Genomic DNA, 63071 nt, shown 5'->3' on the forward strand with positions numbered 1-63071 from the left:
ATTAACCATTACAGTGACCTTAAATGAATTATTTAACTTCTGTGAACCTCTGATACATTATTTGCAAAATGGAGGAGACGGCTATCTATTCCACAGTGCTATTTTAAGGTTTACACAAGATAAACTTAAGGGACTAACCCTATTTTTGCACATAATGACCACCCAATCAATGCCAGTTCCTTTCCCCCCCTCTCATTGTATTTCTTATGACAGGATCAGTGAAGCCATACTATAAACCTGTTGTTATGGGTTGAACTGAAATCTTCCTAGCCAAAAAAATTTATATGTTGAAGTCTTAACCTTCAGTATTTCATAATGTAGTCATATTTAGAGACAGGTTTGTTACAGAGGTAAACAAGTTAACGTGAGATCATTAGAGTGAGCCCTAATTCATTATGAATGGCATGCTTATAAAGGGGGGGGAGACAAAGACACACACACACACACACACACACCACACAGGGAGAACTCCATGTGGAGATTGGAGTTGTATTGTCACAAGTCAAGGAATTACCAGAAGCTATGAGAGGGGCCTGGTACAGATCCTGATCCTTTCCTAGCACCTTCAGAAGAAGCATGGCCTTGTCAACACCTTGATCTCAGACTTCTGGCCTCCAGAACTGTGAGATGATAAGTTTTTGTTGTTTAAGCCACTCAGTTTGTGGTCCTTTGTTACAGAAGCCCTAGGAAACAAATACACCTGTATTTCTTAGATTGAACATTACATCTCTTAGGGATAATTCTTTATTAGGTCTTACCATGATCTGTAAGGTCCTACTTTGGAAAGTAGGTCCAAAACCCCTCTGATCCAACTCTTAGTTAACATACCTCTTCAAGAATTGAGAAGATGTGGCATCTCCCTACTATATGTGATTCTTGTTTTAGTTTTTCAGTATCTTACTATGATTAAGCTATTATACAGATTATGGGTGGATGGAACATATAAGTATGCAGATGGATAGATAGACAGATGATAGATAGATAAACCTTTGTTTTTATTACTGTACATATACCTGTATCTGTAACTATCTTATCTATATTTATCATGCTTTTTAATAAACATAATACCAGAAGCTTTTTCCCCAAATGATGCTACAAACATCGTTTTAATAAAACTGTCATGTCATACTCTCTCATATTTGTATTTACTAAGCTTGTATTCTTTCCTTTGGGGTTAAATTCCAAGAAAATTATTTGTAGCAAGAGAAGGAAATAAGGTCATGGAGAGCAGTGGGAGATTTGCTGTTTAACTGCCCCCAACGGGTCATGAATATTTCCTTATGAAAAAGTTCAAAGCCATGCATACTGTTTACATAACATGGAGGTAATTCAAGAAATCTCTGGCTCAATCATTCTGGAACCCCAACATTTACATGCAGTATAGGGTATTAAATTGTCAGCTCATGTACTGAGCAGAAGGCATCTCTATTGTCTCCATTCCCTGGAATGTGTCTACCGACCTGCACACTTGATTATTTAGTTCAGAGCTAGTTTGCAATAAATTGTTGTCACTTGAAAATAAACAGTCTGGACAATGTATGGTCCATTTGGAATGCTGAGGAAATAAACAACCCAGGATGTGTCGTCTTATCTCTGCAGGCCGGTTTGGAATGTGTGCTCCAGAGACTTCACTTTCTTCCCCAAAGAGAAGATTTTATTTCCCATAAAGCTGTTTATTTGGTACTTCTGGGAGACCCTTTTTTGAAGAACCACAGAGATGGGTGGCTTGGGAGTCTCACTTCGAAAACACGAGTGCATCCTCCTGGTGTTCTTTCTTTTGCAAATTCAGGGTCTAGGACTGGACATGGACAGTCATCCTACGGCTGAAGTCTGCGCCACACACACAATTTCACCAGGACCCAAAGGTAAGGAAAGGAAAGGGAAATTTTCATCTCTAGTAAGCAGGCTCTCTTCCTTCAGCTCTCAACCCCATTCTAGCTCTCGATGACTTTCTCTTCTCCCCTCCCTACTTCCTCCCACTTTGCATCTATTTTGGAAAACCAATTGCCTTATTTTTAATTTTCCCTTGATGTTAGGTAAGAGAATTTTAGGAGGGGGTGAACCCCAGGGAAAGGATGTGATGGAACTGATCCAGGGCAGGCAGAAATTTCCTCTTCTGTGCTGCTCTAGAAAAAGACACACAAGCAAGGCATTAGTCTTCAGAAACCCTTTCCTTAAAAGCCCAGCTCCTTGCTCATACTGATTCTGCTAAAGCAACTAGGCGAAAGCTCAGTAAAGTACATATTAAACCTTTTGGATATTTCATAAATAAGTGGTCTCCTCGGTTCCAATGCAGAGGAAAAGTTTTGTCGAGGCTTGGAGGTAGTATACAAGTGAGCATTTCTTTATTTGAAAGTGAAGTCTTTGAGGCCAAGTGCCTTCAGCTGAAAGATGATAGAACACTGCAAATTTTTTCCAAGTCTAAGGTCTAAATGTGCTTCAAGCAACCGGCTCATAAAAAATTCTGCTGTTTTCCTGGTTTCAGCTCTGACCCCTTTGTTCTGAAAGTGGTCACTGCAGTACAAATTGGTGCACGCTCATTAGTAATTCATGCAATGTTTCTGCAGGCTATGGGGCAGCAGAATTACAGCTGCTTAAAATTTTAAGTAGAAAGAGGGTCTTTAAAAAAAAAAAAATCCCAGAAATACATTGCCCTACGCTTGTCAGTTATTTAAATGTGTCTTGCTTAAAGTGCATTTTTCTTAATCAGTGAATTAATTTCCTCATAAGATTGCAATCGAAGTTTTAACCTTTGATACCACAAAATAAATGCAGGGGGAACAATGAGACCTTGGGGCTTCCTAATAATTTCTTGGGTGAATAAATGAATATTGTGAGGGCAAATGTTTAGAAAAGGAAGTTTTCGTGAGAAGTAAAGTATTTACTTAAAACCATTACTGAACCTTCCATAGAGTGTGGGAAACTTTGTATTTTTCTATGTATTATCCCGAGGGTATCATGGAGAATGCTGAAAATTAAAATTTCCCTTGTTCCTGCAAATAGGAGAATCCATTTGAAATTTTTTTCTTGCAGAGAGACTGCAGTTTTCAAACTGGAAGAAGAATGGACAAAGTGTTGTTAAAATAATTCCTAAAATATAATGTTCAATAATTCTATTCATTCCAATTCAGTGAATATATATTGAAAACCTACTAAGTGCCAAGCACTGTTTTAGGCACAAGATATGCATTAAATAATACATATTAATGCCATGAGCAATGGAGAGATATATGATTTAGGAGGGAGATCAGAGGGCAACTGATATTTGTTAGATGCCAGTAAGGCGCCCACCGTAAGACTTCCTACCCTCATTTCTTTGCTTAGCAGAAAACTCCGTTCCCATTAGAAACTCAGTTGAGATTTCCAACAATGGAAACCTCCTTAACTCTCTTCCTGAGCCTGTGTGGAAATCATGAAATGATTACAAGCCAGAAATGTGGCAGAGTGAAGAAGCGAGGGGAAGGAAGACTTGGGGAGTTCACCAACCTTGGGTTCCAGAACTAAGTCCATTAGGAACCTGGTATTATTTCTTCTGGGGACTTTTCACCCAATAGATTCCAAGTTCCTTTCTTATTAAAGAGATTCCATGATTCTGGAATGTACTGACTACCTACTAAGTCCCAAGCATCATATGAGATGCTAAAGGTTTCCAGCTAAGTAAGAACTTGAACTTGCCCTAGGACTTGTATCTCCATCTCCAGCTGGGTCAGGAGTTAGATTGCAAACTCTTGGGGTCAGGGCCCAGTTAGCTCCTTCCTTTTGCTTTGCAAATTGCCTGTGTGTGCATGTGGTGCAGCATCAGCATGTTTACCATGTTCTGCCTTTGCTCCGGGCACTGTGCTAGATGCTGTGCGTGCACTAAAAAGCAACACATTGTCTTCTCTCAAGGTATAACCTTCCATCTCCCTGTGTAATTCCTTCATAAGCACAGTGACAGCCCCTCCCCACTCCTGAACAAGGCAGACTTATATACTTAGCTCTACAAAATGAAAAACAGCAACAACGAAACAAAAAGACAAAGCTTGATGGCCAAGTAAACATTTTAAAGGGCTGTTGTTTCTGTTCAATATATTTTTTCTAAGATCAAGCTGGTCTACATCTTCTCCATGGCTAATCATCGCAATATCATATTTACCAGCAGTGTGCTCAGAGACTTCTACATACTCTGAGCAGCAGACAATACAAGGAGTTTTCCCTACATTCACTTGAGAGTCTGGGAACTAAAAAATTATTTAGCATTGCAGGTGTGAAACCAGTTAGGGTAACCCATCATATAACATGTTGTCCAATATAGAGACCCCATATTTCACTGCATTATTTAATAAGCATGACTTAGATTCCGTTTGTTTGATCCTCGGTGTGTTATTACATCTATATATGCTAGTTTTTTATTTGTAAAATGGACCTTAATCATAGACATATTTTTAAAATAATATAAGATAATCAATATAAACTTTAAGCTGTGTAGACATCATAACTAGGTACTTAAATTCTATGTATCTTTCCTTCCTCTCCCTATCTATGTCTGTTGGGTGACAATTTTGAAAATAAGCCTTGTTCCAGTTAGGGAAATTTCTTTGTGTAAAGCCACCTTCATTTTTCTTTCTTTGCCTTAAATTTATTATTTTATTCTGTTTAGTAGGAAAACATTTTGGTGGTGGTGTTTTTTTCTACTTTGGTAGTTTCTTTAACAATTTATGTGAAATTCTGACCTCTAGTGGTTTTACTTAAAAACAACGACAAGAAATTTTAACAATATGCTAAAAAGAATTTTAAAACCAGCAAGAAATATTGAGGTGATGATTTACAATTTCTAATGACCTTTAAAATACACTAATTTGTTTAATTTGCACAATTGCCCTACGTGGCGGTCAAGCGGAGTGCCCTAGGCCTTTCAAATAGATATAGTCTAGTCATGCAACTTGAAATTTATCCCTTGCCTTCTGGCTCCGGGTCCAGTGTCATTCAAGGCCATCCCCTGGTTTCTATTAGAATCCAGTTTGAAGACACAGTCCACTGATCCTTTTCTGATGAGAAATGGATAAGGCATTACCTAAGAACATGAAGCTCATGTAACCTCTCAGCCCAGCATTGTACTGGACACCAAAACACGTTGAAAGTGATGGCATGCCTCCTCTTTGATAATTAACCCCACTACTTCACTAGTTTGTTTGGAAATTAATGATATTTTACCCTATTGCCTATTTTGGCTTCTGCTAGCTTTTTAGTTTAGCTCTTTCTTTCCATGATATTTGTGTGCGCATGGCCTAAAAGGTCCTTGGCAATCCATTTTGCTTCTCCCTACTTCTTCCAGGTCATCTCAAACCTCTTTTCAAAGGATGTTTGCTCTGGGAATCCTTGCTTTGCCTCTCACTTCTGACCCTGGGACTTTGCACTTGATGTTCCCTCTGTTTGGCACAATCTTACTGCAGATCTTCCCAAGGATAGTTCCGTCTTCATTCATTCAGGTGTTAGCTCAAATGCCATTTGCACAGTGAGGCCCTGCTTGATTATTCATTCACTCTCTATCATAGTTCTCAAGACACTTTATTATTTTCAAGGACCTACTACTAAATGAAAGTCTCTTGAATATTTATATATTTATAGTCACTCTTAGAATGCAAGCTTTTGGATTGCAGGGACTCTGTCCATCTTGCTGAATGTGTTTTCCTGCTGCCTATAAGAGTTCCTGACACACAGTGGGTGCTCAATAAATATTTTAGGTTAAGCAAATGAACCCCAATTATCTAAGATCTCCCAACATTTTAGCTCATCTCTTACCTATTCATACAGTTCCTTACTTCTCTCCACATTTGTCCTGCATTTTCAAAAAAAGGACTGCTCCTTTTATGCAAATGCTTCCAAAAGGAAGACTCATCCTGGGGGCGCACTGTCACTGTACCATTTCTTCAGTGGTCAAAGAGCTTCCCCACCAATGGCCATGAATTTTCTGCAGGTATGGGGTACCATGGCTTCCCCAACGCCCCTGTCTCAGCCTGGCCTGGCCACTAACTCAGCACCACTCCACTCAGTAAGGAAGGCTTTCCACTGACTGCATCTGAGGACAGGACAAGTCCTGTAGGTTGCTGTCGTGACTCCTCCACACATATGGCCTGTCACAATCTCTATCCTTCTCTTCATCATGACACCAGTGACATCCTCAATCGTAGTAGAAGCAGTGATACTAGCACATTGAATAGTTGCATTTGCCTTTGCTCTGTGTGAGTGCCTTGCAGCCATTTTTAAATTTAATTACCTCAACAGACTCAGAGAAAAAGAACACACATTATAATTATCATTTGACAGATGAAGAAACTGAGGTTCAGAACCATTAAGTCACTAACCTAAGGCCACACAGCTGGAAGGTGGCAGGTTGGAACTCCACCCTGTTACAGTTGGACCCCATGCCCTAATCTGCCTGCTCAGCCTGCTAATCAGACAGAAGGGGCCTAGGCAAGGTGGACTGTCCCACAGTACTTTGTGGGGCTGGATGAAATAGCTGCTTTGGCTTTTGCTTAAAGTTCTTTTTGGTCCTATGGAGCTCATGCATGGGTAGACCAGATGACACAGTGACACATGTGAGTGCCAGACAACAGGACAGGCACATGACTTTGCCAGGAGGGAAGCCTTATAGAACCCTCTTCTGTCTTCTGAAATAATTTCCTTCTCAGCAAACCCCTTAGCCTCCAGAAAATGGGCTTCTATCTGACCACCCAGCATTTGATGGATTATGGCTCTGGATCCCAGGAATTGACACAACTTATTTCCCAGGAGTCCTCTCAGCCTCCAAACAGGCCTTCTCATGACTTCCCAAACAGGTGGCCAGATATATCCAGAAATATCTGGGTCACTTTCACACTCAAATTGGGATCTCACTACCTGTAAAGAGATAACTTAGTTTAACCCCAGTTATTTTGTGAAAACTCGAAGTCCAGAGAGGTAATATAACGTGCTCTATCTACATCTCACAGCTGCTGATTGGAGGCAGGGCTGCAACTGGAGCTCCTGTTCCAGATTCCCTAGCCAATTGCTGTTCCCTTCCACATGCTGTATCACTGTCCTCACGTTTTACCATCCCTATTAAGCGTGAAATGATCATGCCTTCAGTTTTGTAAATTAACATTAGAAAAGAATTTCTGTGAGGTCACTGTATAAGCACACTGAGCAATTGTTTGAACTCGGTCACCTTGATATAATTTAAGCTGCTAATTTCTTTCTGGTGCCTTTATCATTAAGGTTAAGCAAGTAGTTATTTTTGAAAAACCTTGATATTAATTATAGTAATTAACTGGATTCTTTCATTATGCATCTTAATATGTATTTTATGCATAAGGACAGACTGAAATTGTAAGTGGCTTGTCTTTTTTTAACTTTATATTTCAGTGTGTGGGTGTTCTGAACCATTTTCTTCCCCTCTCCTTTTTTCTTTGGGTAGATGCCAAAAAAACATTTCAAGGTTATGTCAGGAGGGAAAGAATAAACTTCAGTCAATCAAAGTGTGGGCAAAGATGAGTCAGGAGGTACTGAATGGTAATGACGAGAGAAATTTGTTTCATTTTAGGAAGGGTGCACCCTTTATCAATGCCATCTCTCCGTCCAACTCTCTTACATAATAACTTGACTATATATCAGTCTCTACTAGGGACCAGGCTAACAGGTACTTGCGTGTTGCTAAAGATCATGGGCTTTGGAGACAAAGTGTATGGTTTCGAATCTGAGCTCTGCCACTTCCTATCTGTGTGATCTTAAGCTTTAATGTCCACGTTTTTAAAATGATGATAATAATACTGCCCATCTCAAATGCTTATTTTGAAAAATTAAAACATATGTACCATATAGATTAGCTCTCATGGCTTTTTTCATTAACTTCCATTGCTATTACTGGTCACCACAGGCTTCCTCTATTCTCATGGCCCTAAAGAAAGGTTCATAGATTATATAAATGGCTCAATAGATAGAAATCTACCAGGAAAATACCACTATCTTTGCTCCTTGCTGCAATTTCCTGACTATTTTTAGTCCCACTGCAAAGTCAACTTTTATTCAATAGCGTACAAACTTGAGAGCACCCTTTCTCTTTCTGCAGTTCTGCTCCTTATCAGTAAAATGAGAGTAATAACCTTATAAACACCCTAAGGATGTAATCAGATTAAATAAGTTAAGACCCCCAAAACCAAGCCTCAGTTTTCTTATCAATAACATGGGATGATAAATGTTGTGTGACTACTTCATAGGGTTGTGGGGAGGAGACAGGAGTTAAGCCACATAAAGCATTAAACATGGTCCTTGACACATTGTCAAGGACTCTACATATTAGCAAACCATTCATTAGCAAAACCCAAGGGAGAATGAGAATGTTTTTTCCTGTTTATTTGTTTTGTTGTTGTTATTTTTTCTTCCTTTAAAGAATCTTTCCCTTTAGCTACTGTCTTGCCCCAGGCAGACAGTGCTATTGGCCTTGGGGTCATTGGCAATATGTGTAGATGTTTCTCACTCTTCTAATTTGTGTTTATGAAATTCTACTTCTGGAAACTTTTTCAGTTCTGTTAGAAGTGATTTTAGTTGGCCTCTCCTCATCTTTTCTGGATATTCCAACCCATAACCAGTCTGTCTGGTTTTTACACCACATATTTGATTTGCAATACCCTATAATTTTGCAAAATTCTTTAAATCATATTCTATCATTTTCTCAGCTCTTTTATAAAAGAGTTGTAAAAATACACAGTAAAAACCTGACACTCAGAAACTCAAGTGAAGGAGCATCTAAATAATTTCATTGTTTTCAAATAATTTATCATGATTGGTCTTGATTTGAAAATTCTAGAAGCATCATTTCAGGTCCTCTTGTGGCCACTTGATAATACTTGTGTCTGTTAAACAAATCATACGATTATGAATCTTTAGAATTTACAGAAGGTTTACCCATAATTCTGCTTTAGCTCCACTGACATACTATAGGAATGATTGTCCTTATTTAAAGAGAAAGGAACTAAAGTGCACTATTCTTGCATGTGATCTGACTGCACAGCTATGAGCAAGTATTCCGAGGAGAAATGCTCTGTCCATTCTAGCTCCCTAACTGAAGGAAGTAACCCTAATTGACTCAGCCAATAAGATGCGCTAAGATCCCTTAAGTGAGACAACATCATCTCAGGCAAAATCAACCACATCTTAACAAGACAGGTTAGATGTACTGATGATACCAAATTCTGTGAAGAGGTGACTTGTTGTTCTCTGCACTTGAACTTCTAAATTCTGAGAGTCATTTATTTGACCTCACCTAGGGATGAGTGTATGTGCAAGACAATAGTATTGGGTGCAGTCAGAAATCGTTTCAATGTCATTGTTCTGCCTGGCCTGAAGTGACAAATAGCTAGAAAGAAATTTTGACATTCATAGCCAAGTTGACAAAGATGTCATCTCTCTCTCATCAGACCACATGCTTAGTGGCCAGCCAAAAGGAGGAGGCCTGTATGCCCAATGGGAAGCTGGGACATGGAGAGTGGTAGCAAGTGTGACAATATGCCTCAGACCAAAGTGAAAGTCCCCAAGGAGATGTGGAGACTTTGATATACCTTAGAGGAGGGTCTCTGGACTGATGATATCAAAACAATTTATCAGCACTGCCCAGCACTTGAAGAGCAAGGCTGAACAGTACCCCCAATGATCATGGGGCAAAGCTAGGGCTAGACCACATACACCTCAGATAGAGTGGTCAAAGGTAAGGGATATGGCCTGCTTCCCCAGATTAGAGCATACCTATGGTGACATTTTATTTTTCATTGTAAAATGGGCTCAAATTTTTGATTAACTTATCTCTCTGTCTCTCTCTTTCTGCTTCCAGAGATTTGTATATATACATATGATTTGTGTGTATATACACAAATCTCTGGAAGCAAAAATCCACATTAGCTAGGAGCTTGCAAACATGCACAGGCAAAGGATGGCTAAAAGAGGCCTGGCTTCCCACTGGCTTCTACTTTTTATCTCTCTAATTCTGAGTGGTTAGGAATTCTAGGTGGCCTATTGGATGATACTGTGGCAATGTGGTACTTCTCAAATGTGCCCTGCCTTCCAGGCACCATTCAACCCTTTGTCTGTAGTATCTTGTTTTCTCCTCTCAACGACACCCTGAGGGAGGTATTTCACTATTCTGATTTTCTAATGAGGAAATTGAGGCTTAAAGAATTTAAGCAGGTTACTAAAGTCTCTCAGCCAGTGAGTGATGGAGCCAGAACTTGAACTGAGCCCTGGGATCCCAGATGCCATGCCCCTACCTCTGCATGGTGTTGCAGAAGCATGCCACTTAGTCCTGGATTGATGGATTTCTCCTTGCCTTTGCTTCTACTGACTTGGCTGTGAATGCATTTTAATAATAAATGACATGTGAAGGCAGAAGAAAGCCTGCCCAACAAACCTTAATGTTGTATTTTTCATTAAGTACAATGTTAGTTGTTGTTTTTTCCTTCCCTGTTACTCAGGCATGCAGTGACTGCAAAAGACTTGCAGGTCCGAAGTAGTAATTTTTTTAAAACCAAATAAGCCTGAAGACAAAGAGTAGGTGCTTTGTAACTCAAGTAGGAAAAATGGTAGGGTTCTTGAAATCCTCCCTTTTATTTTTGGCTAGGTTGCACAGGGGCGAGTTGAAGGGCAAATGAAGTTCATGGGTCCCTAGAATTGAATGGGCACAAGTAAGGAATTGGTTGACATCGTGGTCATGCACATTAATGACCCAGCTTGAGCCATAGTAAGCACCTGATAAATATTAACTATTATCTTTATTGACAGTGATATTACTACTAGATAAATTAATCACAGTGTATCTCCTTACAGATTGTATCTTCTTGCATTTGTTGAGCACATTAATATTGAAAAAGCACTTTCATTTTCTTTCCTTATTCGATATGTTATCTTGTCATCTGAGGAGACGTGAGTAAAAGCATAGTCTTTTCAGCCCCACGTCATTGATCTTTCCATGGGTTCACCTTGTTAGATGCCAGCAAAACACGTGGCAAGTTCCCTTCCATAACACTCGTGATATTTATAAGATCTTGTATGGTGCTTCCTTCCTGAAAGCTTTTAGGCTTAGATCCTGTCTTATGAGATATGGTGCTATGTCCCTAGGACCCAACCAGGACTTGACAACTAGTTGAAACTTGATAAATGTTTGTTCAAGGAAGGAATGAATGAGTGAACTGTGAAGTTTTGAACGACTCTTGAGAATAAATAAAGTGCAGAATATCAACCCTTATTAGAAAGAACTTACACTCTAACCAGTTGATATTAATACAAAAAATTACATAAAATGCATTTTTAAATAATCCCTCAAGGCGGCAATTAGGAAGCAGTAACAAGGAACCATATGGTGAATTGGCAAGGAAATAATCCTGTCAATAAATTCAGAGAATTTAGAATTTAATTTCAGACAAGACTCATGGGTAGTATTTATAAGAGGAAAAGAAAGGCCACAGTTCTTTTATATAATTTATGATTTATTTTTTTAATCACAAGATTATTTCATGTCTGTTGTAACACATACATTTATAAATATGTACAAAATATATACAAAGACCCTTCCCTTTCCAGACCCACTTCTTCTTTGTAGCCATGATTAATAGCTTGGTATTAACATTTACCTCTACATTTATCCTGCTTATTTATTCTTTGTTCTAAATGGGATCACATGCATGTGATTCTCCAAGAGACATTCTTTACATGGTGTGACACGAAGCTCACTCTTCATCCCAAGGTTTTTCTCAACTCACCTCATTATTTTTAATAGCTGGGTCATATTTCTCCTTGTGTTTTCATCAGTCCCATGATGACAAACTTTAAGATTGTTTATGGTTTGGGCTTTTGCCACTACAAACAAATATTCTCATATAAACATTTGTTCTTACAGTTACTCCCATCAAATAGGTTCCCTAAGGTAAAATAGAGTTTGTGGCTTTTTGCCTTAATCATTATGGACAGATTATTTTCCAGAAATATTGTAGCCATTTACGTTGCTGAAAACAGTGAACAAGTACTTTCTGTATATACGGCATCTTTGGATGCAACTAGTCTTTTTTAATTATTACTAAGTCTGATGGCAAACTCTGACAGACATTGACATAGATACACATTTTTCTGACTGATAGTGAGGATGGGCATTTTCTATTCATCATTGTTTATATTTGCATTGCATCTTTTATTTCAGTTATTGTCTTTGTGCAAAATGATTTGCAAAAGCTCTTTGCAAATTAAGAATATTAATCATTTTTATGCCTTAGTGCTTGATTTTTTTCCTTTGTCTATCATATATTTGCTTATAGACTTTACACAGGATGGCAAAAGTAGGTTTATAGTTGTTCATATGGGAAATAATACAATTATTCATGAATAAAGTTGCAAGAATAAACTGTTTCACGTACTCACAACTGTAAACTTGCTTTCGCCCCACCCTGTATGTTTATGCAGCATCTTTTCTCATGTGAAAAACCTCATTTCTCATATGGTCATATAGGTCTACCTTTTCTTTTATGACTTCTGGTTGTTTGTGGGTTTTTGTTTTTTGAGGAGATGAATTTCAAATAAAGAGAAGAGCATAAGCCTTTCAATGGAGGCACAAATATAAAGACATTTTAATGAAAAATGAATAAGCAATTTGGACAGGAATAGAAGGTTATGCAGGTCAGTGTCAGAAAATGATGCCAGAAAATTCCATTGAAGCTGGTCTGTGAAGGTCTGAGTGCTGGACTAATTAGCTTGGGCTTGGCCTGTAAACACAGAGGAACTGCTGAAACGTTGCGAAGGGGGCAGTTTTATAATGAAAACATGATTTTATAAAGATTAGTTTGCAAGATGCTTTGGAAAAGTGAAATTCACATTCAAGAAAACCAGTATTTCAGCAACTATTGAGCAGGTACTATTCTAGGCACTGGGGGTCACCAGTGACTAAAACACCATTGAGACCACTTAGGGATCCCCTGCGAGGAACCAAGGTTAAAGTAAGGGGGCTCTAAATGGTAAAATAAAGGCAATGGGGATGGGAGGAAAAATAAAAGACAGACATGGGAAAAGGTAAGAATCAAGATGGGAGTGAGGAGGGAGAAATAAGAGCCGACTTGGGTACTGGGCCTGGCAGTGGTGTTGGTATACACGGGCAAATCAGAAGTGGGAACAAAAAATATGGGCCTGAGGGAGCAGTAGAGACAGGGATTTGTGGATTTGCCTGCGCAGCCTGCTAGATTCTAAGCCACCACCACAGACATCCCAGCAGACTAAAGTCAATTCATTAATCGGCCGTTATTGAGAATGACATTTCGATCAATGGCTAATTTATTTGACTGTATTGTCATTAAGCTCACATTTATCCATCTTGTCTTTAAGGATATTATTTCTTTTCTCTTGAAAACTTTTATTGAGAAAGCACCTGTTGCATCTGACCCAGCGACAAGTGCTGGGAATACAGAAAAAATTATATCTCATCCCTGCCCTGTGCCGTTATCTATGACACTATGTGGTGGACACTGCAAAGTGTGAGGGGAGTTCCCTTCAGAGGATGAGATTAATCCTGACTGTTAAAAAGGGAGATGGGGCAGGAAAGTCTGCACTGCTTGATTTACTGAGAAGACTTACCTAAAAATTGAGACTTATTGGCTTTTATTGGGTCACACAGCTGTTGTGCGTCCAAGTTTGCTCTTCTCACAGGGACACCAGCCAGATTGAATTAGGACAGCCCTGACAGCCACTATTTAACATAATCACCTCTTTAAAGGCCTTACCTTTAAATAGAGTCACATATCTGAAGTACTGGGGACTAAGGCTTCAATGTATGAATTTGGGGGGAAAGAAGACAATTCGGCTCATAACAGACTACAAAACTGTTCTGCCCATTGCACCACGCTCCCAGAGGGAGCTTGAATGAGTGCCCTGCCACTGGTTCCGGCTGAATGGACCTTGAAAGCTGAGGTTCTGAAGGCTGAGGCCCTGGCAATGGCATCCTGGTTAGGAGCTGCTGCTACGTTCTGCACAAGAGTCTTCCTGGGGCAGCCGTTCTCCTTGAAGGCATGCGGTTTCCTACGGACTAAGATGAGCTTGGTTTTTTGGTAACCACAGCCGTACTGCAGGATCAGATTAAACAATACTTTGTGGATGTGTAAATATGTTTTCTATTTACGAGAAGCATATTGTTCTTTGTTCCTCTTAAACAAGCTTGACCAAGGCATGGGTCTCCCTTGCCCGCAGATAAGCTGCCTCAGGACCATGAAGATGGCAAGCTTAATGTGTACAAATTGTTCTTCATTTAGATCTTGTGCTTGCTTACTTTTTTTTTAATTTAAGAAAAGATGAAGAAAACTGTCCCCTCAGGTCTCAAATGAGGAAAGAGGGCTGTGATGAAGTGTCACCATGGGTCTGTAATCTACCGACAGCGTACACGCACTGCTAACCTCTGGGGGTCAGGGATCCATGCTCGCAGAGGCCTGGCTTTAAGTTGCAGGCCGCCTTCTCCTGTTGGATGCCACTGACCAAGTGATCGGTGCGGGTTCTAGGGAGAGCACCATTTAGACAGTTGAAGAACCCCGCCACCAGGCAGTGGACAGGAGCAGCGCAGGTAACACTAGCCATTACTTGGCAATACATTTGATGGAGAATAAAAGAAGTGAGGAACATTTTTACTGATGTCTTCTACCTGCAATTTTCATCACAAAGCTATTAAAATAAATCAAAGTGCCGTGTGTCTCAGACTAAGGAGACAACCCTCAATTTGGGAGACTTTAGAATGGGTAAGTACTCTACTTATTTCTAGTTACAGATAAAACAGAGACTTTAAGAGGTTAAATCTCACACCTGAGTTCACAAAGCTGGAAAGTGATATAATTAGGATTTGAATTCAGGATCTATGAGTGGAGCCCTAGGGCTTCATCAATATATCATCCCAGATAACCAGCAACTACTGTCTCCTGTGAATGACCAATGGAAATTTGTCTTCCTCCAACCACTCTGGCCATCTCAGTTTCTTGGTGCATTAGCAGCACATTCAGAAGAGAAAATGGAACCATCTGTCATGATTTGTTTTCAAAGAACCTAGGTTTACTCCTCTGAATGTCTGCTTCTCTTTCTTAGTGCTCACCTCTTTTTTATTAGGTTATATATAGCACAGCAGTAGGGGCTCAAGATAAACCAGATCAGGGAATTCTAGGAAGGTGACTTCAGCAAACCTTGTAGTCCATTAAAAAATAAGATTAATAAAATGTTATTATGTTTACATATGAGAATGTTTTTTACCTTTTAGAGACAATTGCTGAAATATTTAAGGACAGTTTGTTATGATGTCTATAATTTACTTTTTTAAAGCAGTAAAAAATAAATACATGAAGCGAGGACGTTAATTGTTAAATCTGAGTAATGATTTTATATTTATTTCTGTGTACCATTAATTATGTAAAAAATGTTTACATTAAATATTATAGTAAATATTTTTAAAAGTCAAGTAAAAAAGTAAGTAATGAGTATAGAACAAAGATTGAGGTACTGAATGCAATGGGAGGTTGCAAAGAGCTGTCATTTCTGGTGATGACAGTGATTATGACAACAGTAATCCTATTAAAACTCAAGACCACTTATGCTTTGTCTCCTTTAGTCTACATCAGTTCTATAAAGAGGGTGGTTTTCTCCATTTTATGAATAAGGCTGAGGCTCAGAGAGCTGAAAGGACTTGCTCCTGAGCTGCTTTCACCGATGCAGTGCCGTCCTCTGGCGGTAGGGAGCGCGCTGGGGCAGTGACTGAGTCGAAAGAATCCAGGACGTGGGGAAGGCAGGCGAAGGCGCAGGGGGACTGACAACTTGCCGAATGGAGAGAAGGCCACAGTAGCAGGTCCCCGGGAGGCCTGAATATTTCAGTGAAATGACGAGGCTGTGGTTGGGGGAGGAAAAGTACTGGGGGAGTGGTCCGTTTGCAGACTGTACCATGTATCTGGTATACTTGAAAGGGCCCGGGACTAATCAATGACTGTCGAAATTTCCAACAACGAGGAAGCAGTTGGGATACATGGAAAAGCATGTAAGTGGGATGGGAAGGACACCTTTTAAGCAGGAGTCTGGCTTCATTAACACAGGACACCGTATTACCTGTCTCATTCAGTTCTAAGGCTGATCAGAGGAAGGATTGCTAATGACTTCTCTCCAGCCCATAAGATTATTCTGACAGTGGGGTGTATTCTGACAGTGGGGAAGAATAACTTCCAATGGATTTTCTTTAGCCTTTCCAAAACCAACTCACTAATTTTTAATAATTACTTCCATTGAGCAGGGGGTACTGACCTAGGTTCAGTTGTTTCATTTCAAACTAGAATTTAATTTTAAGAGTTTGTGCTTGTTTGGGGGGAAAATATCCTGCGTAAGGAAAATTGCTCAACTGTGTGCTCTACTGGAATTCTGCTGGAGAGATTATCACAGCAAGCTGGTGTCCTGGAGGGGCAGAAACAGGCCATTTCTGTAAAATTGAAATTAGTTCATTTTAGTTTATAGCTTTTCCTTTAATTTTAAAATGGAAGTAGCTATTTTTAAAAGAAGGAAAGGAAGTCTAAATTGCTCTGCTAATCCAATGAAATATTGCCAAGAGGATAGAAGCAGACAACTGTGAGCCATGTGGGGGATCCTTTCCAAAGCTTGTTCTTATCTCTCTCCTCTGTTTTCATTAAAGCAAGTCCCAGAGATCAAATGAACCAGGGACCCGAGCTGAAGGCAAGTCTGCTTCGTCTCTGCCAGCAGCCCACTCACCGCTAGGCCAGGATGCAGGACACAGGTCCGAAGACTAGTAATCTTCTCCCCCTCCCAGGTCTCCATCGGGAGCCACCAGGGAGCAGCAGATGACTAAGTCACTCATCTGACTGCCTCCAATTAGATACTTGCTTGCAAATGACTGGGAAAGCTCACAGGAAGGGAGGGAAGCACCAGAAACAACACTGGCACCAAGAACTCGCATTCCTGTGGCTTTATGACTCACAAAGTGCTTCACATGCATGCCTGTCTTTGCTCTTGCCTTTGGATGAGCATCTTCCATCCCAAACCCAGAGACACTGAGACAGGAATTTGTTCCCAAGCATACAGCTTGTTAGAAACATGGGCTTTGATAACAAACGCTCTAGCTCAAATCCTGCCTTTATTACTTATGAACTACGTGACCCTGGGAAATTACTTAACCTCGCTTTGACCCCATTTTGTCATCTGTAAAATGGAGCAAAGAACAGTATCCATTGCAAAGGGTGTTGTGAGGATCAAACAATAGGATGCATGTCAAGTATTAGGAACCTTCTGGCATATGGTATTCAATAAATGCTGTCATTCCATTTATAAGACATTTTATGGCTCACAAAAGTCTATCCTGTTCAACTGTATTTATTAAGCATCAGAGACAAACACTGTGCTAAATTCTGGGGATACTAGAGTAAACCACTCATGACCCCAGCCATCCCACAGGTCACAGGGCTAGCACAGGCAGATGGACTCCCTCCATATAAAGTGATACTGTGAACAAAAAATTAGAGAGAGAATTTAGCGTAGACTAAGAAGGTTAGAAAGGGCTTCCTGAAGAAACATTCATTTCTGATTTTACCTTTACTAAAACCCTCTGAAAAAAGCTATTATTTTTGTCCAGTCTGCAGATGAGTGAAATAAGCTTCAGAAAGGTCAAGGATTCCCAAGTTCCCTCAGCTGGTGAGTGGTGAGGCCAGGTCTCAGTCATACTGAACTACCTTCAGGGTCTATTCCCTGCGAATTGTTGTTGAGATAATAAGCTGTTCTGTTTTTTCTTCCCCACTGTCTTTCTTGTTTAAAAGGGAACTGTCATTCCTTCTGCCTCTCCCCTTTTCTCTCTGAAAAATGTAACACAGACAAGTTCTCTAAAATCCACACTCTGTAAGAGTCACAGAAGCCTAGCCTGGGAGGGACAATGATTTACCCTTAGGGATCTGGAGGGGCAGAGACATACATGCTGTTGAATCGTAGTTCTACCACTCACAAGCTCTATGACAACAGGCAAGCAACTTAACCTCACAGAGTCTCAGTTTTTCCATTCGTAAAGTGGAGCAATAATTAACTTCACCTTCTAGAATTGCCACGATGATTACATTAGCACAGTGTGTGGCACACAATAGTTGCTCATAAACTCTCACTGTTAACTTCAGAGAAATGCCACTTAGTCCATCTATTTCACCCCTCTGTTCTGATCACACAAATCATCTGTCCATTCTATTTTTAAAGCCTTTCTAAGAAGGAGATTCTAGAGCTTCATGTGTGAAATATTCCAATGCTTCACCAATCGTGCTTCCTGGGAATCCAACTCTTCCTTCCTCTGGTGATGGACAGGACTCCTCATGTTCTGAGATTGGTGTGGTGATAATGCAGGTAGCTGATCATAATATTGGGTGTGTTGTGCTCTTTATTTTCAAAGCACATTCACATGCTTCCCTTGTTGATCCTAAAACAACTGAGAGGGGTAAGGAAGGCAGGTATTATCCCCAGGTTAAGGATGAGGAATCTTAAGTATAAAGGGGGGGGGGGGGGTAAAAATAGGCACCATTGCTAAGCACTGATTAGGTCCCAGGTCTTTTATGCATATTATCTTATTTAAATTTCTTAAGAGCCCTCTCCAATAGGTGTTAGCAGTTCATTTTGCAGGAGGAGAAAATGAGACCCAGAAAGAGAAATCGGGTGTCCGACTTTCTCCAGGTAGTAAGTGGTAAAGCCGAATCTCAAGTCCAGGTCTGTCATACTCCAAAGCCAATAAGTTCAATCACGAACTTTTAAAGATTTGCTCAGCCCGTTGGTGACTGCCATGACATTCAAATCCAGAACTTCTGAGTCACAGTCCAGGGCACCTTTCATTAAACCACTCATTCAGTCCTTCTTGACCGGGCGAGGTGCAGGAGCTGGGCCCACCTGTGGTCCCATAGGCGCTGCTCACACAGGCTGCTTCCAGCTGCGCCATAGTCGTCCATCCGTAGCTTCTGTCCACAGCTTCCTGGCCCATGCCTATAACTTTGGGGGTCCCAAGCATGAAGTCAGAGAGTAACAAATTGATGTGTATATAATACATTTCTATAATTTTAAAATAACATAATTTATATTATTTTACATATAATTTATATTATATATTTATATTACACATTATATTTTATATGTAACATATAAATACACCTATAACATCAACATATAAGTGTTTCTATAGAGAGATATACATCTATATACTGCATGCATTTAATGTACATACCTGTAAATGCTGCCAGCGTTTGCCAGACTCTCCAGCAAGAATATAGATTTGTCAGGCCAAACAAACTTCTCGGGGATTCACCAGCAGGATAGTTCTTTCAACATAGAGTTGAACGGGGGATAAAATGAAAGAGAAAAGGCACTGGGAGTTTCTTCTCTTCCTGAGTGTCCAGTCCATGTGGGTCGGTAGATACACACGCGCGCGCACACACACTCACGTGGAGGTGGGAGCAGGCTCTGAGCCGAAGGATGAATCCCAACCCTGTCCACTCATCCTGGGAGTATGTGCTTCTGTGGCTTCTGGAGCTGCTTCACTCACGCCTTTTCCATTTCACAAGGTGACGATGGTGAGAAAGGAGACCCGGGAGAGGAGGGGAAGCTTGGCAAAGTGGGACGCATGGGGCCGAAAGGTAGGTCAAATGGTATGAACCTGGCACTGTCATGGGAGATTGCTCTTCTCCCTCCCCGGTGCTTGCCCTAGGAATCAGCAGCTTTCATAACACCCTCGGCCCCAAAGATGAGGAACGTGTATTTCAGATATAAAGTTCCTCGCCACCAGAGCCCTGATGGCTCGCCTGTCAACAAGACTCAGCCCCATTGCTCATGCTTCATCCTTAGGGGTCCCTGCAGTGGGACACTCTGGGAGCCCCGAGGAACAGCCGACTCTGAGAATATCTGGGAAACTATGAATTTTGGAAACACAGCTGTGTTCGTTGCTGTGTCTCCCCTTAGAGCCACTGCCAAGCAGCTCTTTGTGGCTGCCCAGAGCTTAGGGATGAGCATAAGATGGAGCAGAAAATCGCTTGGTCCTTTGACGTTCTAGCCTTTCTCCAGCATCTGGTGGGGCATGGAGGGGAGTTGAAGCGAAGAGATGAGACTAATACAAAGGCTATTAGGGCGTAGTTTTACCCACAAGGCCAAAAGTAAGTCTCACCAAAGAACAGCTTCTGGATTGCAACATATAAGCATGTGTCCTCCCTGCCGAATGTTACACAGTGGTGGCCTGAGACCGCTGATTTTTAAATCTTCATAATTTAAAGAAAGGAAGACACTCCCAGGCCTACGAGACCTCAACTTGAGATGCCCTTATGTAAACTCTTTTTGTACTATAAACATGTATAATATTCTATAAATCTGGAAGATCAGTTGCAAATTTTTGATCACGAAAATATAGCTTTATATTTGGCAAATATCACTTAGGTTATCATAGGAAAAAACTAAATTAACAACAATTTTGGAGCAATTTAGTGATCCCTGATCTTGGGTTTTTGGATAAAAACTTAGTGGGACAATCTCTTATGTTCCTTTGATGAGTAGGTTTTATGATTGCACATTACCACTCCTTTTTTAAGGTGGCTAAGATAATCCAATCCGGTTGTAAACAGAGGAGAAATAGGATCCCAAAGTGAAGCTGAAATGGACCTAGTGCAGCACAGAATTAGAATAAAATGCAAGAATTCTTCACTCAGCCCTCATCTGACCTTTAGATTAAATGTTTTTTGCTGTAGTCCTTTTAGAAATATTGCATCGGTAAGCGTCTTAATATCAGCAGGTTCAGGATTGCCATACTTACCCACATTTTAATTTTAATGCATGCATTATAATGCTATTAAAATAGATAACATAGCACAGGATGTGTAAATATGCCACAGATAGGAGGATGCCCTTTTTGGTGTTTCCTTCAAGCGGATGCCATATATCAGCCACATTTTTAAAGGGAAGAGAACATGTTGGGATATAAAGATGACATGCTTTGCTTTGCTTTGCAGGAGTTAAGGGAGAGCTGGGCGACCTGGGAGACCAGGGCAATATTGGCAAGACCGGGCCCATTGGCAAGAAGGGTAAGTTGCATCTCCCAACTCTCCAAACAGCAATTTGAAGCAGATTTAGGGTACTCTTGATATATAGGAAAGGTTCTTTGGCATAAAGTGATCTCTCTCTCTTTTTAAATACGTGTTCTTTTTCTTCATATCCTGGCTGTTCAGTAGTACAGAACAATTATTAACATAACCCAAGGTAGCAGAGGACAGTATAATTTTATTTCCGGAGTGGACTAATAATAATTCTGTGTCAGAGATCTATTAGGAGGACATGAACTTGAAATGTGTGTGTGTGTGTGTGTGTGCGTATGTGTATGAACATCTTTTTGTTTTCTGTCTTCTCCTGATTCTGTACATAATTACTGCTTCAGTACTGCAAATACCTCTATTACAAAACTAGAGGCAGGCTCCTTTTTATTACCTAAGCACTCTTCTCCTGTCTTCTCATAAAGGCCCACAGTCGTAGCAGGTTCTAACTGCTTCTGAGACTCAGTAACTCGTCCAGGCATTGCTCCACTTGGTTTGAAGATACAAAACTCAATGCGAATCAAAATGCTACTGCAAGAGCTCGGACTCTTTAGGAGCACGGGGCTTTTTCAGGAAGAATTCTCATGCGGAATAACCCTCCGATACTGGAAGAACCCCTGGGAGAGAGGACAAGATTGACAGGAAGACTTGACTTGACCTAGGTCTTGAAAGCAGTAAGCTGTTTATGGAAATGGGGAAAGGGCATGTGAGGGGGATACAAGAGAGTCGTGCAGAGGCATGGGTCGGGGAGACTTGGTGCCTCGGTGGTAGTCGCACCCTTCTTTACCCCCAGCCTTCCGCGTGGTCAGCAGCTGCTAATTCAACATGTGCCCCGGGCGGCTGTGTGCCCCTGGGGCACTGTCGGATGGGGCCTGTGCCCAGGCTGCGGCCTCTCCTGGCATCCTGCGGCTCAGTACTGCCCTGCCTTCTCTCTTCCAACTCATCCCTTTGAGAAATCTCCCTTGGTCTAAAAAGAAATCACTCTGGTTATTTTTGACCCACTGGCTTGTATGTGTGGCCTGCGGCTGAAATCCCCACAGCCCAGGAAGAGCTACGTGGAAAACTGGGACCCAGGAGTCCTGCTGGGGAACCGTTGTGGTGGACTTGCCACGAAGCTCCGGAAGCCCTGGCTTCAGAGCCCCCCACTTGTGTGCATCCTTCCCAAAACCCCGCGAGGATCCTCAGCAATAGGGGCACATGTCCTGGTAAAGTTGAAAAGTAAGACATTTTAACCTCAACTGGTTAAAATACTGCCTCTCAACGTTTTTAAAAACCAGTGCCCCACCCCAATCAATTTTTTAGACATATCACCCCAACAAGCTTTTTAGACCCATTTTTCCCAATTCCCCTCCATCCCCCATGAAATTTTACTACCACCCATGGGCTACATATTTCTTATGGACTGTGTGTGGAGTAAAATTCCATCTCCTCTCAAGAGCTGGCCTCTGCATCCTTGAGGTGGCATGTCCCCCCGAGAAGGCCCAGGTTAAGATTACCGTCTCCTTTGGCTTCAACTTCTCCTCATCATGTTTCTCCCTGTAGTAGATGGTTTTTGGAGTGGATGCTAAGTGTTTGGGGAGCTAGCTAGGAAGAACTTGAGTGGGAGAAATATTTAGTTTGAACTTATTTATGTAGTTTGCAGTTACTTCCCTATACAGCTAACAATTCCAATGAAGGACTAGCTCCCAAGAAGCCCTGACCATTTACTGTCCAGATAGATCCAAAGTCATGATGAAAAAGTAGAGGGACAGAGATTGGATCATCATATGAATGTGTCCTGGGCCAGCCAGTGCAAGAAACATGTGGATTGTGGAAAAGAAACAAGTTTTGAAACAAATAAGGCCAATCTGCAGAAAAATTTTTCAAATCTAGCAGCTCGTATATGTAAAAAAGACTTTATGGAAGTATTCTTAAATTTGACAATATTCTTAATTTACCTACATTATCAATAACAAGTTGTAAAGATAAAAGAAACTTCTTACACTGTTAATAATAGAAACAAAATGTAGATTTATGCTACAGGCCATGAGAGAATTACCTGCATTGATCCTGATGCTGGTCATTCTTAACAGAAAAATTAATGCAAGCAATTACCCCAAATGACCCTACTTTGATATGGAAAACAAAAAGTATAGGGGTGCGGGGGGCGGGGGGGGGATGGGAATTCCTTTGGAGTAAGAGTCCTCACCATGGTCAAAATAGCTCTGCACAAAATCTACCCTTGACCTTCCTGCCCTCATCTCCCCCAACACCTCACCTGGCACATGGTAGATGCTCAATAAATATGAATAAATTTTTAAAAAGAATGACTAGGTGAGTCAAAAAAAAGCCCAAAACATATTTAAAGTCCTGAGTAGGCTGCCAAATGGAATAGGACTTTAGAGTTCATAATCTGGAGGAGAAGGGAACCACTCCAAGGCAAGCTGTACACTCTCTACACACTACTTTTCCTCTCAACTCAGTCACCAGTTTGTAAGGAAGGAAGCGCTAAGAGACTGAGGCCTGGGAAGGAATGTTGTTCCAACACTGCACTGTTATTCAAGGCTGCCGAAGAAGACTGACCTTGGAAAGTGCCACTCCTTTTTATTTCAAAAATGAAAATTTCCAGTTAGAACTCCAGAAAATTCTGAAAAACATTTCATGAAGCATATACTCATTTGTGTTTAAAAAATCTTAGCAAACTGGGAATAGAGGGAAACACATTTAGTATTTAAAGGAATGTTAACATCAACAATGATATAAGACTATGTAAAAATCATACACAAGAATGAAAGATTAAACACTTCTCTCCTGGAATTGGAGATGATGAACACAGCCCTCATCACTAATTTTAATCAACATTATAAAAGAAGTTCTAGCCAGACTAAAAATGCAAAAATAAGAGATAAGAATCATAATAGCTGGAAATAAAGGACTAGAAGGGACATTATTTGCAGATGGCATGATTACATGCCCAGAAAATACCAAAGAATCTACAGATTAGTTGTTTGTATTGTTATTTTTTTAGATAGTTTAACATACCAAAAAAAAAACCATTTCTACATACCAGAAACTATTTTTAAATAAAATTTAAAAGGTGCCATTTATTATAGCATCAAAGTTATCAAACATCTGGGAATAAATTTAAAAGGATGGGTAAGCCCTCTACAACAAATGTTACGTAATGATGAGAGAAATGACAGAATATCTAAGGAAATGGATGTAAAACTACATTCACAGATTGGAAGCCTCCATATTAAGATATCAATTCTCTCTAAATAGATCTATAGATTCAATAATATCTCAATCAACATCCCAGAAGTAGTTCTCTTGGAATTTAATGAGCCAATTTAAAATTTATGTGGAAATGAAAAGGAACAAGAATACCTAAAGAAAACCTTGAAAAAGAAAAACAAAGCTGGGTGACTTAAATCACTGAATTTAAACATTTTTTGTAAAGCTACAACTATGAAGGTAGAATCGATTTCATGCAGAGAACAAATAGATCAATGGGAAGGGATTGGAGCATGCAGAAACAGACTCCCAAACCTGATTTATGCAAAGTTAACATTACTTTGCAATGGAAAATGATGAGCCTCTCAATAAATAGTGCTAGGTTAATTGAATGTGAATGCAGCCAAACATATGCAGCCCATAATGTATGAAAAAAAATAATTATAGAGGCACAGAATTCATTTTTTAATTAAAATTTTAGTGTACTCGGTAATGCGGTATTTGTCTGCTTTTAAGTTTTAGTGATTTGTTTTTATTTCTTATTAGTATTCATTTTTAGAACCACTTTTCTACTTGTAATTTAGTTTGTTTTTTTAATTTTTATTTACTGATTTTAGAGAAAGAAGGGAAGGGGGAAGAGAGAGAGACATCTATTTGTTGTTCCACTTCTTCATGCATTCTTGGTCGATTCTTGTATGTGCCCTGACAGGAGACCAGGCCCACAGTCTCGGCATATGGAACGCTGCTCTAACCAACTGAGCTACCTGGCCAGGGCCTTTGGTATTTTTCTTAATAAGGGCCCCTCAAATTGTATACGCTTCAGATAAAATTCATCATGGATCTGTTCCTGACTGTATCAGCTTCATTCAACAACTGGTTAAAGGAATGGGAAGGTGTAGCCAAAAAGTGGAATGTTGCACATCAAGATTTCTGAGATGCAGCCGTGTTAGATGAGGCGAAGGTCCCCAATATTGCCATGGACCGGGCAGAAGTGGAGGGGGAGGACGTCACTGCCATGAACACATCCAGAATTTCAATGAGTTACTCAAGACGTTGCATGATTCTAGACAGGAATGTGTTGGATCTAGATGGGACTCCAACTGGGAGAGATGGAGTTTATGATCATGAGCCGAGTCTTAATCCTTTCATAGATTAAGACTAGGTCATTTCGGAGGGTGGTAGATGACAGAGACAAGGAAGGGTCAAGAGTTCAGTATGATTTTCTGGGTGTCAGAGTGGATGAGCTTCCACAAATGTAGGAAAAGTTAAGTCTGGGAATGACAGACTAACCCTACCTTCCTCAGGATGGTCCCTCGTTCAACACCCAGTGCATTCCTCTGTCACTTCACTCATTGTCATGGCTTATTAGCTTGTCTGTTTTGCCCTCCAGACAGTAAACTTCTAGAGCGAACAAATGAATGAAATACTTATTGGGTCAATTTGCTTAAGTAAATATAAGCTCTATGTGGGTACCCTACTTTTTAATCATTTTATCCTAATGCTTATTATATAGTAGAAATATTCTAAATGTTTGTTGCATTAAGGATAAAAAATGAATAGTAAATACATTATTTCTAGTAATGTAGCCTCTTTTCTATCCTTTATTTCTTTAAGTACTGCTTTCCCTTAACATCAATTTTCACCATTGACTAAGATTTCTTTCTTCCCCAGAGATATGCCATCAAAATTTATGAGCATGTCCTGAAATTTCAAAAAAATGGAGGTTCACTGTTCTGGCTCACCTGGATTAATTTCATTTTTAATCTGTACTTTGAAATTTATTGCCCTCATTTTGTCAATGACCCTTCTAAATTTTTCACTGACTCAGATTAATCTCAACTTTCTGGACTGACCTTGATGTCACTTGCATGGACAGGTAGCTTTCTGGATATCAATATTTTATTTCATGAATAAGAAAGAATAATTTAGTATAGGGAAATTAAATCTCATAGCAAAATAAATGTTTTTACTTAAGGTCAATATCCTTTACAATGAAAGCATTATGTTTTTTTATTTGTTTAAATGCAACCTCTAATTCTTCAATTTTAAGACAGTTATTATAAACATGTTCCCACTCATGGACCAAAATAAATCTTTGTGTATGGCTTTAAACCAGAATGTGCCTGGGGGAAATAGACATTATAAGATCACATCCTCCATCAACTGGCTAAGAACTTGGTAAACTTACCTTTACCATAATTCTGATTTAGGAGGCAGAAGCTAACGTTGGTTGAGCATCTTCTGTGAGTCCAGCACAGAGATAATCCCATGATGAAATGACATCATTTAATCTATCTTCTTTAATGATCTTAGATATTAGGTACCATTATTTCTACTTTAAAAATCAGAAATGGAAGCTTAAAGAAATTCAGTAACCTGTCCACGTTTAGCTAGTAAGTGACAGAGCCAAGACTCAAGTCCTGGTTGTTTGGACTTTCATAGTCTTTCCACTGCACTGCACAGCTTTGCTTTTTCCAACTGTAAAAAAGAAAATGAATTTATGTTAAAATACTAGAAAGTCATTACAGTGCTTACATCTTTTCAGGAAAAAGAAAAAAGCAAATTATCAATTCAGGAATCTGTTTTCCACACTATTAAGATGTAGCTAAAAGCTATTGCTTCAATGAAGCTTTCTCTCCTCTGATCCAAGGCCATCTTTGCCCTCTCCAAATACCTACCAGGCATTTTCTTTATTTCGCTCTGTTAGTACGTGATGGTGATAGTGTCCCACCTCTTCAGTTCCTGATTGTGCTTTGTTTTCCTTAAAAAAAACAAAAAAACATTTTTTGTCAAAGCAAATATTCTGTTTATGCTTCTTTGATGTCCATCATGGGCTTAGCCCAGAACTAGGACCAATTTCCAGCCCATGTTAAATTGAAAGGGACTTACATATAAAGAAAATACACTTAAAATAATTAAAATATTAGATCATATTCATATGATCTTTTAAGCCCAAGTGTTTTCAGTGGTGCTAAGGACCGGTATTCCTTTCAACTTTTGAGAACATTTTTTGAATACTTTGATTTCTTTCTTTAAATCATTGGTTAACTCATTTGGGAAGCACCCTGAACTGGGGAGTCAGAAATGGTTGGGTTTCGGCACCAGGAGTGCCATTGAATTGCTGCATGCCCTTGAGTATTGTGCCTCTTGGATCCTCAGTTTCTGCAGTGGTGGAATACAGATAATGACAGTACCTAGCTCATTGGATTTAATATGATAACATCTATAAATTATCCAGAACAGTACTTGGCAAATGATCCGCACTTAGCAAATCTGTATTTCCTTTCTTTCATTAATGTATTCTCAAAATCTATTCTTATCTTTTCCAATTTAAGTATAAAGAGTGAAGAATTTGCAGGACACAACTTGGGTTGTGTCAGCCTTCTTCATCAGGGTGCTTGGCATATTCCCCTGCTTTCCCCCGACCTATACTTGTGCTGTACGAGGTCTTCCTTCCAGTATTATCAGCACCCCATCGCCATAGACTTCACCGTATCTCATTTCTTCCATGTGCACATTCTCAGGCGTCCTCCCACATAGTTAAACTGCATCTGGGTTTCAAAGACCCCCTCCTTCTGTTTGGAGAGCCCGTAAATGGCTGGCATCACTGTAAGGAAAAGTGTCCATGTGGGTTGATTTGGAAAGACTCAGCAAATCCTTGGGGCCCAGGTGTTCCTTTCTGGACTGTCAACAGTCAATACGTACAGGACTGTTAATAAAGAGCACTCAGCAAGGGTGTCCAATGCCACGGTTACTAGCCGCATGTGATTGTTTAAGCACTTGATACATGGCTGGTCCAAGCTGAGATAGATGTGCTATACGTGCAAAATAAATGTCAAATTTTGAGGACTTACTACCAAAAATGTAAAATATCCAATTAATATTTTTATATTGACTACTTATTGAAATGACAATATTTTGGATATATGCGTTAAATAATATATATTATTTAAAAATTGTTAAAGCACTAAGCAGACAATGATGAAGAGAACAGCTAATGGGCAGGCAACATGGGACACCCTGTGGGTTTTGGAAAGGCTCCTATTTTTTTCCCTTTTGGTGGGAAAGGATGGGGTTGGGCAGAACCTCAAGGCTGACTTTGTTCCCCCTCACATGGCCCTCCGGGGTCAGATACACAATGCCCTGGCCATACCAAACTCCTGCAAGGGTAAACCACATACTCCTCTCTAATCTAGATGACCTTTGCCTTGTATTTATCCCTCCTGAGTCCTTTCTTCTGTGCTCAGATCACCTTTGAAGCATAAACTCTATTATACTTCTATCAGGGTCTTCTCTTTTGATTCTCAAGAACTTCGGCTAAACATTTCCTCTTGAAAAGCAAAGGCTTTTGCTTACCATGATTTTGTCTGATGTGGCCTTAAGAGCTTATTTTGAAGTAAAAAAAAAAAAAAATCACCATTTTTTCTCTCTCTGCTTTATTAATCCTGATTCTCTAAGAATTATTTTGTGGATGCCTCTGACTGAATAAGAAAATGGTCACATACAAAGAAGAGCAGAAGGGAAAATTATCAAGGTCGATATTTCAGGATAGTATACATTTGACACTACTTTATTTATAGATATTTGCATACATCACATCTCTTTGAAAAATGTGTAAACTCTTTCAAGTCAGAAGTTTAATTTTGTCTCTTTATATCCTCTCAAAGTACCAAGCCTTCTGTCTTGCACAGAGTAAGTAAATAGTAAATGTTTGTTGAATTATGTTGAAAAAACACAACACATGTGTTTGAAAATCCAAGGGCAAAGCCAGATGGAGGAACTTTGGTGCACGATAGATACTGCAATGTGTTAATCAGTTGATCCGGATATACAAGACAATGGTTCTTTTAAATTAAAAACATGCAGAGAATTGTATTAGCCTTGCTCAGAAGGCCACATTGTAAACATATGTTTGTAGGGTAGGTGACACAAATTTTAATGTTTCTTACACATCCCACTGGAATTCTACATCCAATCTAAATCAATTATGACTTGTTCGATTAGTTGTACCCATGCAGCCAACTCTGAATCAAATTATGAATATAAAACCAAGGAATGCTGGTGGAAGATATTGCACGTTAATTTAAAAACCATTTCCTCTGATTTTAGCTGCACAGGATATTGTCTGCCTAAAACGATTATTTTAATTGTTGTTTTCTCGGCTATTGTTTCTATTCAGGTGACAAAGGGGAAAAGGGTTTGCCCGGGGTTCCTGGAGGAAAAGGCAAAGCAGGTAAGATTGCTAATCTTTCTCCTGAATTTCTGGCATTATTCCAAATGTATTTATCTCAAAAATAGCTGGGGGTTCTTTTATGGAAAACCAAGAATTTTTGCAGTGAACCTAACTTTATTTTACTCCGGTGGAGGAAAGGGAAGAAGGGGAATTTCCTCCCTACTTGCTGGTGACTTTCCAAGCCCCGGGGAAGGGGCGATGGCACATTCCATGCCAGCGCCGTCACTGTGAGGGAGCCGGCCCAGCGCAGCGCCTCGCATCGGGGAGCAGCTCGCTCTCTGACACCAGAGGAAAGTCCGCAGCGGCCTCGGCACCGGGACTCAGGGTGCCCCACATTCCACCAGCATCTCAGCCAGAAGCGAATTGGCCCGTCCCAGAGAGGCCTCGTGGTCACAGGACATGCCCTCCATGGCCATGGCCACTCTCCCCAAGGACCGAGAGCTTTATTTCCAGTGCTACCTGCAGGGAAAGAAAGTTGGGCATTTGGGGGGCTTCCCTTGTTTCTGCCTACAAGGGCATAGTAAAGACAAATTCTAAGACCTGTTTTAAATGCCTTATATTTAACTGAGAATGTGGAGAAATAAAGCCACAAATCCCTCCCCCATTTGTCTAATAAACTTCTTTTTATTTTCAATCGCTTAAGAAGAAAGTGAACTGAAATGTTTATACAAAGCAGCCACCAAATAGAAAAGAAGAGAATCGTTTGAATGTCACATCATTTTCCTTACAATTCTGCCTCTGCCACAGTATCAGTAGGTATTTGAAAAGTCAGATGAGCCAAGGGGAATGAACGGCATGGATTAAAATCACAATTAACCCACAAATACAACAACTGGCTCTTGAAATAATAAGTTGAATCAGTTCACAAGATTTAAACTTGGTCCTCACAACATTCGAGCTGTACCCCAAATGGATCATCAGAACTTACATTTGATTTCATCATGAACGGCCTCTCCTGCCTGTGGAGAGCGGCGTGAGTGCGTGGACTCTGCAGCAACAGAAGAGAAGACTGGCTAGAAACCGTTTTTCAGAAAGCCGTTAAGATTTTAGTCTGAAATTGGAGAGTCCCGTCCTGTGTTCAACAAAAATGCCAAATAGTCCACAATATGTGTGCAGTGGTTTGTCGTATTTACACTTCTTTTTAAAAAGATGGCTTGGAACTGTGTTTTAATTCATTCAGAATATTTAAAAGATATATTCTGAATTCCTAAAGACAGTGTAATTTGGAAACCTTTTTTTTAAATGAAAGATTAAAAGTATAGCTGCTCACAGAGAAACATAGTAGACTAGGAAAAGATAGTGAATACTGGGGAGAGAGTGATGGCTCCTTTCAACTGACCTGCATGTGTTTCAGCACGAATTCACAGCTTTTGTCATTTAAAAGGTACTGTCTGCGACTGTGGAAGATACCGGAAAGTTGTTGGGCAACTGGACATTAGCGTTGCTCGCCTCAAGACATCAATGAAGTTTGTCAAGAATGGTGAGGATGTTCTCCTTTGCTTTGTGCTATGTATTGATTCAGTCTCTTTCAACATCACAATTCCAGCAGGAAATGCCTGGGGTTGGGCAAAGGATTACTGAGATGGTACCACCAGGTTAAAGGTTTCTCAAAATACTAATTATCCACTCCAACTCCAGGACACTTCAAGTCCACTACATATAGTCATACATGCTGCATTGCCTATGGGTAGAAAAAGTTACTTTCTGGAGGAAGGGGACATGGAAAAGGTCAGAGTTTGGTGGACCAGGCCTTAAGAGCAAAAAAGGGACAACAGGACTCAGACAGAGCTATTGTCTCAAAAAATAGAAGTAACAGTAAAAACAATAGCTATTTCCTTGAGTACCTGGAATATTAATAATTGTGATATAACTGCTATGACTAAGAGGAAGCTTAGAAAGATGCCCTTGCCCATAGATTCAGAGCTAATGAACGGTGGAGCAGGGATTTGGACAGAGATTTCACTGATTCCTCTGCTCTCAGCCCAGACCAATAGGGACATTATGTGTTTCTTTAAATTTGCAACTTTTCATATTAGTCATGTTTGTTACCCCCTGTCCATAGTTAGCAGCTAAGCCCTTGCGGTGGGGCTTGTGTGTTCCCTTCTGGGACAGTATGAATGAGGGAGCTACTGTTGTTAGTGTTACAGTGGGTTTCATTTACTGCAGTCCAGCTATATTTGTTGTACTTTATTGGAAGCACACAGATGCCATCTTGTGTTCACCCTTATCATGTAGTTCTAGAGACACAGGAAATGCTCAATATCAACTAACGATCCTAATTAGAGTTCTGGTTATAACCTGCACACAAGACGTGGTCTCTGCCCTGACTTGGACACTCACGAATAAACCAGACCCCGGAGGGTCAACATATGGCAATAGTTCTTAACATTTGAGTGGTCACAGATTTCTTTGTGAATTTTAACTTATGAACCCTAAAAAGTATATGTTAATGCCCCTGAAGCCCAAACACATATACCACGCTATGAGCTCGAAATGATTCTGCATCCCCGGTTCCGTCTTGCAGCTCACTCAGCAGCTCAGTCTGCTTCATGTACCCGGAGTGACATATAAACACTCAACAGAAGTACATGCTCACAGCCCAGGAATTCGGCCCGAAGTGGAAAACTTCTGAATTATTCCCATATCAGTTTAATAAGCTTCTAGATGCCTTTGCAATGTTGGAAGCACTAAGGCTACACAGTGGCAAACGTTGGTTATCGTTGTCAAGATGCTCACAGTTTAAGAAGAGACACCCAAACAATTAGACTAGAATGTGCTGAGTATTAAGAAGTGGAAACACAGGGGACAAGAGACCCCAGTGGCTGGTCAGGGAAAGGCTTCTGTGGGATAAATCACTTACACTGAGATCGAGAGGCTGAGTAGGAGTTTTCCAGGTAGAGAAGCAGTGAGAATTCCCAGCATGAAAAGCATGGACACGGAAGAGAGAAGGGCAAGCTCATGGGACTGTACGTTTGGCAGGAGCAGGAGCTAGGATGGGAAAAGTAGTCTGAGATGAGCTGGGTGGCAGTTCATGTAACAACTGTGTCAAAACAGCTCTCCGCTTCAGAGTCGTGTGGGAAGTTAAAAAGGAATGGCAGGGGGGCCAAGTGGTAGGAGTTCTTTCTCCAGTTGATAACTAGAAAGGGGGAGAAAATGTTAAGGCAGTGCCAGCCTCATCACAGGGCCTCGCCAAATAACTGTAGACTTCTGAAGAAATGAACTTAAATCCAGAAATATTATATGCTTGCCTTTTCTCTTTTTGAGAGACATAATCCCACTCTTCCTCTCTGCAGTCATCGCAGGGATCAGGGAAACAGACGAGAAATTCTACTACATCGTGCAGGAGGAGAAGAGCTACCGGGAGTCCCTGACCCACTGCCGGATCCGCGGCGGCATGCTGGCCATGCCCAAGGACGAAGCGGTCAACACGCTCATCGCCGACTATGTCGCCAAGAGTGGCTTCTTCCGGGTCTTCATCGGGGTGAATGACCTCGAGAGGGAGGGCCAGTACGTGTTCACAGACAACACCCCGCTGCAGAACTACAGCAACTGGAAGGAGGGGGCCCCCAGCGACCCCTACGGCCACGAGGACTGTGTGGAGATGCTGAGCTCAGGCAGGTGGAACGACACGGAGTGCCACCTTACCATGTACTTTGTCTGCGAGTTTGCCAAGAAGAAAAAGTAGCTTCCCTCCTGCTACACGGTGGCCGTTCCCTGTGACTGTCACTGCTGTTCTTTTCGTGCATCCTTTTGTTCCTAGTTACGCGAAATTTATCCTGAGTCGGGACAAGTGGGCAATGCTAAGCTGAGGTTTGGAATCTCCGTCACCATGTTCTTAGGTGACAGTTTTAAGCGTTTTCGGACATGGCATAGTATTGCACCAACAGCTCACCGAGTCCCATGGGTCTCAAGAGAGAGTTTGCTGTTGTTAGTTGTGCAGGAGGTAATTGTTTATGCCTCAAATGAAATGTTCTCTTGGCATTTGCTCTGTCCCCTCTCTCTGAACTGCTCTCTACCTAGCCCAGTGGATAATTGGGTCAGTTGGTTGGTGCGGATTAGGATAATCTGCTGTTGCTCAAAGTCAGACATAGGGGAGGGTCTTCTGTTTTCTAGAAATGCCAAGGTATTATCTGTCTTTGAATCTGAGATCCCCAGTTCTTTGACTGGTCGTCTGCCATAGCCATACCCACGCTTGCAAGGTCCTCTTGTGCCCACAAACATAGAAACATTTTGACGCCAACCTCAATATGAGGAACTTCTAGTCCAGTGACCTGCTCCAGGCCATATGGAATCACACAGGCTCCTTTTGTGTTTCTGACCTATAATCTTCACTGAAGAATATCAGGCAGTTGCCCTGGCTCCCTTCCTGTAGGCCCACAACTTACTCCCTCAGATAATTAACTCTCTGATGTGAGGGAAAGGAACCTTTAGAAATTAAAAAGAACAGAAAAAGAGAGGGTTTGTTCTCAAACAGTATGGTTTATAATCTTCCTGCTGAATTGCTCCCTGCTATCGATATGGCTCCATTTCTCCTTGTCTTAGGTTGACTCATATCAACTTTCCTCCCTTAATCATGGAGAATGATGCATGGGGTTCGTGAAGCCTTCAGAAAACTCTAGAAGCTTCCAGGTGCTACCAACGTCAAGTCTCTAAATCCCCTCCTCTCTACCTCTAATGTGTCACTCAGGGTGACATTTTGTAGGAGGCCCTTTACTTCCATAACTATGTTATAAAAACACCCCACAGCAGTGATGCCCTTTCTAGTACTCTGACATCACCGGAATGTGTCAGGCTTGGAACTTGGAACATGCCTAGGCCTCACATTTACTGAGCTGATGAAACTCTACTTTGAACTACAGATCAAGCCTCTAAGCAGCTTTCATTTGGAATCTAAAAGTAATCAGCTCAACAAAACTCCAGTTCACCCTTTTTTAAATTGCTGCTCCAGTTATAGTTTGTGACATATGATCAGACTCTTTAAAATGCTGGCAAAACTGTTAATGAACTTAGAGAAACACATCAACAACAGATGTTCACCTTAAGCCGTCTGTTCATGATTTCATCCATGACTAACTGGTTATGAGATAGGATTTAATCAGGTTATTTCTGTGGGTTTAACGAGGGTCACAAACTCAAGTACTGCAGGGGCCATACAGATGATATAAATAAATGAGGTGGAGCAGGTTGGGATCCTGATCCACTGAAAACAGCTTGCCCATCTGAAGGAACCAGCGGCTCCTCGGTGGCTGTTATTTTTGCCATGGAAGACCCAATGTCACTGCATGTCCTGATATTTCAAGAGAAATCAGAGATCTGGAATTTTAGAAGATATCTTTATATTTTTCAAAGTTGGCATCTAATCTATTTTTAACCCAAATTTTAAGCCGTACAAAACCGTCTGCTAGCCAAAATCGTGACCTTTCCACTTCTCACCTCTTAGGTAAAGTTCTGAAGTTTCTAACCATAGTGAATGTCATTAGGATACAGTGACATCAGAGTCAAGATCACCCATTAATACCTCATTCAGTTCAGCTCAATCACAGGAATTTCTTCAATGTTTGCCACTCATCAAGTTAATAAACTAGTTACTTATTCAGGCTTTTGAGACTGTGGCTTATGATATTTTGAAGGCAGGAAGTTTAATAAAAATTACAAAGAGAACACTATTACCAAAACCAGTATCTTTGGGTAGAATGCCAGCCAAGAGCATGAGGCACAAGGCTCCAGAAATGCTCGGAGGAAAAGAAGTGAGGAGAGGGGAAATGGACGGTAAACCTTGCCTAAGATCTCCATTAGGATTGATATTCTAATTTGCTCTGAGACCCTAAAGTATAATTATTTGTTGTGTGTATTGTAAGTGCTATTGTGATTTCTATTATGATTATTATAATAATAACAGCATTTTCCATGGCTCATCTTTGCTGCCAATGCTTCCAAGAGAAGATCGCAGAGCTTCAAAGGATAGGACTCATCCTTCCACCTTGCCTGGAAGAAATTTTAAAGGCACCACACACTTAATTAGATTTATTAAGAAACTTGCTTTGTGTTTTACAAAATAAACACCTTCACATATCATATCTCATGTCATTTTGAATGGAGATGAAAGGAAAGAAAGAATTTGCCACAGATGTTGTACACATAAATCTTTTCATAAATATTGGACATTCTTTTATTGCACCCCTAACAGATGGTCATGCAGTCCATATTTGAATGTTTTTGGTAATTTGCTAACCTCATTAGAAAGTTTTTCCTTATAGTGAACCTCCCTCCAATTTCTACCCATTGTCCTGCCTTTTGCTATTGATAGCTCTAAGAGGTCTGGCCCTGAGATAAGCCAGGGCAACCTATTAATAAAAGTACAAATGGGTTAGGGGCTGCTGTCCTCACTATGGGACTGGTTACTTAGGTGGATATCTGGTTTTATACATTTCACTAAATCTAGATGGTATGGCCCACATCCATTGTACTCAAATTTTGAATTGATAAAGGCGTGAGAGGCACAGATGTAGAGCATGAATAATATTCAAAGTCCTGGGGGTGCATCTCAATCATAAATAATATATTTATTATGAGGGGTACATGGTGGACACGGTTCGAGCCCCAGGGGAGGAGGCTGTTGAGAGGTAGATGGTTTGGTAAAGCCCCACTGAGAGGGTTCAGGGCAGGTGTCCAGGGCCAGTGGAAGAATTCAGTCAAAATCAGAGGCCAGGTGCATGAAGCCTACAGGGTGAGCAACTGGCTTAGGTAGCTCGCTGAGTTCATTAACTCACTAATTCGTCAGATATATTTGAGGGGCATTTAATATGTGTTAAGAGACAGCGTGATAAAGGCTGGAGACACAGTGGAAAAGAAGGCCGGTCAGGTGGGCAGAACTCCCCTCGGGTTCATCAAGCCTACCACGCTGAGACCCAAGACCTAATCTGTTACCAGGGATGGAACCTCTCAACCTGTTCTATTTCTATGCCTCCTTCCTCTGCAACATAACAACCCTTCAAAGATACGCTGAAATCAGTTGGACAAGGGAATTTTTTGAAAAAGTAGCACATTACCCTTTCTTAAAGAGCAGCACTGATGCATCTCTTCTAGTACATTTATGCACGCATTTGGGCCGACCCGCGATGGGAACTGAAGGTTCCTGTATCAATGTGTATAGTCACTCACACCATTTCCTCACCAGAGGGGACATACTCCTGTGCTTGTGCGTGAGTGAACTTTGACACCTGGCAAATGTTCCCTCGCCTTATCTTTTCCTGGTGACCTACACCTGATATTCAGTGAAACCCAGATTGCCATAGATTGTCAAATTTGTGATAAAATAAGGACAGGTAAGAGGAAGAGAGAAATGATTCAGACATTTTATAATTTATTAAAATGTGAAGACAGCAACCCCGCATCAATCACCATGTTGGAGTCTACAGTTGGGAGATAATACAGATTAATGTGCGTCCGTGCGATTTTAAAGCTAGATCACCCTTTGACATATGCATTACTCACTTTAGAACCCTTAAACAGACTAATTTATCAAAAGTTAAGCCTTACTGTGTGTAAACCTGGTTGATGGGCCTTTGGGAGAGGGATGGAGATAAGAACTGGCTACAACCCACCCCTTGATATATTGATAGAATATTAGTCCCAAGGAAGAGTTCTCGTGTGCTCTGTCATGATGTGTGAAAAAGCCAGGCATTTTCCCAAGTCTTGAGAAAATGAAATAAGGGGAGACATAATTGCAAATCACATTCAATTTAAATCCAAAAAGTCTAAGTGAATATTTTTACACAGACATATAGTTGACATAATATAGAATTGTGGGAGAATCTTCCTTAACAGATCACAGTTTCACATGGATATTTCCTGAATTGACTTGGAGAAGATGACTCTGGAGAAAGCTTACCAGGAGAAGCAGATATGTTTTAGAAGTGGGTGCTTTTTCGAAATGTATATGCTTTAAAATGTTTTTCCCCAAATCCTCTGTTTTATATGATCTTATCTTTGATTTTGCTGGTCTTGATACTTTTCAGGCACTCAACCTCCAGGATGGGTGAAGGATTTTTGTACTGACACTTACAAGCAGCAAAGTTCTCTCTTCCACAGAATAGGGACTTTGTTCTTGCCCTAAAGGACCTTCGGACTTAAAGAACAGGATGAACAAACAGGAAGCTATTTCCAATTTGGACTCCACATTTGAGAAAGAAGAAATCAATTGATATATCCAAAAATACATTTTGAGACATTGAAATATCAAAAACACAGTTTTTTAAAGAAGCTTGAAAATATTTCTTCTGGGTTTCCTAACACAAAACACCCTTGCATAGAGAGATCTTATAAAGAGTAGGCAGGGGTAAAATATATTTTCACATCTCCACCTTTGGAAGTGCAAAACAAAAACTACCTAAGCTCTTCTTTCCTTGGGTACTCTGTCTTATTGGGGACAGGATGGGGCATTATAGTGCTGCTTCTCTTTCAAAAAGTTGTGCATAAATTTCCCTCGTTCTTACATTTTCAATAATTCAGTAGCTCTATATGCACTAATGTTCTGGCCTCACTGGTTCGTGCTTCTGTGAATTATCTAGATAATATTTGCAGGGTGAAATTGCACACAAGCAAAGGATGTGTTCCTCTGATCACCACAATCAAGCCCTCAGTTCCCTATGAACAGAAATTACATGATACCTGGGTCCTGGTGTGCAAACTCCTTGTATTGGAAATCTTTACCGTTAAATTGTCAACAATCACTCCCAAATAATGTACATGCTTGGGATTCTGAAACACCCTTACATTTCATGTAATCCTATGGTCTTTTATTTCCTGCAAATTTCTAGCCATAGTTGGAAAATACTCTCACCCTTTGCAGAAGCATAATGACCACATAGCTATTAGGATTATAGGAGTTTAGCTCCTTTACTCTTAACATGGCTTCTTCCATTGACACCCAATTATGAGGAGTAAAAGGCAATTTCATGTTATTTTGTGCAAAGTTCTAGATGTAAACCCACCCTCATTTAGGTTTATATGCTCAATGCCCATAAGAAATCGTTGGTTAGACCTTAGTGAATCTCCTTCCCATCAAGGAAGGGTTGAATAAAGTCCACCTCAACCAGAAAACCAATGCCCTGATTCATATCCCAGCTCCCAGGAATATTTGTCCTGGAAGAAAGCCATTTTATGGGTATACTGCGTAGCTTAGGTCTTAAACATTTCTCATCATACTCCTACTGGAAGACATCGGCTGCGACTGCTTCCTGTGGTAAAGGACAATGCAGAAAACATTTGGTGGCAGACAGCAGGAGAAGCTGGGCCATCCACTGGACTTTAGAATCTCCAAGGATGAAATCTTTGAGACTGTGTCACATTTGACTATTTTCTGCAGCCCAGTTCTTCCAGGGCTTACCTCAGAAATCTCATGTTTAATCAACTACATTTTCCTTAAAGATGCCCGGTGGCCACTGGGATTTCCGCCAGTGCCCCTCTGACCTATGTAACCAACAATTCCACGTACTCCCCCTTTGATTTACTGATGCTTTCCCGGGACTTGTGGGCCTCTGCTTTCTGTCTCTGCTCTCATTGTCAAGATGAGTCCCTGAAAAGAATTAAGGTCAACAAAAACACAGAAAAGATGATATGGAACAGGGCAATCGAGAAAAGACATTTTACTGTCCTTCCTCTCTGCTAATCTTGCTCTCTCCAACTATTGTAGGACAAGAAAGAAGAGTTAGTCCCTACTCGCCTCCTTTTGAGTCCATCAACAGAAATCCCTCTTTTTCTTTCATTAGTGGAAGGTGCTCAATAAGAGTCTTTGATTCTTTAACCGCCATGAGCCAGCTTAGCACTAGTTCACTCTGACATGAGGCAAGTGATGTACTATCCTTGGTTCCTCTCCTCCCACATAACCTATTAGATCATTTTCACCATCTGGCTCATGACATTAAACATCTTAGATTATATCGAAGAAATCAGGAATGAATTCAAGAACTGAAGAAATAGAACTCATTGATATTTTATTAATAATCAAGAGTAATATCTACCAAATGAGACATTCGAGCAAGTTTCCTTTTTATTTCTCACCAGAATTTACTCCAAATAGTGGTAATACTCAGCACCCCACATGAGGCGAGTAATACACTATGTCTGAGAAGTCCTGAGCAGCCACGTTTCCTTGTATTCAAAAGGCCTTGTCAGAAACAACTTATGCTACAATATAAGATGCTAATTCTGCAACTCAGCAAGCCATGTTACACATGCGTGAAGATCAGGTTCCAGAACTTGAAATTCCAACTTTCCAATTTCACTTTACTTGAGTCTGTGTCATAAGATATAGATATTTCTGTTTATGTTTCTTAGAGACTTTAATGGACAGTCCTGGCTGAAGCATATCACAGCAATCATGGGCGTTAGAGATAGGATTTGAAGGTACAGAAATAGGTGAGGTTGCTTAGGGGAAAATGTTGAGTGAGGAGGGAAGATATCCCAGGTCTGAGATCTGAGTTACTCTAATATGTAAAGGTTGAGAAGAAGGAAAGGGGTGGGTTTCTTAAGGTACATTGATAAAGAGTAGTGAGAGAAGTAGTCGTGGAATCAGAAATGTTTCAAAAAGAAGGGAGCACTCAACTCTATTGAATGTCCCTGAAAGCCCAATTAAAAACAGCAGTTAAAAAGTACCTATTGACTTTGTTAACATGAAGTCATAAAGGAACTTAGCTAGAGAAGTCTGAGTAGTACTGAGGGAGGCAGAAGACAAAGTAGAGTTGGGTTGATGGGGAAATGGGCTGCAAAAGAAGTAGAGATGGTATTCATAGGATACGTTCAGGAAGCTTGCCTTGCCCATAAAGGAAAGTTAAAACAATAGGATCAAGAACGCAGGTTGGGTACTGTCAATCAAAATAATAATAACTGATATAACTTGAGTGCTAGGCTAAGCAAGCATTTGATATGTGGTTTGCTTTAGTGCACAAATCAACCGAATGTGGCACATATTATTACTATCTCCATTTTACCTTTGAGTACACTGAGACAGAGATCAAGTAACATCCCCAAAGTCCCCCTGTGGCATTTTGGTGCAGCTGGTGCAGTCACACTACGATAGTGGCTGTATCCATCTACCTAGAAATAGATACAGCTTTGTGTGGAGTCATAGTGTTTTGAATTATGTTCATTCGAATTGAATTGAAGAGCTGAACAGGAGGAAGGAAAGGAAATAAAAAGGGGTAAAGGGCATAGTGGGCCACCACTCCCCTTTGTTCTGCCAGGAGACATCATACATCACAACTTCTTGGAACATTTATCTTGGACGTCCCAGGCCTGAATTTTGTTCTTCTATCCAGTGGCCAAAGACTAGTGGGATTTTAGATATAAATATCAGGAGGCAGCAATACCCATCTTGTTAAATTAAGATGCCTCCCACACTCTTTTTTTTCCTTCTGTTCTCTCTCATCTCCCAGTTTCTCAGTTTACTTAGACTCACAAACTTGTTCCTGCCAACTGATTCATCCCCGGGCAGCTGAAGTACGTCAATGCTGCAAAAATAAATATATTGGCAGTTCCATATCTGATCTCAAAAATTCATCTAAATGTCCCAATCTAATCTACAATATAGGGTGTCCCAACAATGTATATACACTTAGAATAATTATTAATTCCAATGGGTTAAATCTGGAAAAAAAAAAAAAAGAAATATCAATTGAACTATCAGCTTTTAGCAGTGTATACATTTTTGGAGGACACCTTGAATAATGTGTTTATTTTAATATAAAACAATGTGTCTACCAGGCATTTAAGTAAGACTGGGAGTAGAGAAGTGCAAGTGATATTTCTCCTTTGCACTGTACATCCTGTACACACTGCTCTGAATACCTCAATCCAAGAAGCAAGGCTGTGCTTACTGAAACCAAACATGGGTGAGACCACGGGGATATAACTGCTGGCTGGAAATCAGTCCCGTTGTGCCAGTATCACATGCATACGCACAGAAATTTCAGTTTCCCTGAGTGGACGAGTACTAGCCACTTTCTGAATGAGGAACTAGCAGTCAAAGTTTTCCAAGAAGCAACTGCCATGAGGTGTTTTAAATTGTTGTAAAGTCCTTGGTGATCTTATTGTCTATTTTTTTCACCAAGTTGACGTTTTTGAGGTGAAGAAGGCTTTTTAGTAATTTAAAGTAACATATTGCTGTTAAATTGACACATTCATCATACCCGGCAATTGGACAAGGCCACCCCATTCTCACTGTTCTCCTTGGCTACATCTGATGTGGGTGTTAGACACCGTGGCTTCTTTGGGGGCTTGAATAGCCTTTGAAGCCTGACTCTTTTCCTCAAAAGTTTGGGCCCTAAGAAGTGTTTTAGTTCTCATACGGTCAAAGAAGTTTTTTAAACCAGGGTTGTGGTTTCTTCGAAAATTCGTAGGTTTCTGATCTCGCTTTCTGTCCCATGCGCCAGCAACCACACAAAAAGTTCTTTGATCGGAAGAATTCTCCAACTTGTATTTCTGGGCCCGCCCCAGCCCATCCCTTAAGTCAATGGCCATTTCTTTAAGGCTCTCTGGAGCCGTAGATGGGAAGCCTAGATTCTTCATCTGATCTTTGTCCCAGATCACTGCATTCAAGTGAGAAGTTTTATTAGACCTCTTTTTTTTTAAATGCCTTCTAACATCTCATCTTTAACTATTTCACATATTTTAACATAGCAAGACCTTAATTTCTGGGCTGTCTCTACTTTCTTTCAATTCTACTTATATTTTGGCTGGTTCTTTTCTGATTTTTTTTGGTAATAACTTTGCTAAAGGCAGCCAATAATAACCGATAGATACCAGTGCTTTTATCCTATTCGTGCATTTCCCCCAAATGCAAGTGAAAGGCACTTATTCTGCTTTCCAAGGCAACAGTTTTTTCCAGCTGCTCTTCCAAAGTATAAAATGGATCATTGGTTTCTCATTTATCCCAGCCTCTGATATTGACCATTTTGTTGCCTAACAATGAAGCCAGTACCATATATTACAGCTTTATTTTAAAGCAATTTGATGGAAAATACCAATTTCTTTATTAGGATAGACCAAGGCATGTGTAAGTAAATATATCCTCACATCATAGTGGTTTAGTGCAATAAAAGTTTATTTCTCATTCATATAATGGTTGAAAATGGGTTGGGCGGCTTCTCCATCTCAGAGGGGTCCCATGTGGAGCCCGGCTTTCTAGGTTGCCACAGAAGACAAAGAGACAGCTGGAACAGCGCACAGGATGCTGTTAAAGGCCGAGACTGGAAGGACGTTTACTTCATTGTTGTTTACACATAACATTCTCTCTGCTGCAGGCACTACAGGCTAGCAGTTAAGCGTACAGGTGCTGATTTCACCATGTGTTGGCCATAGGACATTAGGCAAGTTACTTCACCTCTGTGTGCCTCAGTTTTCTTCTCTGTAAAATGGGAATAATGAAAGGATAACTCCATCAGAGACTAATTGATATTTATATTATATATATGTATATATATAATATATATATTAGACCCAATTAGAACATGCCTGGTGCACATTAAGTGTGTAGAAGGTTCTGTAACTGTTACATAGCACATTTTAAATGTCAGTGTGGAGCACACCAGGATAATTAGCGTTATCTCCAGTTAAGATTTTGCCGCAAGTCTAATTGACTAGGAAGTCAGATAGTTTTTAAATCCTAGCCCACATGACTCTGAGCCCAAAATAATGCATACCTTCACATCTCATTTTGTGACCTTTTATTTCAGCTCAATTTAAGTTTGCATGATTGATTTTAGAGTGTGTGCTAAGCCAATGGGGTGAGACACTAGTGAAAGTTTTTCAGATGGAGCTAACCTGGTTCTCAACCAAGAAATATCCTTCCTAAAGGTTGTCAAGGACTTATCTGATCCATGACTGCCAAATTTACCAGGAAGTGGGTCTCTTTGAGAAAATATCGTCTTTCATTCATAAAATAATTTATTCATTTGCCAAAACACAATAAGCATTAAGTAGGTGCCAGGCACTTTGTTAAACAAAAAAGCTATAAATAATTGATTCTCCCTGGGGCGGTAGAAGCAGATTGTGTGCTTATCAAGTAAAATTTATTATTATCCAACTTTTTATAAAGAGGAAATTGGAATTTGAAAAAGTACCAGAGCTGCTTGGCTTTCTCCACTTAGCACAGAAAGTGACAGAGTCAAGATTGGCATCCAGGACTCTTATGCCAACACCCACACTCTTTATTTCTCCGGCATGTTAGTCATGGTGCTGGCAGGAAACAGCTGGTACACAGAATTTGCATAAGGCAAATTCTAAAAAGGGACTGTGAGCAAAAATTCAGACAAAGTAGGGGGGAGCACAGGGAGAATGTAATACACTAGGGCTGATGACAACTGAGCGCTGTGAATACCTGTGGCCCTGAAAGGAAAGACAGGGTGTGGTTACCAGGAGCCAGAGTGAGAAAGAATTTTGGTCAAGGGATGCGCCTGTTCAGTGTGATCCCACAGGGGAGGAATTGGGACAATAAATACTCCATACTTCCCTCCCTTTGATGCCCTGCCAGGGATTCTCACTGGCTGAAACCAGTAGAAGCTGGAGAGCAAGGGAGCCCACTGAGGAGTAAGTGCTTATAGTTCAGCCTCCTGAAGATGAAGAAGATGAGAAAGGAGACAGAAGAGTAAATCTGAGGGGCCACCAGAAGACATCCAAGGTGGGACATGGAGGAGAATGCATCTGAAGGGGCCACCAAGATCACCATCACAACCGCTTTGAAAATGTGCACCTAGCTAATTATATACAGCATTAAAAAAAATTACATTAGTCAAGATTTTACAATGGATTTAACTTAATTTTCACAGTAAACTCTCCTATATTATCTCAGTTCATTAATATTTCATTATTTTATCACAGTAATAAATGAACTGGCAAAAACAGGTTTGAGAACAAACGTATTGGACTCTCAGTAAGCACTTATGTCAACAGGTGACAGGTAAGGCGTGCAGGTGTAACCCAGACGACAGCTCTCTGCGAGAATTCGTGGCCAGTGGAAAGGGTGACTGCCATTTACCAGGTGGTGAGATGCAGCAGTGAAACCAGCAAATCGGATTTAAAGGGCAGAGAACAGAGCTCCTAGTGAGGCTCTGCACTGAGCACCTGACCGTTTTGCCTTGTACCTTAAGTGGAGAAACATTCGTCTGACTAGAATTATTCAGTAATTTTTTCTGATCTTTTCTTCTTTATAATACCAATGATCCTCATTGTCTTATCCAAGCTCTCATGGGTGGTTAACATCTGTCTGGTCCTCACATCTGAAAATGTCACGGGTCAGGATCTCCGCCACTACATGCTTGGTCCGTTTTAACAGACCAGTTTTGCAGGCGACATAAATGATTAATGAATCCAGTGTGGTGAACCGGCAGCTTGTTTGGTGTTTCTGACCTAGGTGCTTTAAAACTCATTACTGGTGCCTATTGAAGCTTTGCTAATGGATTTGAAATAGATTTCACTACTGTTAAAATGATTCTGCTCTTACGTGGTCTTGATTTTTCATGTTCCTTGTTTACGTGTCATTACATGAATTGCACTATGAACAAACTTACTTTATTGTTTTTCTAAAGTCAATCTGCAGGCAAGGTGACAATTTACCAAGTTCCATTTAGGAAAAAAGGATATTTATTAGGAAGTTACAGGTCTAAGTGATGGGCATTGATACAATATAGCACTTCTTTTAATGTAGAATTTATGTGCTTCATGTTACAGATAAAGCCAGATTTGGGCCCTGAGGTAAAATAGTGCCCTGAAATACTCCTTCTAATGGACATTGGCTATTTGCTCAACAAGTTCTCCTTCCATGTAGTTGTGAGGGGGCTGGCAAACTTGTCACTCTGCCTCTCTCCTTCCACGGATGGGGCAGCCTCTAGGCTGGTCAATCAGATAAATTTCTTCCCCAAACACTGGTTCAAGAATGATCGTGTGACTCATGCACAAGGCCAATCACATTTTTAAAGGTTTAATATATGCATAATAGAAGAGATTTTGAATCAGGGTGTCCCTCTGGGAGTATAAACAATAAAAGTGATGGAAACTGAAGCTGTCACAGACATCATTCTTTCTCACGTGGAGGAAACCATTTGCACTAGACAAGAATGGGAATAACTTAAAGATAATCACCTAATTTTAGCACATGAAGAAAAAATATTTTATTGCCAATCCCTTTTCTGGTGGGTAGTATAAAATCTAGAATCTCCCCACATTTCTATATGGCTCATTTATGCTAATTTAGGCTTCAGTGTTTGAGGCTTTAGCCACCTCTTAGGTTAGGAAGACAAGGGAAACCAATGGGCATCCCACCAAAACTGGGTTCATAGGGAAGGGAAATGGGGGTTAACGGAAGAAAGAGGAGTGAATTCGAATGACCTGGAAGAATAAACAAACTGTAATCAAGTTTGGTGGTTGTTTAAAGATTTATAATGGGGAAAGACAGACAGTAGATAATACTTTTAAAGACTTAGAAGTCTTGAGCTTTTAAATTTCAGGATTCCAGAAGGACTGATGGTATCAACAGCCAAGAAATGTTATGGTCATTCAGAGAAATTGAATGAATTAGCCAAAAAGCCTCAGGTGAGTACTGGGAATTGCACATTACAAATGGAAGATCATATGATCTACTCATATTCTTGACTGTGAAGTAACTTTGAAAATACAATACTTACGGTAAAAACTTCTAAGAACTTTGACACTAAAGATGCCGAAGAATGGTAAACTTAAAGTAATTCCCCAATACACACTGAAGGCTAATATTTCTGATTATTGATACTTAGAACAGTGCGTTATTTAAGGAAATCTCATGAACAGGAGGAAGCAATTAAATGGACAGGTTCCAGAAAGAAAGAAATGCATAGGATTAGACCCCAGGAAAAGTAAGTGACTGTCATATTTACAGTTACTAGGAAATAAAGGATTTCACAGAAGTCTGTCTAGATTGATGGAATTTTCCCTATTCAGTGATCAAATTCTTAAACAATGTTAACTATTTTGGAGGAAAAATATATACACTGAATTATTACAATTGTATTCCCTCTTCAAAAGAACATATAAAAATGTAAAATGTAAAAATATTTTTGATAGTTGAAGTTGGGGTGACACTGGTTAACAAAAGTATACAAGTTTCAGGTGCACAATACTACAATACATCATTTGTACACCGTACTGTGTGTTCACCACCTCAAATCAAGTCTCTGTCCATCACTGTTTATCACCCCTTTACCCTCTCCACCTCTCCTCAACCCCCTGCCCCTGGCAGTCACCAGAGTTCTTAAATAAAATGGGCAAAAAAGATGTGTATTTGTTGAGAGACAGGCATGAAAAACTACTAGCAAATATACTTTTGCTTTAAAATAAACAACTGTTATTGATATAAATATTTCCAATAATCTGAGACTATCTGCCACTCTGAAACTCGTTCCATGTTATAAAAGTGAGGATATAACCGCCCTGGTGATAAAATTTCCTGTGATCCCCCTGCTCTTCAGACAGGTCCATGCAGCAGCAGAGCCCTCTCCTTCCACTGGCAGTGAACACCACGCCCGTCCCCTCGGCGTCCTACACCCAACTCTCTTGTGCAACAGCTTTGGGCTGTTCCCACTCTTGAGCGACAGGCAGGGCCACCCACTAAGATTTCCGCATTGCTCCTCTTTGCATTTACACTAAAACTTTACCTTGATCAGCCGAATTGGCATCTCCTTCATTGAATCAATTGCGTGGCTGAACAAGAATATTAGGCTGAAAGGTGTTTTCTGATCTGTGGTCTCAAATGACAACAAACAGGAAGGTAGGTGGCATTGATCCAACACTGCATTATATATATTATATACTCTTACTTCCTTGTGTCAAGAAACAGGTAATGCTTTACCAAGAATGTAGACTAACTGGTTTGATTAGTTTGATGTACTTATAAAAGATTTAATGAAAAGGAACAGTTTCGGTTTTATGAAAACCTACATACCTAATGCTTCAGTTAAACATTGAAAAATACATGAAAGAATGGTGATTTCATCGACTATGGAATAAAAAGGGGGAAAGGGAGACTGAAAATTGCCTTTGTTATAACAACACAGCTAACTCTGGCTCTGATTAAGAAAATACTTTTATTACCAAGTTATTGCATCCTGGTTCATAAAACTTTGTGCGTCAGTCTTGGAGCTAAAAATTTCTCGTACGTTTTTATCCCCAAGATAAACTTTACAAAGCATAGATTATAGTAATTTTCCAATTCCATGTATATCTGAGAATCAGGGACCTGGAAAAAGGAAAGGCATTTCTTACGTGGTAGTATCTATCAGTCTCCCCTTTTTTTCTCTTGACAAACCACCATCCTGTTAAACCACTATGTATAAAGTACCTCTAGTGGGCATTATTCTGAGATGCCCTGCATATAAACAGCATGAGACACAGCCCAAGCTTAAAATATGCCTTAAAGGGAAAAGTAAAATCTAGTAGATATTTGGAGGGTCAACAGATAAATACGTGCTGACAGTGTACTTTACTGCATGGTAACTATAGTTAACCAGACTGTATTGTATATTTGAAAGTTGCTAAGCGAGCAGATTTTTAAAAGTTCTTACTACACAAAAAGTTGTAATGATGTGAGGTCATGGGTGTGTTAACTAACATTATTGTGGTATCATTTTTCAATATATACATATATCAAATCATCATGTTATACACCTTAAACTTTTAAAATGTGATATGTGAGTTTGTTTCTCAGTAAAGCTGGAAACAAATAAATAAACAGAATCAGTTTTGAATGATTTGGGTGAGGGTACTTACAAATTTTAAAAATACACATATGTAAAGACAACACTTCCCCCCACTCAAGGGTCATAATTAACCAGGCTCGTCAAAGGGTGAACAACTCCTTCAGATTTGCCCAAAAACATCCCAGTTCTGCGACTGAAATCTCACATGTCCCAAGGCTCCTCAGTCCCAAGCAAGCTGGGACAGATGGTCACCCTACTCATACAGGACCGGATCCAAGGAAGTTTAATTTGAAAATACTCATGGGTTTTGTGATGTATGCCTAGCACTTTGCAAGGAATAGTGTTTGAAGTCATTATGGTTCAAACCAAGAGTTTGGTCTTTTGACAACGTGACATATACAGTGAAATTGCATGTTTCCGTTTTATTTACCTCTTCATTTGAAAAAGTAACAAGAAAATTCAACACCTTATACTATCCATAGAATAAAGAAATCCAAACCTTCAGGTTCTCTTTTTCTGTTACAGCCTCTCCAGCAGCCTTTTCACTCTTAGAACTGTATCCTGGTCTAATCAGGCCAGAAACGTCAGCTGCACATGGGCAATTTATAATTGCTGAGGGAGCAGTAACTTTGAATTATTTCACTTCAGGGCCTTGTATCTGTATTTTGAAGCAACAGCGTGAATGAATGAATCTGCTTCTATGCTGACTTATATGAAATGTTTCAGAGCATGAGAGAAAGGTATTATATGGGTAGCTTTTCCAAAATGCTGCTGTTAAGGTAACCTGGAACCTAGCCCGAACACATTGACTCAACCCAAGTATGATATATGTTAACGAACATAAAAGCTCCTGTGTTATCATTCACTTTTCAAATCTGCACAATTTTATTGACTGAATGAAATGAAGTATCCATTTCACTTTGGCCACTCAGGATTTCATATTCATATTTTTTTCTATTTTTTAGTGTTTTTTTAAGCCATGGCTTTCAAAAATTAACAGATTATGACATTATTTGACACACCCAATTTATTCTTGGGGAAACAATATTTAGCCAAAACAGAATCCTCAAACCTTTGAATAGTCATATATGATTATCTTAAGTTCTCAATGAATAATTCCTAAGGAAACACTCCAAGCAAAATAGTTCACTAAAAATATTAAGGTGGTGGTTGTTAATAATAATAATAAAATTACACTGATTTTTTCCCCCCTGTACTGGGACAGAGTATTTGGAGTTGATTATCTCATAGAAACCTCAAATTCAACATGTCTTAAAAAGAACGGCTGCTGGATTTGTTTCCCAGACCCATCCCTCTTCCTCCTCCAGGTCTCTCCTCAGCTCTGTAAACGGCACAGCTCCCCCACCCAGGGAGTGAGCCAGAAGCCCAGGCTGCAGTCATGATTCCCACTTTCTTCTCTCCGTTTCTGTACACCAGCTGCCACTAAAATTGTTCCTGCCAGGTCACTAATAACTTAAACATTATTAAAGGTATACTTTGAAAAGTAAACCTTGCTAAAGTATACTTTCAGTCCGCATTTCGTCCTATCTCTTAGCCTCATTCCACAGAGAGGATTTTTCTTTTTTTGAAACAATCACCTCACGTGGCTTTGCTGACGCCTTTGCTTTTGATTTTTTCTTCTATTTCTCTGCCCACGCTGGTCGCCGTTACCGAGTCACACTCCTCCCAGCGGCAACAAAGTTTTGGAGTTCCTTGGGCCTGGGTCCAGCACTGTCTTCCTAGGCCATTATTCACATTTTCATAACCTCCATCACTGTGTATCGCTCCCGCTCAAATGTGTGTCTGAGCCCATGAATCATGGATCCACCGTTTACACAGCCTTTCCATTCGGGTTTCTCACGAGCACCTGGAACCCCACCTTCCCAGGGAGCCCCTGCTCTTCGTGTGTCTCGTGGGCATTCCTGAGAACATGGATTCACCCTCCGGCCCCGCCGTCCTTCCATCACTTTGCCCAGGCAGTGACCCAGCCCCTGGTGGACCAGTATAGAAAACGGCCCTGCCATCTTCTGGGCGCAATAATGTAATGACGACGTAATATCCTCCTAATCGGTCCCCTGCGCCTAACCTTGCCACTCTCATGCGCCCCTGACCCGCTCTCCTCATTGCGGCCAGCAGTGTCTCTTTAAAACCTTAATCGTGATTAATGAAACTCCTCCCTTATGGCTCTTTGATAACTTCGTATTATTTTAAGATTAAGTCCAAAATCCTTAATAATCCCTTTAAGACCCTGTAAGAACTGGCCCAGAGTTACTTCTCGCTCCTTTCGTGGGATCGCCTTTTCAGCCCTACGAAGCTTTCCCGAGACCTGTGCACGCACAATGCTTGTTTTCCTGAGTCAACACACGAGCGTTTGCCCCTCTTTTCTGTGCCAACACCCTCTTCATCTTCCAAATTAATGATCTTCGACTCAGGGAAGTTTCCCTTGCTATGCCCACTCCCTCAGATGGGGACTTAGGTATCCCCGTATCATATCCTGGTGCCCGATCGGGGTTCAGAAATAGTTGTTCGCTGACTTTTAAATTCACTCTCAGTTCCTCACGGCCTGAAAGCTGCAAAGACTCGATGTAAATCAGAAGCAATCGAAGACCGGCCACCCTAGCACGGGCCCACAGTCAGTCATACGCAAAGGAGAGGCTGTCGGTGGGAAGGGAAGGCTCCCTACACCACCCAGCTGTCAAAAAAGGCCCAGGTAAATTTGGCCAACTGCTGTCAAAACTCTCCGCTTCTCCTTCTCCTGAGATGTGGTAGCTAGGCAACTCCAATAACACTCGGAATCCAACCCACAAATACCTCCCTCGCTCCAAGATGGGATCAAATGCCAAAAGCAGTTGGTTTCCCTTGAGAGACACTCTCCTAAGGCCATGAAAATGAGCCAAATGTCTGAGAAGAAATGTTTATAACTGCCTACACTTTAAGCGTGCACAGGTATGTTGTATCGACTTCATTATGCAGCGTAGTGTGTCTGATACAATGCATGAAAGGCTTGGATTTTTCTATTATAAAATGAAGTCCATATGTAAATAATTATCCTGTGAGTATAGCATTTGCTTGAAAAACTGACTGTATATTGCAACCCTGTAAATTTAGCAAAACAAGCAGTTAGCTCAAGAGGACTTTTCCAAGCGTAAAACCCTTGCTGTAAGATTTGTCCTGTAAATAACAAACTTAAGCGCAGTAATAAATCAAATGTCTCGTGCGTACACAATTCGACCGAAGAAAAAGGACTCGGCAAATAACCTGACCACGTAATGACTTTGAAATGGAAGCAACTATTGCAGCTCATTTCAGACGAACCTTTATCTTTTCACAAATGCAAATTAGCTGGAGACTGAACATATTCACTAAAGGACTCTCTGAATGTCACCAACAGTAATATGATTGAGTTATCATAGGTTTTTAAAGATGACTAATGGCTGCTTAATGCTCTGGCCCCTCAAAATTCTCTAGTGTAAAGTGATAAGTGCTTCCTTTTATTTCTTCTTAGCTTGTAAATGTATATGTAAAACTATAATGAGAAAGTGGTAAGCCTAATGATATCCATTCCCTGGTACACATAGTGTTTTAAGGCATAATTAAAAATTCCCATCTGGGGACTTGAAGTGATATGGTAGAGCTAGCTGAATACAGAAGATTCATTTTTTCTAGTTATTTATTAAGCAACCTAGACAATCAACTATTTTTCTATTTCCCAATTTTTTTCTTGCCTGAAATTATAAGCTCATTATAACTTTCCCAATACTTTTGATTAATACTAAAAAAGTGTTTTATTTCTAACAATGTAATATTTTGTTCTTTCCTAAATCTATCCATCAATTAAAACAAAACAAGCTCATTGTCTTATATAATTATTCTTAGCCTCTAATAAGTTTTTACCCTGGAATTTGCTCAATAAAGCAAACACATTGCTATAAACACAATGATTGTATATTTCTCACACTCACATAAATATATATTCATGGTGCATAAATAAGCATCTAAAAATGTAATAAAATCTCTTAAAATGTAATAACATATCCAAATATTTAAATGTAGATTCAAGTTTTTAAAACTCTACTCCAACTTATTCATGCAGATTTAACAAACAAAAGTTCTACTCTGCAGAATGAACATATTTTGCTAAATCAGTTTAACACAGACAAATACCACAAGCTAAATTATGAGATAAAAACTGGGGCATTGTCTGTCAGTTATCAGACAGCAGAATCATATCCAAGAAAAGTTTGGTGCCAAGTAACTGAGAAACTGCTTAGATGCATTTCGGACTTTGATTTCTGAGCAATTGTCCAGAAGTTCAGTCCTGGGCCAATTATATAGTATCATGCTTGAAAAACAGGAAACTGCCTTAAGAGGAAGTTGTTACTGTCATTTGTAAGATATCTCAGACAGCTCATTTAAGAACAGATAAGATATTTTGCTGTGAAGCAGCTGTATTGTACTGGAAAGCAAGATAGTCACAAGAAATGGAAATGGATCTTGGCTCTCCTACATGCTACTCCCACGTATAATCATGGGCAAGTCACTTAATGTTCCAGCTTCAATTTTATCATTCTTAAAGGGAAAAAAAAAGGCGATAGTACCGCTTCAAATGATTGCAATAAGACATACAAGACTATAAGTGGGAAAGTGTTCTCTGTTCTAAAGAACTACTCACCTAAGATATGATAGTCTTTGCCATAATATTAGTGAATTTATAACCATGAATGTTGAGTTCTAAAGATCTACTGAAAAACCTACAACTTCTTCCTCTTGATTGTAGGTATGAATGAATCCACATATAGAGAACATCTGAGAACTATTAAAATAGTAATCTGGAATGAGGTGAGTTTATGTCCAGCCACTGAACTCTTACATATCATTACAGCAGACTAGACCATGCAATATTAAATCCAGTGGGCAATTTATTTGTGCTTACAGGTTTGCTCTCCTCATGTAAGAGATGTATCCTGAAATGTTAAATACAAAGTGACTCATACTTAACTTGGGAAAAGATCGTTACCTAGATTAAAGAAATGCAATATGGTAAATCTTTTGCAAAATAAATAATCCTTCCAGTAGAAAAATTATAACCTTGAAAACTTGAATTTTTACATTCCTAGTATTCTAAAAGCGGGAATACGACGCCATTAGGATTTTTTCCTGACTTGGGAGCCTCACTCATGAACTAGAAGAAATGTCTATATCGGATCAAGAAACAACACCTCTGAAGAGTTAAAGCATCATTTGAAAATCATCTTACTGAAATCATTGGCCTGCGTGGGACGACGTTCTGTCCGTTTAACAGCGCCTTTCCCTCTGCGCGTGGTGTCGCAGTCACCCTTTAATCCGAGTGCGGGCTCCTTCATGTCAGGAACCGCACATCAGCACCTGCATAGTAGATCCTGCCTCTTAACTACCCACCCGAGCCTCTTTGCTCCGTTAATTATGTCGGGCCAGAGACTCCGGCTTTTGGTTCCCTTTATTTGTCTGCATGTTTGCCATCTTTGCTGCTTGCTCTCTGACCGTCCTCCTAAGGGCTAGAGGATTCTTGTGGATGGCTCTTCGCTCCCAGCTGTCCTTTGCCCCATCCTCAATCCCTAAAACCTGGCTCTGCTTAGGGCCAGGTGAGAGCAACCTCCACCCCTCCGTCAGCCCTGATCTCAGGCCCCCTTTTTCACTCAGGTACCAGAACCTCCTGGGGGCCCTGGAGGGAGCATTCATGGGGTCTTCACTTTCTGTAAGGGATTTTCTAAGTCAGTCTGGCTTCTAGTTAAAAGTGACAGTAAGCCAACAGAAAACAAGTCGAGCCAAAAAAAAAAAAAAAAGGGGGGGGGTGTTTATTGGAAGACTTGTAACCACAAAAAAAGCAAATACGGTCCAGGGGCCAATTGGGAATTGAAACTCCAATGTCTCCAGAAAATATTACACGTCTTCTATCCACATGCTGGCTTCATTTTCTTAGGAAAGGTTTTCCCACTAGCAGGAAATACAGAATCTGGCAGCAACTCCATCCTCAGTGTTTCATTATCATCACCAGAAAGTGATTGGCTCCTGCTGTCTCTTTTTTTCAAGTTAAAAAATATGAGAGACGATCCCCAGTTTGTCCAGTTTGAGTGAAGGGTTCATTCCCAGACCAGTCCGCTAAGGTCAGGCAGCGAGCTGGGGCCCTCTGGATTTATTTACTCACCTCAGATCCCTAAGTGTGGCTGGGACTTGTAAGAAGTGTCAGCTGCCGTTCAAACTAGATGGCTATAACGGGGGGAAGGCCCCCTCGGGAGGAGGGCGTGAGGGTGGAGAGGCAATTTCCAGGAGGAGGGAAGGGTCGCCGCGCAGACGAGTGATGGCTGTTCACTGGGGTACATACCCAGCTGGCAGGTTATCCTTTGACCTTTTTGTTTCCCTGTTTTCCCCATTAACCCCTGCTTTTGGTTTGTATCCAAAATGTTCAAGGTCAAGGTGATTAATAGATAGTAAAAGCAAAATAATCTGATAAAAGCTTTGTAGGAGAATTAACACTTTTTGAGTACTGGTTATATTCCAGAAATATCTTCTGTAATCTTTTCTTTCCTCCCTCAAACACCCCTGAAATGAGATATCTTAATTTCCAGATAAAAAAAATTTATTCTTGGGAATAATAAATAACTGCTTCAAGATGAAAAAATTAGCAAGGGCTAAGCTAGAACTGAAGAGCTGCATCTATTCCATTGGAAAACGGGAAATGCAGTGGGGCTGGTATGGTTTAATTCATGATGAAAATTGCGAGGAAGCAGTGTTTGGTGTTCAGGGCTTATCTTTACATGTCAGCCCCAAGGAAAAGATTTGCTGCTTTGCAGGGATCAAGTCTAAGAACAACTCAAGTCATATTGCTGGATTGTTAGTACAAGAAATTTAAATAAAATAATTGCTCTCCTTTCTTTTGGGGGGAATCTGTTTTACTCACTAGCATAGTATTAAGATGGAAAGTTGAGGTTAGTGTGTAGATCTAGAGAAATGAGGCCAAGGAGGCAAGTTGTCCTATTCACTCTAGCCCATGCCGAAAAGGGCTTATATCTTGTGGATTATATAAGACTATACAGCAACTGAGAATCTAGCTGTACATTGAATCCCCCACACTCAACACAGTGCCTGGTACATGACAGGAGCTCTATAAATACCCATTAAATGCCCACTGTGTTAGTTATTTGGAGCTTGTGTTTAGAGAAAAGCACAGAGCACCTACGCAATAAATTTTATCAAATTCATTTATTTGAGTGAATTTCTGAGCGTGGACTCAGGTCTAGAGAAGCACACCTCTGACTAAGCTCCATTCACAATCCTAACCTCCAAGTATAATAAATGTTCACAGGCAGGCAGTCCTCTTGCCTTCCGATGTGCTCCAAAAGAAGAGTTTGCTTAATAGCAATCAATCAATAGCTTTAGTTCTTTGCAGTGACTATCAATGTGTCTTGTGAAAAGCTGGCTTTCAACAAATACCGCCTTTGACAAAACTGAATTGAAAGTTCCATTTAACTTCTACGGTGTTACGCGTATAGCAAACGCCGATCCCAAGTGCCCCTCACCATCTGTCTCATTTCTGGAGTGATAAGGAAGGAAATTGCAAGTGGGCATTGCAGTGAGAGTGTGAACATCAGTGCTCCCCTCGATAATAAAAAGGATATTACTCTGTGGGAAAGCATGCTGCGGGAGATAAGATACAGCAGATTCCCTCACCTTTGGCATTTTTCATTTTCCATGTGAACTTGGTCTCTTGATGCTTAGAAGAAGCTCAACTAAATACGCCAGAATAAAACACCTTAGACATTTATGTCTTCAAATGTTGACAATGAGAAATGTACCAGCATCATGAGTTTAGTCTCAGTGGACTAGACCAACAGCCTCCACTATAACACAAACCCCAGGTTCTCAACTAGTGCATTCAAGTTGCAGTGAGGCAGTGATACATCTATTATCATTATTACTCAAAATCCACCTAACATATTTTTGCTAAACTTGTTTAATTTTACAAAATGGTAGATCTCAGGAAATTGTCTACAATATAAAAAATATAAAAATTTATTTATGATAAATCAGATGTAAAAAGGCAAATACTGTGTGGTAAGGCTTCTAGCAGTGGGACTCCCTCACCCACATGATCTTCCGACTTCCATGATTAGGAACTGAAGAGGTGGGATAGGGTTGAGGACCAGCTCCTGACACTTAAATAACACTTTTTGCCAGATGTTTTTATTCAAAACATCTTTATTAAGAACTTATTAGGTTGAATCATATGAAATCACCAATGGTGTACCACTCGTAATTTCACACACTTGAATGTAAGATCATGCCCCAGGCAAAGGGTTAAGGAGGCCATCTGTCCTCACAGAGCTGATGATCTAGGTGTTGAGGAAGACAATTATACTAAGGGGGGGGGGAGTGAAGGGGGTTATGGCAGCAAATAGCATTTACCCATGAAAGAAACCCAAAGGGCAAGAGGCCAGGAGTGTTCAGAAAAAAACCTCTCTTCATGGAAACCAAATGAATGGGTCGTCATGGTTTGGAGGGTGTATTACTGTAACAAATTACCACAACCTTAGTGTATTAAAACAACACATATTTATTCTCTTACAATTCTGGAGGTAAGAAGTCCAAAATCAGCTTTATTGGGAAAAATCAAGGTATAGGGAGGGTGAAGCTCCCTCTGGAGCCTCTAGGGAGGAATTTGTTTCCTTAGCTTTTGCATCTTCAAGAGCTGCGGTCCTTGCATTCCTCGGCTCATGGAGCTTTTCCTGCATCTTCAAACCAGCAGCACATCATCTTGCCTCAGTGGCCACTTGCCTCTTCTGTTCATCAAATCTCCCCCTTACAAGGATGCCTGTGGCTCAGCAGCTGAGCATCGATTCCAGGAGATCGCAGTTCGATTCCCAGTCAGGGCACATGCCCAGGTTGCGGACTCCATCCCTGGTAGGGGGCAGGAGGCAGCTGATCAATGACTCTCTCATCATTGATGGGCCTGTCTCTCTCTCTCCCTCTCCCTTCCTCTCTCTGAAATCAATAAAGATATATTTAAAAAAAAAAAAAATAGAATGCCCATGATTGTATTAGGACTCACCTGGACAATGCAGGATAATCTCCTCACCTCAAGATTCTTCATTTAATAACATAAAAGTCTCTTTTGCCATATAAGGTAATGTTCACAGGACCCAGGCATTAGGACCTGGATATCTTTGAAAACCATTATTCAGCCTTTTACCCAGAAGTTGAAAGCTAATTAATTGCGGAAGAGAGTTTGGAGGATACTGCAAACTAACCTGAGATCAGTCAAATGAAAAGCAAGGAAGGATATTGCCCAGGTACATGGTACAGCTAGTGGGAAGGTCCAGGGGCAGGAGAACAGGGCATATTTAAAGACCTAAAGAAATGTTCCTGATTTGAGCATAGAGTGTAAGTACTGGTGGGGGAAATGGTAAAAGATGAGGCTGTGGGAGTGAACAGGGGACAGCTCATAAAGAGCATGGTGAGTTTATTCAGTAGACTTGATCCGATGGGAGTTAGGAGCCAACTATCAAAAGACTAAAAGGCGGGAGTGACTTGACCAGTCTCAGGTTTTAGGGAGCTCTTTCTGTCTGCCATGTAGAGAAAAAGGACTGCAGAAAGACAAGACTGGAGGTAGGAAGAGCAGCTCAGGGGCAATTGCCGTTATTGAAACTAAAACTGATGGGGTCTGGACTCCATGCACTCCTACCCCTGGCTCCATGGCACACTTATTCCAGTTCCATGAAATACCTTGAAATATATTTAAAACTCAAATTAAATGTGGCATCTCTCAGTAGAGCGATTTCTATGTATATTAAGGGTTGCCGTATTTCATTTTATGCTGTAGTTATCAATTAGGTAACAATGCTGTCAGGGCAAGTCAATAGCATGTGTTGGCTCAAACCTGAAAAAGTGTCCTTTCTTTCATCAGAAAATACCACTGAGCAAGAGGCTCAAGGGAATCCCTTGGTAGATGACTGAAATAAGACATTGAAACTGCTCTTATCTTTCAGATATGATATTATTAATTATCATTATTGTTATTATTCATCTGGAACCTAAGAGCAAAATTGAGCAGAAGGTACAAAGATTTTTCATACACTTCCTTCCCCCACACATGCATCGCTTCCTCCGTTATTAACATCCCCCACCGGAGCACTACATTTGTTCCAATGGATGAACCTACAATGACTCACTATCACCCGGAGTCCACCGTTTACATTAGTGAGTGTCTCTTCTTAATTCTGGGTTCTACAACAACTAACATATAGTAAATATATGTTGCATTAAAAGAACAAGGTTTTTGACTTGATCTACCAAGTCTATGGCAGAACTGTTATCCACAAAACTATGAAACACAGAAGGAATTAAATTATGGGAAAATATGAATTTGGTTTTATGACATGTTGAGTTTGGGAAGCCTGTGAACCATTCAGATGGATATATCATGTAGCAATTAAATAGTTAGGAGTTCAGAAAACAGGCCCCGTTGGAACTATAAGTTGGGGAATTATCTTGCATATATGGTTGAGGTAGTCAAAACGGCATAAATGAATGAGCCCTCCTAGAGCATATAGACTGAAAATAATTTGCAAAAATCCAAAGAGAACTTAGAATACTATTGGAACCTTAAATAGTTTAGTTAGGCTTCAGGTTAGTGTGGGAGAGGCAGAGAAGTGAAAGATGAGGCCACACACTACGCTAAGGAAAGATTATAAATGTTTATCTGTCAACTTAAAGAATTTGGATTTTATCCTTGGGACGCTGGCATGTGGAGGAGGGATGTGGAACACTGAGGATTATAACCAAGGAAATGACATCAACAGAATTTCATTTTAGATCAGCTTTTTATAGTGGAAAATTATCTTTATCAATCCCCCCTCCCTTGTCATTCCACCCTAAGTAACACATTATGTAAATAAAGACGGTACATTTGCTTTGCAAACACAGCTTCTAATTGATTCTCCTATCTCTCCATGTCAGCCACTGCACATGCATGCACCCTTCCCACCAGACTGCCATCTGCTCCTACAAGAAACTTCATTGGCAACGAAAATAAAGTCAAGGGATCACAAACAGAAACTGACCAGGATTTTTTTTTTTTTATTTTTTGTAAGCAGTAAGTTATTTTGGTTCAAAATAGAAAGTATCTCACAACCCTGACCTCACAGGAGTTTCCAGCTGACAGCTCCTTCTGAAAGGTACCAACAACTGAACATACATCTCCCTGCCCCTGGCAAATTCCCAGCCCTGTGTCAGGATCCGAGCCTTTCCCTCCTGCTCCGGGGCCTCCCTTCGAACCTACATAAACTACTGACCTTTTCTGGTTCTCATCGTTCCTGGCCTCCTGCCCCAGCTGAAAGTAAATATGGAAGATCGTTATCGAAAAGACGAAAGAGAAGCTAGTGTTTACGGAGCACCAGTCCCAGGCATGTCAGGTATTTCCTGATGCCTTTCCTACGGCCATTGTCGCCTATCAGCCCCGCGGAGGCAGGTAGGATCCCTCTTCTGCACGTGAGAACCTGGGTCTCATGGTGATTCATTTCTCCTCTCCCTGTGCCAGGCACTGGGACGCCGGCCTAGAAGTTCAGGGTCAGGGGCGTGGCTGGGGAGGAATTTGAGGTCAGGTTCTTTGGGCTCCTGCCTTTCCAACTGCACAGAAACAGGGCTTGGTCCCTGTTATCGAGGCCTTTTGTTACTGGTGCCAGCGCTCACCCGGTTTGCCGAGTTTCTGGTTCCCTGGTTTTTCCTCCCCGTGGAGTTCTGTTTATGGCTCCCTCCCCTCCCAGACTTCAGAACCTTCTTATTGCTTTGCCCTTGAGTGCCTGTAGCCTCCTGATTGCCCACGGCTCACCTGGGTACACCCCATTTCCTCTTTGGTCTGTGCCCAGCTCTGAGCTACTTACTTGGCTTCAGTGGCTGAGCTCCACTCTGTCCCCCAAAACCCCTCCCTGCCAAGCACAGCCCCACATTTTCTTAGTTTCCAAGCACCTGTAGAATTCTCCGATCCCAGGCCTGCCAGTCTCTTTTATCCTGTCCTTCAGCAAAAGATCTTCAGAAGCTGCAGTCTGTTTCCTGCATCTCCTACCACTGAGCGTTTAAAATTTTTTTGACTAATTTTTTTCAAAGTCAGTCATACAAAGCTTTACAATGAAGTAGCAATGCTCTGTGTTTTGATCCAATTACACCTAGTTATTTCTTACAGACTAAGTGCAAACAATAGGATCAGGCTTGTGAGTAAATTGGTGAATGATTATAGCTAGAGCTTGGGCCGGGTGGCTCGGTTGGTTGGAGCGCTGTCCCATGCAGCAAAAGGTTGCGGGTTCGATTCCCAGTCAGGGCACATGCTTAGGTTGCAGGTTTGATCCCCAGTTGCGGTACATACAAGAGGCAACTGATTGATGTTTCTCTCTCTCTTTCTCTCTCCCTTCCTCGCTCTCTCTCCATATATATATAAAATCTCCCTATCCTCAGGTGAGGATTAAAAAAATAATAACAATAATAAGTAATAAAATAATAAAATGAAGAAAAGAATATAGCTAGAGAACCACAAGGCTATAAAATCTATGAGTGGCCATTTAGCCTACCTTTAGCCTTCAGGTAGAAATTTGGCTAAAGTTTATGAGAAAGAGAGAGAAAATAAGAATAATATATATTTTTAAACTTCATGGGATGATCTATTTTAGTTATTCTTCATCTAAGGCCATTCATACTGGAGCTCAGCAAATTTAAGAAAGAGAGTCTTAGCTGCACAGAAACAGGATTTGAATAATTTTCATAAAAGGAGTTTTTCCAGTGGCAGTTACCCAACTTGTAGCATTTAGTCTGTAATGGCCAAAGCTCAGGACAGAGTGCTGGTTTGCTATTTAAAAAATATATAGATAAATTTTTAACTAATAATAATGTGTTTCTGATCCAAGGCAAGATATGAATGATCAAATCTCATGCTTCAGGCTACAAAGTAATTACTGCAGAGAACAAAGTTTCCTTTGCTTGTGTTTCAGGGGAGAGTGAGAGAGAGAGGGAGGGAAAAAGAACTGACCCATCTTCCCTCCTGGAACCCTGAGCCTCCCCAGTTTTCCAACCGAGCTGCCCTGACTTTGAAACAGAGGTAATATAGCTTTAGCCACAATATAGAAAGGTCTGATTTTTGCCAGTCCTTTCAAAGTCTTCCCTTTATTTGCCAAGAGTAACTCCCTCCCTCTAAGTAAAACAAAAGTATTGTTTTGCTAGTTAATATAAAGACAATAACTGAATGCCTGTGTTAGTACAGGACTTTTTTAAAGCAATGGGAGCCTGGTACAGAGGCTCTTGTTTAACATTGATTATGCTGACCTCACAGCATTGCGGGCACTGCTGTGTTACTGATTTGTAACCACTTTTAACTCAGATTTGTTATATCAATCATGGTAATCCAACACACAGCAAGTTCATATGTTTGTTTTGTTGTTTATTTGTTAAGATTGTTTTCAAACTAAAATACCAAAGCAAAACAATAGACACAAAAACTGTAGTGTTGGGACTTTAATATGACAGGCCCAGATTTAAGTAAAGGCTTTACCAAGTACTAGTTGGATGGCATAAAATAAGTAATTTAATCTGAGTTTCTGCTGCAAAGATTAAAATAAAAAATATTTTTTTAAAGCACAAATAATGATATTGACTCATAGTGTTATTGGGAGGGTTTAAAGATATGCTATAGTGTCCAACATATAATAAAAATTTTCAGCAAGTGATATTATATTCTTATAACTAATATAATGTTTTTCTAACACTTGTACAATCCTTGGATTTAGAAATTAAAAGAAATTTCTACACTGCTTTCACCTAGTATATATATATTTTGTAGCATATTCAGTAAATAGGAGACTTAATACACAAATTCCACACTGGGTCCTCTTATCAGTTTGTAGTTACTTAAAAATTAAACCTTCTTATGCCATTGCAATCAGACCCCTTGACTAAAAGTAAGGTTTCTAGTTTTTATTACCCAAAGCAAGTTCAGAGAATTAGCAGCAGAAGCAGCATCTAAGAGCTTGTGAAAATTTTAGAATTTCAGGACTTTCAAGACTACTGAATCAGAAAATGCGTTTAAGCAAAATCTTTAGGTGATTCATACGCACATGAAAGTTTGAGAAGCATTATTTGAGTAGAGTGGTTCTCAGACTTTAGCATGTACCTGGAGAACTTGTTAAAACACAGAGAGTTGGGCCCAACCCCAAATTTTCTAATTTAATAAGTCTAGAGTGGGCCTAAGATTTTGCATTACTAACAAGATGATGTGAAGCTGCTAGTCCAGGGACCACACTTTGATAATCACTAGGGCATTCAGTAGGGTCATACCTGAGTAGTAAGACTAAAGTAGGCCTAAAGACCCACTCTAGACCCACTCTAACAAGGTTTAAGAATAGCTGTGAAAGTATAAAATCAATCTGCAAGTAACAAAGCTACCACAAAAGAGTTCAACATTCCTTAAAGTAGAACAACAAAATCCAAACAGTCAACAATATAACATTCAAAATGTCAATCATCTAGTCACAAATTACTAGCTGTGCCAAGAAGCAAAAAAAAGTAACCCATAGCAGGAGTCAATCAACAGAAACAAACATAGAAATAAAAGAGATGATGTATTTGGCAAATAAGAGTGTTACAACAGCTATTGTGTGTATATATATATATATATATATATATATATATACACACACACACACATATATATATATATGTTCAATATACTCAAGGATTTAAAGAAAAACATAAACATAAAAAGAGAAAAATGAAAAATATATT

General features: G+C 40.3%; 1 protein-coding gene across 1 annotated transcript; it reads left to right on the forward strand.

Moving 5' to 3' along the window:
* The first annotated feature begins 1717 nt into the window (after nt 1–1717).
* Nucleotides 1718–33742, forward strand: COLEC10 (collectin subfamily member 10). Its single transcript, XM_016207767.2, has 6 exons — nt 1718–1865; nt 19593–19664; nt 21024–21095; nt 29494–29547; nt 30932–31027; nt 32841–33742. The coding sequence occupies exons 1-6, from the start codon at nt 1718–1720 to the stop codon at nt 33230–33232; spliced, it is 834 nt and encodes a 277-aa protein (XP_016063253.2). The 3' UTR covers nt 33233–33742.
* Nucleotides 33743–63071: the final 29329 nt, after the last annotated feature.

Source organism: Miniopterus natalensis, chromosome 16 (genome assembly GCF_054644295.1).
Source record: "Miniopterus natalensis isolate mMinNat1 chromosome 16, mMinNat1.hap1, whole genome shotgun sequence".
NCBI classification, from domain to species: domain Eukaryota; kingdom Metazoa; phylum Chordata; class Mammalia; order Chiroptera; family Miniopteridae; genus Miniopterus; species Miniopterus natalensis.

Excerpts from the sequence above, each read along its gene's own strand:
- COLEC10 (XM_016207767.2), top strand. The coding sequence starts at position 1,718 with ATGGGTGGCTTGGGAGTCTCACTTCGAAAACACGAGTGCATCCTCCTG. Across the intron at positions 29,548-30,931 it reads TGGAGGAAAAGGCAAAGCAG|GTACTGTCTGCGACTGTGGA; the intron begins GTAAGATTGCTA and ends GTCATTTAAAAG. Across the intron at positions 31,028-32,840 it reads AATGAAGTTTGTCAAGAATG|TCATCGCAGGGATCAGGGAA; the intron begins GTGAGGATGTTC and ends TCCTCTCTGCAG.